This window comes from Corythoichthys intestinalis, chromosome 5, assembly GCF_030265065.1.
Source record: "Corythoichthys intestinalis isolate RoL2023-P3 chromosome 5, ASM3026506v1, whole genome shotgun sequence".
Classification (NCBI taxonomy): Eukaryota; Metazoa; Chordata; class Actinopteri; order Syngnathiformes; family Syngnathidae; genus Corythoichthys; species Corythoichthys intestinalis.
In genome coordinates this window covers 44,615,648-44,687,736 of record NC_080399.1, presented here as the reverse complement: position 1 = coordinate 44,687,736, position 72,089 = coordinate 44,615,648, and the positions used below count along the sequence as shown (strand labels likewise).

Here is a 72,089-nt window from a genome sequence, read left to right as displayed (position 1 = left end):
TTTAACTGTTCTGCCCAAATGCATGATGGGAAGTGCAACCATGACTGTCCAAAGAGGCACCAATTGATATATCTTCTCTGCGTTGGGAAATAATATAGGGTGTTAAGAAAAAAATCAACTACTACCTTTCTTCCCCACATTGCTTCCCACGATATTTCTAATTATTGAGAGAGGGATTGTAAGGCTTTAACCAATTAAAAAAAGGCTCTAAAGGCTGCCAAAATTCACTCAACGCATTTTACGCTGCCTTTTAGCTCTATATACAGGCGCCATTATAGATTAACCCTTGAGAGTCGAAGGACGCGCCGGCGCGTCCTCAGCGCACGTCGTCTTTGAAGCGCCCTCACGTTTTAATTACGTCACCCACATGCCGTTGGTTGGTCTCGTTTTAAAGTGCGGAGGTAGCGGTTTACTCTCGTTATTATTTGAAGTCAATCGACCAACTAAAACGTGAGATATTGTCATTTAAGTTTGATAGTTTTATTGTCATCTCAAAAAAACATAAAAACGCTACATGGATCATTTGTTTATGTCTATATTTCGATCATTTCTTGTCCTTTTTCAAAACGGAAGCTCCATGAAAAAAACACAAATCAAACGAACCCTTTCGAAGTCACAGTGGAAGCACAAAATGCGTTTTTTTTTTTTTTTTTTTTTAATAAATAAAACTGCCGTGCGAGGTTCCACCGAACGAGAGGGAGGAGTGTTCTGAAGCAGCGAGGTGGCGACCGACGGCCGTTTGGATCAAGCAGCGACTTTGTGTGACTTTGAGAATGAACGGAAAATTAAATTTAGCGCAAGCAATTGTGCTTTTTGATCAACTTGAGGAAGAGGATGGTCTAAATTCTTCATCATCGTCTTCTTCGGAAGAGTCCTTGAGTGAAGATAGTGACGGATTGAACACGTGGGTGACGCCATCGACAAGCAGAGGTAAGCCAACTCACTTTTTTTTTTTAATGCTGAAAAAGTTTCTTTTGAAAGTTTCTTTTGATATTGCAAGACAAAGTTAATTTTGATGCAATATAAGTGTGTGTTTGTGTATATAATAATAAAATGTGCATATCAGATCAAAGTCGGACGTGCACTGTGTGTATCCCAGGCAGGAATTTATAATTTGTGTTCTTCTTTCTATATGAAGATTAGGGATGTAGCACATATTCATCAGCTAGGGTATTGCTATGGTATTCTTTCTATTGTCATACATATAGATTTCCATTATTATTTATTGCTGTATATATTTTTATTTTATACTTTATTATTTTCATAAATACTGACTTTTTTTTCATGTACATTTATAGTGACAATGAAAAATCTACATTCACTGCCCGAATGGAAAGAGGACGAGGGAGAAGGGGTCATCACGGAAGAGCGATGAGATGTCAGCGGAGGAGAGGCTGGAGAAGTCAGCGCGGCAGAAGCCGATCACCACTGGCTCAGCCTGCACCTGTGCCATGGAGCACAGAGCAAGACACAGACACTGCCCCACAGTGCAGCCGGTTCACACCCCGGAGACCACCAGGACCTCAGGTGAATCGTGAACATGCATACACCCCAAAAGAACTTTTTGACCTGTTCTTCACCTCATCGACAATGATGAATATGTGCAAACACACAAACCAGTATGGCAGAGTCCGAAAAGAGATTGGGAAAAAGTTTGTGTGGACAGACACTACAGCGGAGGAGCTTGAAAAATTTATTGGACTCCTCTTGTACATGTCTTTGGTTTCACTTCCAACTGTGCAAGATTATTGGAAGGCAAGGAATTCCAGGACGAAACAGCTTTTCGGAGTGGCATGCCTGAAAAAAATTTAACTTGTTTATTGTAAATATTTTTGAAAATACTTTTTTTTCCAATGCTATATTCCCCCCCCCCCCCCCCCCCCCCACAATCAGTCTTCTCAATTTGTGTATATAAATGTGTGTTCAAGAAGCTTCATTGTGTGTACATAGTTTTCATCAGGTGATGGGCCGCAATACCTAAACTCATAAAGAGATGGCTTCTAAACACTTTTTGTGTTAGATGGTATATATTTTTTCACTGTTCTTCACTGTTTGGTCTGCTGTATATAACCTGTTTTGACTAGAGCATGTATAAAAGCAAAAAACGCCTATGGCTATACCTGTTGTTTATGTTGAATTGTCAAATATAAGACTATTTATTCTAAATTTTTTTGGTTGAATGTTCATCCAAACATGTTGAATAAATATTATTAAGTTTCAAAACGGTTCGTTACGCATGTTTGGTTGTCAATTGGACATCAATATTAAAAATTTTTACAAAACGATTTTGGAATTTTTGGTCTTTTGGGGCCCAAAATGATGATTTATAATTGGTCAGTGAAGGAAACAACAGTTTGGACATGAAGTTCAAGGTGTCACAAAAAAAGGGACCAAACCAGGCCATCGTAAACAATTCTTTCTTTGAAATATAAAGGCAACTTCAAAGGCATGCAAAATCAGACAAAATAGGCCCAGACCTTAAAGGGTTAAACGCGTAATTGCGTGAGTGGGTCGTGCAGCGCATGCGTTGATTGGGTTAAATACTTTAACGTGATTGATTTTTAAAAAATTAATTACCGCCGTTAACGCAATAAATTTGATAACCCTACTTTAAGACAAAACTAAAGACTCTGGATGAGTGTAAGACATTTTGTCTGTAACGTTACTACAATTAGAAAATGATTTAATTTAAAAAAAAAAAATTAGAGCTGTCAAACGATTTTTAATTTTTAAATTTTAATAAATTTTTAATTGAGTTAATTACAGCTTAAAAATGAATTAATCGTAATTAATCGCAATTAATCGCAATTCAAACCATCTATAAAATATGCCATATTTTTCTGTAAATTATATATATTCTGTAAAATAATTTGTTGGAATGGGAAGATAAGACACAAGATGGATATATACATTCAACATACGGTACATAAGGACTGTTGTGGGCATTTCACTCTACTGTCATTTAAATCTGTCTATGCTGTCCTCACTCCGAAAAAGTCTACTTTTTCCAAAGCTAGACAGCTAGTGAACGACGCCTTAATAATCAGACTTCTTCCTTTTTCATCTGATTTATTAATAAAATGGCCTCAAACCTCTGTCCTCTTTAGACCGTAGTGAAACTACAAAAAAAAGTACACAAGCATTGCATTAGCAACAACGTTAGCTTAGCACGCTATACAAGTTCACTAAACATAAACAAAAAGCGTCTCATACAAAAAATATAACATTTCCCTTACTAACATAATACGTACATTCTTTACAACAACCATACTTACGGACAAATCTTGTCCAAGGATCATATAAGCACAACATTACAACGTAGGCGCCAGCCCGAGACGTCGTGCAGCCATATTGAACTGGCAAGAAAGCAATAAACCATGTCGCAAAGCGACCACAAGAGTTCGCTGTTAGACAGCACAAAAAACCTTGCTGTAGAACTTACCAAAAGGCAGAATACTGTCTAAGCGGGACATGTGCGTTAATTGCGTCAAATATTTTAACGTGATTAATTTAAAAACTTAATTACCGCGCGTTAACGCGATAATTTTGACAGCCCTATTATATATATATATATATATATATATATATAAAATGACGTGATCGGACCCGGGGTAATCGGAATCTTTAGTCCCGATTACTAAAGATCGGGACATCCTTAGTAATCGGTGAAAGTTTACTAAACTGTACCCAAAGATTACTAAACTGTTCCCACAGTTTACTAATCTGTACCCACATATTACTAAACTGTACCCACAGTTTAATAATATGTTTAGTAATCTGTAGGTACAGATCACTAAACTCCGTTTAGGGTAGACAAAAATATTTTACAAAGCGAATTTGTACCCAGAGTTTATATATCTGTACCCACAGCTTAGAAATATGTACCCACAGAATACTAAATTGTACCCACACTTACTAATCTGTACCCACAGATTACTAAACATATTAAAAAAACCATGGGTACAGTTTCGTAATTATTAAACATATTAATAATCTGTAAATACAGTTTAGTAATCTGTGAGTACAGTTTAGACATATTAATAAACTGTGGGTACAGTTCAGTAATTACTAAACATATTAATAAACTGTGGGTACAGTTTAATAATCTGTACGTACAGATTAGTACTCACAGATTTAATAATCTGTAAATACAGATTAGTAAACTGTGGGTACAATTTAGTAATCTGCTGCTATTGCTAACCATGGGCAGTATGTAAGGTACACCCTGAACTGGTTGACAGCCAATTGCAGGGTGCTAGGACTCTCAGGCCCAGTTGACCCCTCGTGCGCCTCTCGGTGCTGGGCCAAGCTACACCGCCAGCCGGGACATGCTAACCACTTACCCCGATTCATGAATGCAGTGATGTGGAAAATGCTCAAAAAACTTTTTTTTAAATCCATTTTAGGTTTGCAAAATGCAAAGAACAGTTGGGAATTGAAGTACAACACGTTTCATTCCTTCATAATGTAATCAGTCCAGAGGAACCCTGCATTTCCCGTCTGCTGGTTCATAAATAATAAGCGGCTTTTGACCTCATGTGGATCAGAGTTTTATGTGTAATGCTCGAGTGTAAGCTCTCCTGTGGTTTGTACATTGTGAGTGTAATACAGATACTTTATAGCAGTGTGTATGCATAATGTTCATTTAAAATGTGCATAGATTATTCCATAAGGAATAATCCTTCAGGGCAGAGAAAAACAAACATTCACTCTCTTGCTCATAGCTAGGGACAATTTGTAGTGTTCAAATAGCTCTTACATCCTTTGAACTGCTTATGCTAATTCACAAATGCAATGTAACAAGAAATCTGATCCGAATTTAATATTTTTAGGTGCGCATGTGTACTTGCATATCACTTATGCACACCTGTGCATATGCTTTATATCAAAACCCTCTGACACTGGATGTGTCGGCAGTGTGGGGCACATTACTTTAAAAAAATAATTAGTTACATTACTCACTACTTCTTCCAAAAAGTAACTGAGTTAGTAACTGAATTACTCTATAGTAAAAGTAACTAGTTACCAGGGAAAGTAACTATTTCCGTTACTTTAAAAAGAACTTGTTGTATGTCAAAGAATTTGAAATTTTCTGAGCAGTATTCGAGTCAGTGGAATAGAGAAGAACAGATAGGTAGTTAACTTGTTAGGTGCTTCGGCAGATTTGATTTGCTTACCACAGATGTCGACAAAAGCTTTGCCCCGGGACATAAATTACACATTACATGCAGGTTCTTTCCTTTAATTTCGACAAACTAGAAATAGTGTCTATATCTCCACCTTTTAAAGGACAATTTTTCTTCTGAATGCTTTTGTTTATCATGTACTATATTTTGCTTCGTTGTAAATCACTTTAAAGACCTCTCAGGTTTTTGTAAATGGCCATACAGATAAATTATATTTTTGAGAGACATTTAGAATAATAACTAATGTTAACCCTGTTCAATTTTCTCTAAATACACATGATAAAACTGTTAATATACACATACTTGATTTTAAAATAGCAGCAACAATTTAAACATCCGTCTTAAAACACGATTAATCATTTTTCTACATTTCCTTCATTTCCCCCCCGACCATTTTCAAACCACACTCAGTGTTGCCTTTAGCAGGAAAAGCAGTACCTGACACCTGTACATTATTTGTTGTCCAAGCGTTTAAGAGGATGCTTGCCACACTAAAGTTTATGCTAATGCTAACACGACAAATTACATTCAGTGTACTTTGATGATCACTCAGCACAAACCTTTAAAGGCTAAAGCAACATTTCATCTTCTCCCTTGTCAAGATAAGAAACCAAATCTTACCATATGTTTCCAAACAAGCAAGATGGAGCACAGCCTAGCCTGAAACACATCCTCAATTCTGGTGAGGAGAGTGAGAAAGAGGCGTAGCACTCTCCCATGAGTGACACAACCCAAAGCCCGCTACGATGTAAGCTGACATACTTCACATACAATATGAAAATGTCACGCATTGTGAATATATGACAAAAACTATGTCGCATTTTCGTCTCATTGTCGTCTCGTCAGAAGAAAACTAGCATCCGTCTTGTTATGTTCAAGTCTCACATGCCGCGTTTCTAGCTCATCACGTTATCGTCATTAAAAAAAATTGTTCGCCGATTGAATGTTTTGTTACAGTCATTGTTGATGAAAACAACACGGGCCCCGGGATGCCCCTTCGTCATCGTCAAAACACCTATGCCCCTATATGACCCACATTTTAGAGCTGCAAGAGATGAAGGGTGCGCTGTAGGCTGTAAACTCGATAAAGGCTACGGGACCTGACAGCGTCCCTGGCCAGGTGGTGCTGAGAATGTGTGCAGACCAGATTTCCAGGGGTCTCCACCGAGACCTTCCATCAGTCGTTGGCCCAATTTCTTCTCCCCCCTGTCTGAAGACTTTCACAATTGTCCTGATCCCAAAGAAAAAACATACCAGCTGTCTGATTGGGTATTGTTCAGTGGCACCAAAACTCATCATTTCTAAACTTTGAAAAACTGATCAAGACAGGCATCATCTCATATCTCCCGGCTGGATGAGACACCCATCAGTTGCATATAGAACAAACAGATCCACATCCTCTCCTCTCTGCTCTTTCCTATCTAGAGCAACAGGGGAACGGTGTTCATATGCGTTATGTTGATGAGGGGTGTAACGGTACACAAAAATCTTGGTTCGGTACTTACCTCAGTTTTGAGGTCACAGTTCGGTTAATTTTCGGTACAGTAAGAAAACAAAATGCAAAATATAAATGTGCTTGTTGTGTATTACACACTTTTGTGCTTTCAACAATAGGAACATTAGTCTATACAAAGCTAGAATTCTGCTCAAAAATAGAAAAGACAATATTCTGAAATGTAGATATTTTGAAAAACAAAATAAAAATAAATAACAGTGGCTCAGACTTTTTCTTTAAACAAATAGCTGATGTGCAAAACTGAACAGTTGCAACACTGAACAGTTTCAAGTTTCTCATATTAACTTTATGACCACAGCCTCGAAAAGTAAGGGTTACATTTAGGGCTGTCAAACGATTAAAAATTTTATTCGAGTTAATCACAGCTTAAAAATTAATTAATCGCAATTCAAACCATCTCTAAAATATGCCATATTTTTATGTAAATTATTTTTGGAATGGAAAGATAAGACACAAAACGGATATATACATTCAACATACTGTACATAAGTACTGTATTTGTTGATTATAACAATAAATTCACAAGATGGCATTAACATTAATATTCTTTCTGTTGAAGACATTTTCTTTTTCTCTGCAAAAACAAACACACAACAGAGCCTTAGAACAGTAACAAAAAAGTATTATTTATAATGTGTCCAATAGGGGTGTAACAGTACAGAAAAATCTCGCTTCGGTACGTACCTCGGTTTTGAGGTCACGGTTCGGTTCATTTTCGGTACAGTAAGAAAACAAAATGCAAAATATAAACGTGCTAGTTGTTTATTACACACTTTTGTGCTTTAAACAATAGGAACATTAGCCTATACAAAGCTAGAATTCTGCTCAAAAAAATAGCGGGTATTTAAAGATAATAATCCAACAGCAATTTGCCTTTGAGACCCCGCGTATTAGTCAGCTTTGTTTCTGAAAGAAAGAAAAAAAAAATAGTCATGTGCTAAAGAGAAAAGCAATCCCAATGACAAAGATTTTAACATGTACTGTATTTTCCAAATCAAATGCCTCAATGAATCAATTTTTTTTCTTATGAACGGTTTTCAAAAACTTTATTGGTGGATTTTCTCGAGTTAAAGCGCCATACAGAAATTAATCAATTTAGTTGTGTAAGCAGGATCTTATTATTTAATTACAGGTGTTTTAGCTCATTTCAATTTATTTTATTTAAATGGGTTAATATTTATTTTATGATGTGTTTATATTTTACAAATGTGATGTAGTATTCATTGATATTGTATATTTTATGTTGTATAACTGTCATATTTGTTTGAGTTCTCAGTTCTTTTTCCTATATTCAGCACCTGATTGAGCCAGATTGGCGTGGTAATGCGACACACCTGTGCTGCATTAGGAAAGCTTGATATTTAAGGAAGCCTGTCACCATCTGCAAGTGTCGGACTATTACATGCCAACCTGCTTGCTTACCGCTGTGCAGGGGCGGACTGGGACCAAAAAGCAGCCCTGGACTTTGACTCAGCCCAGCCCACAAGAATCGCTGTACGATGGGAAACACAGACCCTCTAGGGTAGGGGTCCCCATCTGCCGGGCCGCGGACCCCGGTCCGTGGCGCAGTTGCTACCGGGCCGCACAGAAATAATAATTTAATAACGACCGAATTCTGGCCGAATTAACCCTGTGCCCCTGCTTAACACACCAATATCTCTGTCTACTCTAGATATAATGCTACGGGATAGATTACAATTTTGTCATAGAAGTCCATTGATTGGACTGCTAGCAGTACATCTTGTTTGTGTATATAATATAGCTATGTGAGCTTGTCCTCGATAATAACGTATTACTAGGCCGCGGGCGCAGCACATTTGTTCCCGGAAATAATTAGCCCCCACATGAGCGAAGATAACTGGAAAACAGACGTCTTTGGAGATATTTTTACGGCGAAAAGGGTACCTGACAAGCCTACAACCTCGAAGACCCACGAACTGCGAAGGAGTGGATTCGGGACCCGTTTGTGAATAAAATGAGAGATCGCAAATGACGGCGACCTTATTAAACGTACATTTGAGACAACAACGCTACCGAGGTTCTGGATTAAAGTCATTCTGGAATATCCTGACATCGCGACAAGAGCATTGAAAACCTTGCTACAATTTCCAACATCGTATCTTTGTGAAGCGGGCTTCTTAATTAATGTTTAACGACAAGGCGAAGTCGTTAATGGTGAGCGCGGTGTGCAGCTGTTGTGTGCAGCTTACATGGCAGGATGAATCTGAGGAGAACTTTTCTACAAGTCATTCCATAATCAAACGTAAGTTAATATTCCTTTCTTTCAAGAAAGTTTGTAGTGTTTACTTTCGAATCGCTGCATTTGCGCATTTTGCGGCTATGTTTAACGTTACGCGCATGCGCAGAACTGCATCGTTGCAATTTTGGATGGGTTGCAAAATTTGTCAGAACACCGGTCCTTGAAAAAAAAGACCCAAATAACACCGGTCCGTGGTGTGGTGCAAAAAAGCTTGGGGACCCCTGCTCTAGAGGGGTCCGGGGGCATGCCCCCCTGAGCGAATTGTTTTTTTTTTTTTTTTTTTTTACATTTTATTGTAAAATTGTAAACACTTTGAGAGAAAAAAAATGAAGTGGCTATGAAGAACTACACATTGCATTATTATACATATACAATATAGTTTATGATTTTCTTCGTAGTATGTTAGCCATTTTCTATCTGTGCCATCTTTGCGTATGAATACTCTTTGTACAGTCAGGTGTTTTCTGAGGGTGGTAAGTAAAAAAATGTCTAGACTGTGACTGTCTGACTTGGAGTGCTCAAAGTACTGCAAAGCTGAAAACAAAACGATATATAAATGATTAAAAATATAATATCAATTTAGCTACTTAAACTTTAAAGTAAAACCATTCATTTCATTAATATTTTATATTTCTTCTGAATTAATATTGCTAGTGTGTGTGCATACGTTGTTTTACAGCTAAAATATTTTTTCTTAGAAGACGGATAGTAGGACTAATATACTGTAACTTGACACGATTTCAAACAGGCACATGGACTTGCTGGCACTAACCCTTTAATTGTCATATTTCATTTAAAATGTAGCTACCTGGTGGATAACAATTGCCAGTATACCGAGCAAGTAACCCTCTTCATCCCTACTTACTTGCTCTGCGCTTGTCTGGGGAACTTCCACCAGTTTATCATTACCCCCTCCCTCTTCTTTTCTCTCTCCCTGCACCGGCTGCACGTCAGAGCGGCTGCCGCTCCCACTCTCACCATCGCCGGGGGCTGGGCAGTTGTTACCCGACGTGGCCGTTGCAGCCAGACTGCTGCTTGTGAAAATATTTGTCAACTTTTGACATTTAAATGCTTCGCTCTCCAGTTTCTTTAATTCTTTTTATCTCCCTAACCTTCTCCGCGCCACCCATCTCTCTTCTTTTTTTTGCCACCACCATCCATATTGTGCATTCAAGCTCGTCGCTATTTTGCTTCCACAAGGAAGTTGAAGGAACCAATGAAGGCAACTCTGTGCTTTCTTCGTTCTTCTAACAGCCAGGCGCATTGCTGCCACCTGTCGGATTGGATGCCAACTGTAGATCAGAGGATAGGGGGGATAAAAACAGTGATGTATAATGAATGGCGGCCGCCGGCCGTCCAGGGCACCGGCCGTTCTGTGATCCTCCAGAAGCCACAGATTACCAGTCCGCCCCTGCCGCTGTGTGCATCATCTCGAGTTCTACTTGCCATTTACGGTTGTATTCTTTGTTATCACATTGTTGTGCTAGTATTTTTGTTGGACTTTGCTATCATTTAGTTTAGCCTTTTTCCGGCCCTTGTGCCTTCTCCTTAGTTTACTCGCCGACTAGGTTCGTGCCATTTTTATTTTGTATTTTGTCTCGCGTGTTCTGGTGTGCTCCCTTAGTTCTCGTTTTGTAATAAATACGACAAACTTCCACCTCTGTGTTGGATCCATGCTTAACGGCTTGCCGTATCATAACAGTAACTTTAGTTCCTATGTGAATATTAGTTCCTACTTGTTTTATTATGGTAGGAGGGTTTTGTTTGAACACGGGGCCGTGTTGGTTATTATTATAGCAGAGAAGACAGCAGTAAATCAACAAAGACAAGTCAACTGTGCCCCGATCTACCACTCAAGAGATCTAATTGACTCAAAAAGTGGGTTACAATTGCATATTAGTTTGAAAATCGACCGGATCCACCGTGTTTTTACACGAGTGACTTCCGGTCTGCCCGCTGCTAGCTAAAAGTATTGACGCAGGAGGGCCGCGTCTTGCGTCAAATAATAAACTCTGCCGTTCTTTTGTTGTGCGTCGCATTGAGCTGCTTCTGGGACGCTTCTAACACGCGGCCGCACTGCGACTGGTGTGCATTGGCTGATTGACTTTAATGCCCGCGTTTCACTGCGTTCTCGCAGCGGCCACGTTGTTGCGCCGTTGACGTTTCTAATACTGTCCTACCGTGTTCGTCGTCATTATCGTAGAGAAGATGGAGTAAATATAATTTACACAAACTGTAACCCGATCGACTCACAGCCTCGAAAGTAAGGGTTACATTACGTTAGAAACTCGTTCGGTACGCCTCAGTTCCGAACCGAGGACACCGAACCGAAACGGTTCAATACAAATACATGTACCGTTACACCCTTAGTGTGCAAAGTGTGTGTAGTATCCACATAAATATGGCCCTCTTCTCTACTCATCCTCTATCCAGTCGCTGAGGCAAACCAACTTATTTACATTTTCTGAGAGTTGTTCCATCAATATTCCTTTTTAATTTGAATTCCCCACCCAGAGGGCCAACCTGCTTTTCTTCCATGTTTACATTTAACCGTTACCCACGCTGCTCACTGCACTTCTGAGTGGTGCGACGGCCCTGGCCGTTTAATTGTTATCTTTTCTGAGACTGTCCCTCAGCTGATCGTCGCATCCGCCAGCTGGCTGCCTCCCCTCCCAACGTGACCTACTCTGATTGACACCGGTCGAGAAGACGACGTCGCCGCTGCTGATGGGCCACCCGAGGAAGGGTGCCAACTTCCTAGCCGCTGTCTATACTTTGAGAGTTCGCATTTGACAGCATACGTGCCGCATACCCCCTCTCCTCGCCAGCTGTTTGCTCGCCATTCATTCACCTGTGCATTTGATCGCTACTTTGTTACACTTCCGCTTTTTCGGTGAGGTCTTTTGTGTTCATTTGTTATTGGATCATTTTGTTCACCACTGTAAATAAGAGCACCGCAGCAGTAGGCGTAAACTGCCGTCTTTGTTATTTCCTTTTTACGATCAGGGTTTACTTAGCGGTTGGGGTTAAGTGTAGTTTCATTTTGTTTGTTGTTTTGGCCTGGGCTTACGCTGAAGCCAGCTTCTTCTGCATTTTGTATATTTTGCTCATTGCGAGTTTACTTGTGTGAATAAATTTGTGTCCACTTGCAACTTGTGATTGTGGCTCGTTTTATGTTACGCCATTAGCGAGCCGTCCGTGGGACTTAACAGTGGGATTATGGGATGCATGAGCGGGTCATTTCGCGCTTCCGTTAAATTCGTCAAATATTTTAACGTGATTAATTCAAAAAATTAATTACCGCCCATTAACGCCCTAAATTTGACAGCACTAGTTACATTACGTCAGAAACTCGTTTGGTACGTCTCCGTTCCGAACCGAGCACCCCGTACCAAAACGGTTCAAAACAAATGCATGTGCCGTTACACTCCTAATATTGATATAAGGTTCCTTGTGGGTAAAGATTGGACATCATATCTCTTCAGCCCCAGTGCTCAGCCCTCTAACTCTTTACCCTGAACACCCACAGGAGGGAACGAGAGGGCATACATATAGGGATGAGGTGGAGCAGCTGTCATCATGGTGCATAGGAAACAACCTGGCCCTAAACTCAAAGAAACCAATAACCTGGGGCAGACACACATTCACCATTTTCAAAAAAGTACAAAAGACATTTTCTTATCAGAATACTGGAGCACGTCCACCTCACACATAACTGCTTGTGTCCTTTCATCATTGCTCCAGAAAGTATCTTAACTTACTGCATGTGCACATGGTTTTCAAGCTGAACAGCTGGAGACAAGAAAGCACTCCAGAAGTTGATGAACACTACTGGAAAAATCATTGGTTGCTCTCTGCCCTTCATGGAGGATCTCTACAGTTCTCGTTGCCTCAGGAACGCTGCTGACCTCTAGGGAGGGATGGATGGATGGATGGATGGATGCTGTAAGCGGAGTACACCCTGAATCGGTGCCAGCCAATCGCAGGGCACAACGAGACGAACAACCATTCACGCACACAGTCATAACAACAATTTAGAGTGTTCGATCAGCCTACCACCATGCATGTTTTTGGAATGTGGGGGCAAACAAGAGTACCCAGAGAAATCCCACACAGGCATGGGGAGAACTTGCAAACTCCACACAGCAAGGCCGGAGCACTGAATTGAACCTTTGATCTCAGGACTATGAGGCAGACGTGCCAACCACTCTGCCATCACAGAAAAATTTGCTATACCATATAACAGATTAATGGGAAAAAAATCAGTTTTGGAAATGGTACTTTGTCTAAAATCTAGTTTAGGCAAAATGTGCTCTAGAGAAATCCCATTATTACTTTTTTCCATTGAAAGTATTTACACTTTGATTAAAGTTGAGAACAATAGATTTACAAAAAAAATAAAAAACAATGTGCATTTTCCCTGTAAATAGAAAAACAATTAAATATATATATATTTGAAAAATAATCTGTTATGTCGTTTAGTGGTCATTTTTGCAACAAATACCCCCAAGAAAACACTGTCTTGTGGGATGCGCTGACATTGTCATGACAAATTCCTGATTTCTCAATCTAAATCATGTTTGTGTTTCATGGCGGTGCTTAGTAATTCAAAGGCAGAAGTGACGTATCTAACAGCACTACTTCAATAAGCTCAGACAAAGCAAATGTTTGAATTTCAATAAAAAATATTCAAATGAGCTTCTCCATCCTAAATCTTCAAGGTGACTGCAAAGCCTAACCTTTGACCTGTGGAGTTTGTGAAGATGAGTTTGCGGGTAATCTGCAAATCCACAATTGTCTGCAGGGTTTTAATAACAAAGTTTAAACCTTTACATGTGCGCAGGAAGAAACCAGAAAAGGGGGCATGTGTCAAAATAAGTGCAACTAACGAGCAAAACAGTCAAAATAAATAACAAAATAGAGAGCCAAAAGAAAAAAATCTGTTGTTTCCCACATACATTCTTGTTGATGTCTCCAGTTAATGTTCTTGTAACATTAGTCATATTTTATACTTTTAACTCATAAAGCAGCCTTTTGACCTCTTCATAAAGATTGTCCCCCCCCCCCCCCCCCCTTGACGTAGAAATGCAGCATAGAAATATATACAGTACTTTATTCTTATATATCGGTATATTCCAGGCAACATGATGGTTTGTAATGTTTTCTCTAAAAGATGCTTTTAAGTAACATCCTCAAGAGTAGCATGACATTCATAAAAACATTCATCATGATGACAATAACAATGCACATACCCTCACGCCCATTTTTTTCCCCCCAAATGAAAAAGCTCTTTCTAAATTTGGTTTTATTTGGACAGATTCCCTCATGGGAAATTGTAAAATCAAAGACTTTGGATATGATTTTTATGTTCAATTTGGACATGGGTCCCTGAGACAACGCGTCGATAAACATGCTCATCCATCTTCATTTCAAACTGAAACTGGTGGCAGAGGATAATTGTGATTTTTATTGGTCAAACTTTCCACCGCCAAAACGGCTGACTGTTTGTTTTTTTTTTAAATCCCTGAGACTTTTTAGTGTGTCCTGTTGTTTTACATATGCCCACTCAATTTCCTGTTGGTCTACAGATATTGGGTGTCAGGGTGTAATTTTTTTCCCCCCTAAATTGGCTGTTTCATACCAAAATGGATGACTTCTGCTCAGTTGTCAGCAAAGGTTCTTGAGACTTTATGGAGTGTCCTGCTATAGAAGAAATGTTAACCCAACCCAACTAATTTCATGTTGGGTAAAACAGGTTGCGGGGATAGTCCCCCCCCAACCATATCACCTAATGGGACAGACAATGAAATGTGTACTTTTAACCAAAATGGCCCACTTCCTCAACAGTTTCCTATATAGGACCTTAAGACCTTTCGCAGTATCCATTCAACTTCATGTCAATGGGTGAAACTGATGTCAACTCTGCATAGGTTGCTTTAGGTGACTTTAAGTGGTGAAAAATGAATTCCTTGTCACCAGGATGCATAAAAATGGGGTCTCGCTGAGCTCCCTAAAGAGGCAATTGATTGTTCAGAAGCATAATAAACAGCAATGAAATTTAAATCTCGAGGGCCTCAGAACTACCTAATGCTCGAGCACTAAAAACAATAATAAACTGATGACATCACAATGAAGATTTAACCAGGGTGCTGGTGGTGGTGATGTTCAGGCCTTCGTCCTTAAGACGCTTCAGTGCGGGCACATAGATCTCCTTACTCATGGGTAGCAAGACACCTTTGGTACATATCTCACCTAAAACAGACAAAAAGAATTTGTGTAAAACGTGTGCAAAAGCTTAGGAGTTTATTAGGAATATAAAATATTGTAAAACTATAGTACAATGTCAGTTTTTGTGTGATTTTTTTCATTATTTTCCTTTTGAACTTTATTCTGGTTTTCATTAGTTGTGCTCAGATCAATAGGCCCTCAACTACAGTATTTTCAGTGGATTTTCATTTAAAAGTAAATGATTGTTGATCGTCGTTCACAATGGGGAAGTAAATGCTTGTAAGTCGACAGTTTGCCCAATTTACAGAGTAGACCGAACGGGCTTGGTTTGTTAATATACAGTATTTGATACACTGATACCCACTGATGATACCCATTGGCAGTGTATCAAATACTTGTTCTCCCCACTGTAAGCTTGCAGTGTAGAATACACCTTACAGTCTGTTGAATTATTGTCAGGATTATTCAGGAAATGCTTGAATTATTTACACCTAGCATCTAGCAAGAGAATACCCACAGGAGATGAATGAAGTCCTCTTTGGTTGAGAGTCTCAAAACAACTCTAGGCCAGCTACATGCTTAGACACTCTCAAAGCAAAGCAAATTAACATAGAGTGCAAGAAGGCGCAAGTTATTTTTTTAGAGTGAGAGGGGAAGAGAGATAGTTCGTTCCGCCTTGTCTTTCGGTTAGTTTCAGTAGGTTCAAGTCGTGTTAATTGGGAAAAAAGGCCCTAGTGTTTCGCTAAGTCCCATGTCCGTCTATCAGAGGTGAGTATACGAACCCTCTCGTACTGTTTAGCCTTCATTGTTGTTGTTTTTGAGATGTTACTCGTTAGCCCCGAGCGCTATGCTAATTAGCGACATAACTTAACCCAGATGCAGAACGTTTAAAGCCAGGATTAAGTACAGCGGTAATACTAAAAACATGTAAAATAGTACAGAAATCTGTGAAAACGAAGTATATTGGTTATGGTCTTATTTCTAGAGACACTTTCTTTGTTTAAAGAAAATGTGGAATTCATTCCATCAGTGTAAAATTTATTGTATTGTTGAGAGAAATAGGTACTGCCTTTGAAAAAGCTAATGTTTTTGCACCTTCTTGTGAAAAAAGAGTATCTTAAAATCAGTTGAGTGTTGTATGGACAGGTTGAGAAATAAGTACTGCCTTTAAAATGGTTAAGGCTAAGACAGCACACCCCTAATAGATACAGTGCATCACAAAAGTGAGTACACCCCTCGCATTTGTGCAGATATTTAACTATATTTTTTCATGGGACAACACTGACAAAATGACACTTTGACACAATGAAAAGTAGTCTGTGTGCAGCTTATATAATAGAGTTAATTTTTTTCCCCCCTCGGAATAAGTCAAAATATAGCCATTAATATCTAAATCCCTGGCAACAAAAGTGAGTACACCCCTGTGAAAAAACGTACATGCCTAAATGTCCAATTTTTGTACTGCTTGTCATTTTGCCCTGAAAAATGTCATGTGACTCGTTACAGGAGTGCTGTCAGCATTGCTGCAGAGATTGAAGAGGTGGGGGGTCAGCCTGTTAGTGCTCAGACCATACGCCGCACTCTACATCAAATTGGTGTGCATGGCTGTCACCCCAGGAGTAAGCCTCTTCTGACGGTACACAAGAAAGCCCGCAAACAGTTTGCTGAAGACATGTCAACAAAGCACATGGATTACTGGAACCTTGTCCTATAGTCTGATGAGACGGGCACACAGACTACTTTTCATTGTGTCAAAGTGTCATTTTGTCAGTGTTGTCCCATGAAAAGATATACTTAAATATCTGCAGAAATGCGAGATGTGTAGTCACTTTTGTGATACACTGTATGTGTGTAAAATAATAAAGCATAAATGTTAACTGTTTGCATAACTATTCCAACATTTTTTTAAAGGATACAATAACCCGGTCATTTGATGAAGGAGGGTAGAAGCATCAGAGTCTATAATAAAGTACATGTGATGTTAAATGTTCAGTAATTCATGGTCATTTATTATACAGTATTTATTGAAAACTGCTTATGTATGTGAAGTTATAGTTAGTCCTGATGCATATTTTTTTCCATTTTTGGCATTTGCTTTTTTTAGATTTTGTAAAATCTGATTTTAGTTACATTTTGAGGGATCACTGGGACGGATTAATCAAGAAAAAAGGGTTCCACTATAATTGAATTGAACAAATGTCACACTTAAAGATGCAGCACGGTGGATGAATGATTAGCATGTCCGCCTCACTGTTCTGAGACCAAGGGTTCCATACCAGGCTCTGGCCTTCGTGTGCGGAGGTGGGTGGTAATGCGTTACATTTACTTGAGAAAAACTTCTAAAAATAGTTTTACCAAGCCATACTTTTTTACTTTTACTTGAGTACATTTGAGAAGAAGAAACACTCTTAATCTGCTACTTTAGGCTACATTAGTCGCACAGTTTTCCTCCTTATTCTACATAAAAGGTTTTACTTTTTTTTTTTTTTTTTTTTTTTTTTGCCGCCAGCGACAGTGGCGCTACCAGTTTCACCAATGAGACATCGCAACAGTAATGACATGACTCCATTATACCAAGCAGATTCAAGCTCTCCATTCTATGATCACACCGGCCTGTTCAATCACGTGGCATCTTTAAAGCACCGTAAAAAAATAAGTATTTGACATAAAGCGCTGCCGTCAACATGAACTCGAAAGCGCGGATTTTAACCTCTCTTGTTGTTTTGATTTGGTAATGATTGACTATGGAAAACCGGCGATATGATCATTTTAGTTTCATAATAGGAAATATGTTTTCTCCACTAGAAAGCACTCATGCTCTTTGGACAATTGATAATTCATTTCTATAATTTTTTTCTCTCGCTGGAATTCAGAATTGTTTTTTTTTTTATTTCTTTGTCTTAATGTGGTTATGTAGTAGGTTATAGTCTGATTCTTCTTCAAATTATAACAATAACAGTTCATATAGATAACTGTGCTGAGAAAAAAAAATACCATTGTTTAAAAAAAAAAAAAAAAAATCTAACATCGTAAGCAGTTACTCACAATGTTATTCATTACTTGAGTATTCTTTTCACCAAATACTTTTTTACTTGTACTTACATAAATTTTTTTTGAATGACTACTTTTACTTGATTAATATTATTTGGAAGTAACGCTACTCTTACTTCAGTGAAGTTTAATTGTGTCAGGGTATGGGTGTGTGCATGAAAGGTTATTTGTCTCAATATGCCAGTACAGGTTGTACCTTGCTTCCTGCCCATAGTTAGCAAGGACAGGCTTCTGCAGCCCCGCAACCCTCGTAAGGATAAACAGTACACAAGATGAATAAATGACACTTAAAGAGGTTAACGAATTAAATACATATCAGAATGAAAATGCTTTTGTTGAAATTTCGGGAATGTCGATAAATGTGGAAACATCAAAAATATCTGCATTCACTTTGGAACACTGAAACAAGGATTTGGGAAAAGTAAAATAAATGGTAAGTGAATGTTTTGAAGTTGGAACAAGGAAATGTGGGACAATGAGATGTTTAACTGACCATCGAGGAGCATGCGTGCGGCAATGGCGACGGGATATCCGACAGTCTTGGCCATGGCGGAGAATCGTCCATCTTCGCCGTACACCACCAAACTGACACGTTTGTTTTCCAGTTCGCCTGTCGGGTGACGGAGGCCGAAGTCGCTACACAGCACAATCATGTCGCGCTCACCACTGCCTGAATAGGGACACGTGCAAAGACAGACTTTTGAATTTTAATGAATTATTAACCATTATGATTCTTACTACCACAACTTGTTCAAACATACACTTTCATGACCATTATACTCAAAATGTAAAAGATATTTAATTAACACCCAAACAAGATATGAACTCAAACTGAACCTGGACTGAGCTGGTTTCTAACTAGGTAGCAATTCAATTGAAACTGTGAACACTTTAAACCTGAAAAACTATGGCTTAATCAGAACAAAACTACAACACATTTCAATTCAACTAGTGGATCTAGTTCTCGCTCAGGAGTTTCACAGAAATAATGAATCTAGAACAAACACTGACTGATTTAGAACTGAAGGGTTGAACTTGGAATGAAAGTGAATGCTATTCTGGACAATTGAGAGCAACTAGACAATAAGAAGAGGGTTTTTGTTGTTGTTGTTGTTGTTGTTGTTCTTACCGAAAGAGAGTTTGGCTTCAAGATGTTTGCTGAGTGCAGTTAGAATGCTGTCGGTGTGAGGAATTGGATCGTCACTTAGCATGCCAAACCTAAAATGAAGCCATACACAGGAACACTCAGTCCTTCTTCCAGATTTTTGATTCTTTGGCTGTTTCACTATTTGTAAAATATTCATCAATTCTATTTTTTGGTGAACCCTTCAAAATAGTATCACTTTGGAAGGGTGATTCTGAGCGTGCATATGATGCATGACAAATTATGGCAAACCTTTTCAGAAATCCAGAATGACCTGAAATGACTTCCAAAATTGGTAAGGTATATGACCCTTTAAAAAAAACACTGAACATGCTGTAATTTTCGGACTATAAGTCGCACCTCACTATAAGCCGCCACCCACCAAATTCGACATAAAAACGGTTGTGCTCACTGTATTATGGGATATTTACACCAAAAGAATTAAACCAGTAACACTTTATTTGACAGCGGAATTGTAAGACTGTCATAAGACCAAATGAACCATCATGATACTTTGAACCAATTACTGCAAAGGTGCATTGCTTCAAAAAGCTTTATTTGTCCATCACTGTTCCACCTGCTGTCAACACTGTTGTTGTCCAACATGCCTCCTAACATATATTTCAGCACTACAGATGTAAATAGGAATCCAAATGAATGCTATGTACTAATTATTTCTTTAGTGAATGTTCCAGTTGTTTCATTAATTGCTAGTTGTAGTATTTGGTAACACTTTATTTGACACTGACACCATAGGACTACCATAATTATGAAATGACACTGCCTTGAGCATTATTGAACGCTTATGACAGATGTCATTTTGTGCCATTTGGCAAATGATCTCACTTTTGAATAGATATAAAAAATCTGAGCAGGACATAAATGGAGTTAGTGACATAATTTTCAAGGTGACATTTAAAGACATCTGTCATCAGCATTCTTTAATGTCCGTTGTAGGATCCACAACGAAAAAAGCCCTTCAACTCGACGCTTTCCTCTTCCGTCTCCCTCGTACATCGCGGGACAGCGGCGAAGAAAAAAGTCTCACGCAGCTCTTTTTTGTGTTCGTTCTTTAATCCAACAAAAACTACTCCACCGAGCGACATCCAAAAACATAAACAAAAGAGCAAATGAGATCCAAAAACATAGAATGTAAAGAGAGAGATCAATCCAAAAAGTTAATGAGTTAAAGAGGTAAAATTGTTTGGGCTTGTATTTCCTCGTTCCTGCCTACGCCAACTGACTCGCCCAAAACAGCTCCCGCTGCCCATTTATATCGTACGACATGACGTACAAGCCCGTCTCACGAAACACAATAAACAAATAACAAGCCTGTCTTATAGAACGAAATAAATTACTCCCAATTAACATGAATATCCAACCAAACGTTATTTAGCTATCAAATAAAGTGTTATGTAATAACCTAAATAAATCAACAAATAAGCCGCACTAGACTATAAGCCGCAGGATTCAAAATGAGGGAAAAAAGTAGCAACTTACAGTCCAAAAATTACGGTACAAGTGTTTAACTTAGAATGGAACCCGTTTTAACCATTTAGGACAAATAGTGCCCACAGTAGAGCCAGCGTACAATTTGATGTCAACACTATATTATTGATACATTCAATATAATTTGTGCTTACCATCTGAGGGAATCCATGCTGCAGTCATCCCGATCGACGCGTTCGTACACAGCGGCTTCAAACACATCGCTGGAGGTCGAAGTGGGCAAACCCATCACGTGACACAGAAGAGCTTTCTGAAAAGCATCACAAAATGACACAATCATGTAGTAAACCAGGTGCTCACCGACGTGCGGCTCTTCTTACCCAACTGACAGGAGACGATACGTTGTGGAGGATGGGACAAGGCTCGCTGTTGATCAGACCCAGTTTGACAAACCCACGCATGGCTCTGGAGAAACCCTGCACCATAAAACACCTCATTCCTGGTGGTGACTACAACAACTGAGAAACTAACAAAATAAAATGACATTGGGACAAAATCACAAAAAAGAGGCCTTCTTCCTTTAGTCCTATTGTAGTTTGTGTCATTACGCTTAGAAACAATCAAATTTATACATTTTCTGAAACCTGGTCTGTCCAGGCCAACTTGTAAGGAAGGATTCGTTGACATATACATTACACGTCTGCTAAATTTGTGAAAACTAGAACAAAATTAGAACTAACAGAGGACTGTAAAAACTAAAAATTAAAACCAATATGTACTGAAATATAACTTATATTTGAAGTATGGAGGTACAAATGAACTAGGACAAAAGGTAAATGGAAATTAAATAATATTAAAGTAGAAGCCAGCTAGCGTGTCATCAACATGCGAGTCTTGGCATGAAAGTACCTTGTATCGAAGCGTTCCTCTGAGCAATGTGTGCGTGTCCTTTATGTCATAGAGTTCTGCGTACGTGGTGCTGTCGCAGTTGGGATAACCTTCAAAGTTGAAGCCAGGAAAGAATTCCATTGGCGTGACGGCATCCATCAGACCAATGCCTTCTGGAATACTAACCAGCTGACAGACATACAACATTACAGCTGTATTGAGAATGCTTCCATATCTACGATACAGTGCTTGAGGTGAATCAGCCATTGTTTTTTTTTTAGAGGCCAGAATGTGCTGTTTTCAAATAAAGTGGGTAAATGTGATGTTCTGTGTGTTCCCAGAAATGACTGTGGAGTAAATTATCTGATTCAATTCATCATTTGCTACTGTTCTGTCATCTTCTCAGGAACTATTTAGGTCCACAACACAAACATCTTTATATAGGGTTTGTTTGTGTTTATTTGTGCAAACCTGATTGTCGCGAAGGTAGACGGCAGGTCTGATGGAGGCAAGGAGAACGGCAGAAGGACTCCAGCTGAACTTGTACCGCAGAGGATTGTCTGAACACTCGGGAGCAGGAAGTCCGCCGCAGTACGACACGTATGATTCCACCTGTGTCCCGCATTTGCAAAATATATAAACACAAATACAAACTGTTGTACCATGTGTGTTTGTGTACTCACAGCGCATCCATCAGCTTTGGCCTGATCAATACACTCCTGGGCTAGCATGTGATCAATACCGGGGTCCACTCCCATCTCATTCAGGAGAGTCACGCCCGCCTCTACTGCCCTGATGAAAACACACACACACGCTTAAACCTACAGTATGTGAATGTGTTATATAGTGTGTTTATTAAAGTGAATGGTGCAATGTTGTGTGTTTGTGTGAATTGTGAAGTGTTATTTGCCGTGTGTATGCGATGGATAAATGGGAAATATCTTTGTTGTGTATTGTTTGTGTATGAGTCGCTGTACAGTGGTATCTCGACGTACAAACGCTTCTGTATACGATATACGAAGGGTTTTTTGATGCTATTCAAAACACGAAATATACTACACACTGTAAAAGATACGTATGTACTTCCTGCTTTCTGCTGATAAAAGTTGTGCCATAAGATTCTTCTGCTCTTTCCCATCATGCTTTGCATTGTGAGCCAGCTCTCCTATTGGTCAGAATCTTTCGCATCATGCTTTAGTAACATGATTCTGCTCTCCTATTGGTGTATTTTTGATGACTTTTCAATTTGAGTGTTGTAACTTGCACAGGCAGGATAGTGCTTTTGTTTTTCTTGTAGCTGGCTGTACTTGTTCTCCAAAAAAACACAACTCTCCTCGCGAAGAGAGTTTATAAGACCATACAGGGCTCGTTACATTAGTAGCACATTAGAGCACAAGTCTCCTCGCGTTTTAGTCTTACCAAGAGTGAGACAGGAGATAGGCATCATCTTGAAACCGAAGGAAGGCATCAAAACAGTTAACACCTTCGAAGAGCATGATAAGCTTTCATGCAAGAGGAGCTAGTTTCATGATGAGATGAAGAGACTCCTTCTCCTTTGGATTAAGGAAAAGGAAATCGCAGGAGACACAATCACTGAAATGGTAGTCTGCCAGAAAAGCCTGCGCCATTTTTGTTCTTGTAAAAGAGGACATCGTCTCACTGGAAAGGCAAGGATTTTTTTTTTCTTTTTACCTTGCATTATTTTCTATTATCTACTTCATTATAGGTATTGACAGTTTGGTTAGGTATATTGAATTATGCACCTGTTTTACCCAGATTATAAAATTTAATGTGGCGTTTAAGTAGTGCTTGGAACGAATTAGGCGCTTTACGTGTAAAACGCGGCTCAAGATACGAAAAAAGTCATGATACAAACTCTTGAACGGTTTAATTTTGTATGTTGAGGTACCATTGTACTGTATATGCATTTGTGTATGTTTAAGTGTGTGGTGTATAGCGTGTAGCTTGTGCAGTTTGTTGTGTCACGTGTGGTATAGTTTAGTTTAGTTTACGTGCAAGTTGTGCAGTTTGTGTTCTGTGTAGTGTAAGCGGTTTACAAGGGGTGTCATGCACAAATTTCATGACTATATTAGGGCTGAACGATTTTGGAAAAAACTTACATTGCGACTTTTTGGGGGTTCGCAATATTTTGCGATACATATTGCAATATTAAAACTAGAAGAATTTTCACCAGGTGACTTAAATAGCTCCGTTTGGGAAGACTTTGATTGACTCATGATGTTTTTGTATTAGTGCATCACATTCAGTATTTTATTAGACAGTTTTCCTGAGTTTCCCCCTTGTTTTTTTTTTTCTTTAAATTCTTTAAACAATATTTCCTATTTTTCTTTTAATCTTAGGTTCTGCAATTTTTTATTGCTGTCTTATAGATTTGAGGTGCTTCAACTTAATTGTACTTATTTGTTATTAATTTATTTATGAACTGAAGGTGCAAAAAATTGCAGAACCATAATATATGATTGTATTTATATCATACAGTTTAATCCAGGCTAAGGGGGTTTATCTGTGAATGATGAAGATTGCTGTATATAAAAAGCAGGCATGAAAATTGGTTAGAGGTAAAAAGGGTGAGGAGGAAATATGTTCCGGTACGCTGTACAATTAGGGCTGTCCCAAATGACTAATTTTCTCCCGATTAGTCAGCCAACTATTTATACGAGTAGCCCACTAATCTAAAAAAAAAAAAAATCCCTTTTTTAAAATTATTTTAGCAATGAAATTTTTTATGAGTTTTATGCATTCACATAAACATTTTGGAACACTTAAAGTCTTTATTAAAGTACAAATATACATGTAAATAACAACAATAAATCACAAATAAACAATAAGGTCAAATGCTGATAGCATTAACTAGTGCAAAAGAATGGAATGGAAGAACAGAACACTGACTTCACCTTTCCAACATGATTCAAAACAATTCTTAAAAAAATATCTAACATTAATATAATAGTATACTACTATATACACTCACCGGCCAATTTATTAGGTACACCTGTCCAACTGCTCGTTAACACTTAATTTCTAATCAGCCAATCACATGGCGGCAACTCAGTGCATTTAGGCATATAGGAACGGTTTAAGACAATCTCCTGCAGTTCAAACCGAGCATCAGTATGGGGAAGAAAGGTGATTTGAGTGACTATGAACGTGGCATGGTTGTTTGTGCCAGAAGGGCTGGTCTGAGTATTTCAGAAACTGCTGATCTACTGGGATTTTCACGCACAGCCATCTCTTGGGTATACAGAGAATGGTCCGAAAAAGAAAAAATATCCAGTGAAATGCCTTGTTGATGCCAGAGGTCAGAGGGGAATGGCCAGACTGGTTCGAGCTGATAGAAAGGCAACAGTGACTCAAATAACCACCCGTTACAACCAAGGTAGGCAGAAGAGCATCTCTGAACGCACAGTAAGTCGAACTTTGAGGCAGATGGGCTACAGCAGCAGAAGACCACGCCGGGTGCCACTCCTTTCAGCTAAGAACAGGAAACTGAGGCTACAATTTGCACAAGCTCATCGAAATTGGACAATAGAAGATTGGAAAAACGTTGCCTGGTCTGATGAGTCTCGATTTCTGCTGCGACATTCGGATGGTAGGGTCAGAATTTAGCGTCAACAACATGAAACCATGGATCCATCCTGCCTTGTATCAATGGTTCAGGCTGGTGGTGGTGGTGTAATGGTGTGGGGAATATTTTCTTGGCACTCTTTGGGCCCCTTGGTACCAATTGAGCATCGTTGTAATGCCACAGCCTACCTGAGTATTGCTGCTGACCATGTCCATCCCTTTATGACCACAATGTACCCAACTTCTGATGGCTACTTTCAGCAGGATAATGTGCCATGTCATAAAGCTGGAATCATCTCAGACTGGTTTCTTGAACATGACAATGAGTTCACTGTACTCAAATGGCCTCCACAGTCACCAGATCTCAATCCAATAGAGCATCTTTGGGATATGGTGGAACGGGAGATTCGCATCATGGATGTGCAGCCGACAAATCTGCACCATGTGATGCCATCATGTCAATATGGACCAAACTCTCTGAGGAATGCTTCCAGCACCTTGTTGAATCTATGCCACGAAGAATTGAGGCAGTTCTGAAGGCAAAAGGGGGTCCAACCCGTTACTAGCATGGTGTACCTAATAAAGTGGCCGTTGAGTGTATAATCATATACTATAATTATTCATTGCCAATCATATTTTTCATAAAGGGTGCCATTTTAAAGATATTCATAGTGTAGAATCTGAATTCTAAAGTATGTGGGGTTAACTCCAGAAATCGTTATTTACTGTGGGGCAAATAAGTATTTAGTCAACCACCAATTGTGCAAGTTCTCCTACTTGAAAAGATTAGAGAGGCTTGTAATTGTCAACATGGGAAAACCTCAACCATGAGAGCCAGAATGTGGAAAAAAATAACACAAAATCACATTTTTTTATTTTTAAAGAATTTATTTCCAAATTAAAGTGGGAAATAAGTATTTGGTCACCTACAAAAAAGCTAGATTTCTGGTTGTCAATGAGGTCTAACTTCTTCCAACGAGGTCTAACGAGGCTCCACTCATTACCTGTGTTAATGGCACTTGTTTTAACTCATTATCAGTATAAAAGACACCTGTCCACAAACTCAGTCAGTCACACTCCAAACTCCACTATGGCCAAGACCAAAGAGCTGTCGAAGGACACCAGAGACAAAATTGTAGACCTGCACCAGGCTGGGAAGACTGAATCAGCAATAGGTAAAACGCTTGGTGTAAAGAAATCACTGATAGACCACTGATAATCTCCCTTGATCTGGGGCTCCATGCAAGATCTCACCCCATGGCGTCAAAATGATAAGAAGAACGGTGAGCAAAAATCCCAGAGCCACACGGGGGGACCTAGTGAATGACCAACAGAGAGCTGGGACCACAGTAACAAAGGCTACTATCAGTAACACAATGTGCCGCCAGGGACTCAAATCCTGCACTGCCAGATGTGCCCCCCTGCTGAAGCCAGTACACGTCCAGCCCATCTGCGGTTCGCTAGAGAGCATTTGGATGATCCAGAAGAGGACTGGGAAAATGTGTTATGGTCAGATGAAACCAAAATAGAACTTTTTGGTAGAAACACAGGTTCTCGTGTTTGGAGGAAAAATAATACTGAATTGCACCATATCCACTGTGAAGCATGGGGGTGGAAATGTCATGCTTTGGGGCTGTTTTTCTGCAAAGGGACCAGGACGACTGCTGTGTGTAAAGGAAAGAATGAATGGGGCTATGTATCGAGAGATTTTGAGAAAAAAATCTCCTTCCATCAGAAAGGGCATTGAAGATGAGACGTGGCTGGGTCTTTCAGCATGACAATGATCCCAAACACACAACCAGGGCAACAAAGGAGTGGCTTCATAGGAAGCATTTCAAGGTTCTGGAGTGGCCTAGCTAGTCTCCAGATCTCAACCCCATAGAAAATCTGTGGAGGGAGTTGAAAGTTCGTGTTGCCCAATGAGAGCCCCAAAACATCACTGCTTTAGAGGAGATCTGCATGGAGGAATGGGCCAAAATACCAGCAACAGTGTGTGAAAAGCTTGTGAAGAGTTACAGAAAACGTTTGGCCTCCGTTATTGCCAACAAAGGGTACATAACAAAGTATTGAGATGAACTTTTTGTATTGACCATATCCTTATTTTCCACCATAAATTGCAAATAAATTCTTTAAAAATCAAACAATGTGATTTTCTGTTTTTTTTCCACATTCTGTCTCTCATGGTTGAGGTTTACCCATGTTGACAAATACAGGCCTCTCTAATATTTTCAAGTGGGAGAAACTTGCACAATTAGTGGTTGACTAAATACTTATTTGTCCCACTGTATATGACGAACATGACATGATTTTATTTTGAAATTTTTTAGCGGAAGTACGTTTGCTAACCCGCTAACCGTAAGCTTTGACCTCGACAAAAAAAGCTCTTTTTGTCATCGCTTGTGGTGTCAGTGTTCAATTTTTTTTCCATTTGCAAATGCTGTTAACCAACGATTTTTCATGATTGAAGTGTCACCTTTTAACCGCCAAGTTTGCATTTTGGAGAAGACTGCCAATGTTTTATAGCAGTATAGTAGGTTGTCTTTTTTCCCCATTAACCTCAATGTAGCAATGCTAACATTTACAGTGTTTAATATAGATGTGTTTCCTTTTTTAGTATGTCTGAACTTTAATTCTTCTTTAATTCTAATTCCTATTTATTTCAGCGCATGGGATGATATGGGAATAAACCAGTTACAGCATTTGTTTAAAGATAATACATTCATGTCATATGAAAAAATAATACAAGATTTCCAGATCAAAGGGGTCAATTTCCTGCCATACAATAAAATCAGGGCAGCCATCAGAAGCAAATTTCCATCACTAACGGGTACATTAGACCCACCACCTTTCGTAAATAAAATAATAAATATACATCCTCAATAACAAAAAAAATACTTTCAAAAGTATATAAAGCCCTCTCATGTAACAACTCTACTTGCCTACCAATCGAAAAATGGAATAATGAACTTTCGGTAACATTAGATAATAACTATTGGTCCAACATCTGTAAAAATACATTTATAATGACAAAGAATAAGAACCTTCAGTTTATACAGTTCAAAATACTGCACAGATGGCATATTACTCAATCTAAAATGCACAAAATGGGGTTCTCCCAATCCGATAAACGTACAAACTGCAACGAAGATACTTCAGATACATACTTTCATGCTCTTTGGCAATGTAAACCAATACAAGATTTCTGGGCACAGGTAACGAAGAAACTCTCTTTCCTATTGAACTGCAGGATTCCATTGTCTTCAACTCTTTGTCTGCTTGGCGATCTGAATACAGTGAATATCTCTATCCATCAAACCCGTCCACCACTAGCAAGTGTAACGATAGCCAAAAAAACAATATTGTTGAATTGGAAAAACAAACAAAACATTAGCATTAACCAATGGCTAAATCTAATCATTGAATATATAACATTAGAGAAAATATCTGCCAAACAGACAAATAAAATGGACAAATACGAACAACAGTGGGAAACGGTCGCAAGAATGATGAACATAGAATAAGGATTCTCTCTCACCTGCGAAGGAATGCCACAAAAATAATAAAAATGTATACATAAATTGATGTATGCGGGGTGTCCAGGGAAGTTGTATGCATCCTTCTGCAGCTGGAAACGGGACATGTTTAAATCCGAACTGTTTTATACATTCCCAACAGCATGTAATAAATAAATTTTCTTCCTTCACAGTTTAGTCGGTCAATGGGCTTATTTTACAAGGATACTCATAGACAATTTGGTTTCCAGCTGCTGGGGAACATATGCAACTTTTTTTGGAACACCCTATATATTACTTATCAGACTTGGAACAATTAAGGAACTATGCGTAAATAATACACTCCACCGGTCCTGGGCATACATCTAATGGTGTTTGATAAACCTCTTCTTCTGTCAGCTTTACAGGTGGAGTTTGTTGGCGTCCTGCCCTGGGCCGTCCCGTCGCCGGTCTTGGCCCCCGGGATTTTCGGCCGGGGCTTGTCTGGTTGCGTCTGGCTGTGCGGGGGTCCCGTCGGGCGCGCGCTGGTGTCGTGGGCGGTTGGGGGAGCCGCGCGGGTGCCGGTCCGGGGCCGCGGCCCTTCCCCGGCCAGCCGGGGTGGGGTGGAGTTGGGGTGGGGGCCGGGGGGTGTATGCGGCAGCCATGGTTCCCTTCCAGTTCCACCCGGCCGGAGCCGCGTCTCCCTGTACCGGGTGCCGGGGAGGTGCCCTCTGGTGTCATACCGCGCGCCCCTCCTGGCCCGGGGGTGGGTTGTGGGGGGCGCGCTTCCGTCCCCTTGGTCTGCTTCCGGCCCTGTCCGCCTCCCTGGGCCGCGGCGGCCGCTGCTGCCTCCCAGCCGGCGGGGTCGTTGGCGGGGCCTCTTGGGGCCCGCGGGGCTTTATGTGAGGCTTGCTGTCCCTTGCTGGTGGGGTGGACATCCCCTGGTCGCCGGCGCTTGGTGTGGCGCCTGCTCGGAGTGCGGGGTGGGTGCTCGGTGGGTGGGAGGGGTGTGGGCGGTCGCGGAGGCGCCGTGGGTGGTCTGGGGCGGGGACTGATCGGGGCCCTTACGCTTATTCCGCCCTGCGGCCGGTGGTTCTGGTGGACGGGGCCACGCCCGTCGGAGCCTGCCTCTTAACTCACGCACTTCTCACTTCGGCACTGTAAATATTTTTCACCCTGGCACTTACATGCTCATACATTTCTCCGGGGAGAGTTGGGACGGGGCTTTACAGTCCTGGCCCGGCTCCCCCCTGTTTTTAATGCACCACACACCAAGGTTGTGGGATGGTTGGGACCTGTTGGGGGTGGGGGTACCTCACGGCTGCCTCCTCACCACAGGCCCCGCCATCCCTGCACCTTTTTTAAATGCACCACACATCATACTCCACAGGAGAGCTCTGGCAAAGGGCGGTGGGACGGGCGGCTGGGCAGAAGCTCCATGCTGCGGTCCAGCTGCCCCAAGCCAAGCTTCCTATTTTAATGCATACATCGCACTACCCTCCCCTCACACCCCCATCACGGTGCTGGGTGATGGCTGCCAGTCGGGAACCTGGCAGCCACAGTAATAGGGTGGTAGGTGGGTCCCACACTTTTTCTATATGGCGTGACTCCTGGGGTGTGGCCTCCCCTCTGCTTCGGCTGCCGGCCGCGGAAGTAGGTTGGGGGGTCGGGTCTCCGATCTTTCATCGCCCCGTGGCAGTTCCTGGGCGTTCTCCTGCCTCCGCCTTCCCCTCTCTTCTCTGGCTGGGCCTCCGCCCTGCGCTCCGTCGCGGGTCGCTGGCTGGGCGCCGGTGTATCAGCGGGGTGTCGCCTGCACCGGCGGGGGACCCTGCCTTGCCTGGGGCTTGGTGGACCGCTGTGGGTCCCGTGGCGTGCCGTGCCGGTTGGGGGGCTGCGGCTGTGGCTCGTGGCCCGGGTGGCCGTGCGGGGGTGGGTGTAGGCGTGGGGTTGGTGATGCGTCCCCTCCTGCCATCCCTGAAGGCCGGTTGATGGGTGCGCGGGTGGCCCAGGGGACCACCCTGGGTCCCCGGGGGGTGGAGATGGCTCCTTTGCTGGACTGCGGGAGGAGGGATGGGCTGCGCATGGCCCCGTGGCCCCGGGTTGGCGCCCGTGCGGCTTCTCCGCCCGTTTGCGTGGCTGTCGCGCGCCCGGTGGGGCCTGTGTGCTGCTGGATGTGGTAGGGCATGCTCGGGTTGGGGGTCCCGGTGCCGGGACTGGCGATGCGGCGGCGTAGGGTTGGTCGCCAACGGGCTTACACTCATAAGAGATTCACACGATTACTGGGTTCTAGATCACAGAACTGATTTGTGTACACTCTACCCCTTTCAATCACTTAGCTTATAGGCTTATAGACACCCCCACCCCCATTCTCCTCTTTCACTGGCCAATAGGCCCCCACATGGTGTAAACCAGAAATACATCTCGTTGATGATAGCACCAGCATATTAGTAACTAGTTTAGATGTTCAATGTATTTCTTGTTGTTGTTTGTGTACAGGTATGTGTTTCTTTTCCTTCTTCTCCTGTATTTCTTTTCTTCTGTCCCCCCATAATCCCTTCCTGTTCGCTGCTTTGTCATAATAAAAAGGTATTTTGAATGATCACAATGGGAGTATGTCAGACTCTCAATGTGAAACATTAAAACTGTTCAGAATCCGGGCACTTAGACTTCCATTCTCTGTGTCAAACAGCTGAACAGGACAGGTTTAAAAAAAAAATAGAACTTTAATTCTACGGTATGTTGATGACCAATAAACATCTGTTAAATGAACTGGAGTCTCATGAGCCATCAGCATGCACGCACAAATGTATGAATGCACGCGCGCGGCGATAAAACGCAGCCGTGAAAGTTTCCGGCCGCCCTCATTTTTATTTACCGTGCATTTACTTAGCAACTTCAATAAAACATGTCGTTAGTTATTTAGTTGGACTAACGATCTTCCAGCTTGTAATTGTCTCCTGTCATCTTCCAAAATTACAACTGGGTGACAGCACTTTAGGTGTTCATTCACGGCCGACGCTCAGCCAAGCTTGGCATTGAAGACACAGGACACAACAGTATACCCTCCTTTTTTTCGTTGAAATAAGTCAATGTTTTGGCCACTCTGGTGCGCTTTTTTAGATTTGTGTCACTTTTCTCCTCGGATCTACATAATTTACATAGGGTACCCTTTTTGACTTCAAAATGGCGAATTTTGCCGAAAGGGGAAGATTTTCATACCTGAAAAAAGATACAGGAAGCCATGTCTCTGCACACTTTCTGCTTTTATGAAGCAAACCAAATGTTTTTGTGTTAAAAAATAATAATCATCATCATCACACATCCTGTGAAAGGACTATTGCGCATGCGCACATCGCGATCGCAATATTTAAACAATGTATTGTGTAGGCCTACTTTATATCATTTTTGTGCGTTGTTCACTGTAGGGTGCATGTGTCTGTGGTTTTGAAATGCATGGGTGATACAGTGTGTTACTTTTATTATTTGTTATTTTGTGTTGTTTTGTATTGTGTTATGTTGCATTGCATTCATTTGTGTATTGTAGTGTGTGGACTGTGGAATGTAATGTTTGTGTGTTACCATGTGTTTAGTACGTTTGTGTCCATGTTGTGCAGTGTTTTATGTTGTAGTGTGTCTATGTGTGTCACCTATCATGCAGGTCCTTCATAGCTGGGCTAAGGTAGCTGGCGGTGACCATGTTGACCTTCTGTTCAATGCAGTGTTTGGCCACCTGGGGGTGAAAGCCCTGGGGAAGTAGGCTGCCAAGGAGAAACGAGATTGGTTAGAACTACAGTATTGTGCACCACCACTTCATTAGTAATATGTCACTTACATGTTAGGTGGTACATGTGAAGTACCTACATGTCAAATGGCTTAATGCAAAGAAATTGAATGTTAAGCAGCTACATTCTAATGGCTATTTTTTTAGTAGCTATATTCGTGTTGGCTATATGCAAAATTGTTACATTATGTTTGAAAGCTACATGCAAAGTAATTTAAACGTAGGACGCCAAATGTTATGCAATGACATGCAATGAAGCTGCATATAAGCAACTAAATGACAACTGACTACAGGTTAGGTCCCCTTGAGGTGGTGGACTGTCCTTTCCTCTGTTGGCTATACAGCCTTTCTGTACATCATCAAAGTGCCTGTGACACGAAAAAGCATGTTTATTTCATAATACATGCTGTATTTTATGCTCCTGAATGAAATGGACCAATTGGATGTGTGAAAAAGCAATCGATATATTTATTCAATTATTTGAATCCCGCGCCACGAAAATGACAGATTTCCAGCTTTGGTCTTGCATTGAGGAAGAGGGCGCTGTGACGTGTACGGGAGAAGGAGTCCTCTTTACTATACAGCCGTACTGTTGCATGAGAAGGACTAAGGATTCAGCTGATTATGCGGATTAATTTGTTAATTTTTCGCATCCCGCCAGCCAAACGGCTGCAGAAAAATCTTGCTATACGAGGGAGTGGCGTGTGAGCCTTTTTGGGGTTTCAAAAGGTGGATATTGGCCAAAACAAGCCTTACTACTGTGGGACCATGGGACTTACGGGGAAGTGAGTAAACATTGTGTTTCATGTTATGTCAAATACTAGGATCATTTTAATATGTAGGTGGCTTGCATTTTGTGGCTGACATGCTCCTTGTCCCCTCGGCCGACGCCCGTCGGCTTGTCACACATCCCCCCGCCGGGAGAGCACTATAGCACTATACTCGGCTTATTGCCCTCTTCATGTGCCCGGTGTTCTGTCAAATTTTCCAATTGATCAGAAATGGCAACTTTGTGTTAAAAATAGCTGCGAATACAGTGATTACAAAGTAAACACTACAAACTTTCTTTAAATAAAGGGCTACTTACGTTTGATCATGGATGGGCATGTAAAAAGCTCTCCTCATACGCATGTAGTCATGTTAGCTGCATACCAACTGCAACCGCCCTCCTATGAGTCTCTCGCTGTTTACGACTTCGCCGTGTAGTAAAGCATTATTTTGCCATATTCATGTTAACCATTTGGCAGCTACACGCCACACACGGTTTGTCCGGCGGTCATCGTCCAGCTGCTTCCCTGCAAACGAGCCCTCTGCCTTCAGCAGGGGAACGACGAGCTCTAACTTGTTCGCCGCCTGGCAGGGTGCCGATCGGCGAAGACAATCGACAACCCAGTCGTCATGTGAATGATCCGGGCTAGTTATGTGTGATTTTCGGCTTCGAAGACTTTGAAACATCACTCGGTTCGGGTTAGCATGTCAGCTAGCTGTCACGCCTCTTGGTTTATTTACGTTCTCTGAAGCCGGGAAAAGGAAATGACATAAGCCTGACTTAGGTGGCATAAAATATCGTTTTAGTTTGTAGTTTTACATTATAGAGTAACTTTGCCATGTCGTCCTGAATTAATGCATTTTTATTATTTCATATTCAATTTAGCACAAGACTGTTAGTTACCATGCCATTTTTTTAGCTATTCGGGAAAAACACTTGGATAAAAGGAATATCCTGTAAAAATATTGGAGTATAGAGACTGAAACAATGACATTTTGCGGCTCTCTTCGTCGCGTTAACCTCGTTCTGAATAATTCCCCCTCAATTGGCTGCATACTAAATCAGATGAAATCGTTACTGTGCTGACGTCATCCACCTGTTGGGGATGCTAGAGCCCTATAATGGTAGGCGTGGCTAACCGGCAGATTAAAAGACTAATTTCTCGTTATCTGCACTTTGCTAAATTGTTGTATATAGTCGAATCGTCTCAAAATATGATTCTAATTCACATAGTAATGCTATTTAAGACTTTTTTTCTCCTGTCGTATGCACTTTAAGCACATTACTAAGACATCACTAAGCACATTAAACTGTTTGGGATGGTTCAAATAATGACACAGATAAGGATGTCTACCCTCCAACGCCCACCGGTGTTTAGTCTAAATGTGGCTTTCTTACTGCCTCCCAATCGCACTCCTTGTGCACTGACCTTGCCCTTTCCTACCCTAGTCATTTCTGTCCCCCTTCTTTCTGCCCAATTGAGTAGCTCATGTAACACAGCCTCCCTTTGCAGAATGAATTGTAACGTTACTCATAGTAAGCCAGCATGTATTATGTTTCTATATCCGTACGTTCCATTAATGCTCTTTCACCAGTACTGGGTAAATGTTAAGTAATTGAACATTAGGTAGCTACATGCTGTAAATGTTCAAATTATAGCTGCAACTAATGATTGTAGTAATGGATTAATATGCTGATATATTTTTCTCTATGGTGCAGTCACCTGATGACAAGGTCATGGTCTTGTATGAGGGACACGAGGTGTGCTTCCTGGCTGCTGATGTCCAGCATGACGGGGTTCGTGTTCGGGTATTTGGTCGACAGATACTTTGCCGTCTTTATGCTCACAGATGCTAAAAAATAAAACAATTGAAAATAGACACAACTTTTTAGTGTGTTAAAATTTTACTGTTTTCATTGTGGTTCCTTGTTCATTCCTCTGCTGTAGCAAATTTTTAAGCAAAATCCAAAATGCCAACAGCACTAAGCTCCGCTGGAAGACAAGACAATTCAAAGCAAGAAGAAAAGGAAGAGAATGTCTCCAAATAAGAAATATTTGTTGATCCCACACAGCACTAAATATCATCAGGGGCAATTAATAGCAACGTAACTCGTATAGCTATTGGCATCTGGTAACACAAAGCTATCTGCACACTGTATATATTGCAACTAAATTCATTTTCCAATATTTTTCCCTGATTTGGGCATATGATTGGGCAAAATGGGTGCGTGCCCTGGTTGTTGTGTGTTATCTATGTAGTTTATCATTTGATTGCAATCAGTTTTTGAGGCGAGTTCTCTCTGCAAACGTTTTTATGCAAGGATCTAACCTCTTCAACCTTCCTCCACGTCCACTAATATCGGGAGCGTCAGGCAAGCTCATCTTCAGTTGCCAACTTCTTGGTTGCAAATTGAGCCGCACCAAGCATTCAATAATGCCGTATTTAAATCTATACTGTACATGTGCATTTGCTCTGGTTTAGGCCAATACTTTTGTCGCATGTTCAGTTCCCGCACCTCCGCAACACCAAGCCGCCAGCCAAGTCTTCACCATCTAGCCGGCCTCTTTGCCTGGTTCTCAATCAACTTTTTTTTCTTGTGTGTGTGTGTGTGTATGTGTGTGTGTGTGTGTGTGTGTGTGTGTGCGTGCGTGTGTGTGTGTGTGTGTCATCTCCTGACGTCTGGAATGCAATGATGACCTCCAGCCTTGACGCATCGTGTTACTGTGTCAGCGTCAAGTGAGTGAATGCTTTACTTATGTGGAAATAAGAAACATATTAGTATTTTGGAACCAGACAATCCTAGCAAAAGCTTGATTCCTGACTGAAATATGCTCCTCCGCACCATGGGACCACCAATGGCCAGTTCATACAGAGTTAAAATTTAAATATTGAATATTAAAATTGGATCATATCAGCTACATACTAATAAGAATTACGAGACAAGGACAAACTAAAATGGCTTGAAAAATGACATTCTCACTGTATGTTGCATTGTCATGCAAATTTGATAAAATGGCATCAAAGGTTATGAAAATTTATTTGAGAAAAAAACAAACACTTTAGTGCCTCAATAAATACTTTAAATCGCGGAAATGCGGGTTCAACACTCACCCACAGTCAGTTGCGTCTTGTCGCACCGGGTCAGGTACTCTACGATAGGGCTGGAGACATATCCGGTACCGAGCACCAGAACTCGCTTCATGCTGCCTTTCTTCAGGATCTGAGACTTCTCCGTGGTGCAGGTCAAATGAAACGAAGCCCTTCAGAAGGAAGCAATGCAGCGAAGAACAGAAATGTGGATTACATGTAAATAAGGCATAAATCTGATGGCTCCCTTTTAATTCAAAATTACATATTGAGTCATTCGTGTTTGAGTTTAAACTACAGTGGGATCTCATGATTCATTGAGGATATGGACTAGATCTCAATAGGGTATGTTGTCCCAGGCCTCAGGACCATAGGGTCCCTGAATGACCCTTACTTTATTTTACTTTACATTCATATATTCCTTTTTTTTATTTAAATAATTGTCTGATTAAATATTTTGTTCTACTCGATGTATTCTTAAAAACTTGAACATATTAAATATTTCAAACATATATTTTTTCCTTTTTTTGTACAACGCCTCCCCTCCACCCCCTCTGTCTTTGCAGAGAATGGTTTGACCCTGCTCTGGCGCACTCAAGTCTACACTACGTACACTCAAAAAAAAAATCCACTGGCTCTACTTAAAAAAATTGTTGTAACAATTTGCATTTAATTTTTTAAGTAAATTCAACTAAGCAATGATTAAGTACTTCCCTTATAAATTTTATAACTGGACTAACTCAATTAGTGGAGTTGAACCATCATTATTTATTGTCCTCCACAAGCTTTATTGTGTAGAACCAACTCAATTTTTAAGTCCAAGTTTTAGCATTAATAAGAAATAAAACTACTTCATTTAGGTTGCTATAACTCCTACATTTTAATTTCTCAACTCAAAAGTTGATGCAAAATGGTACTTAAATTTATTGAGTAAGAGTAACTCATTCATTTTCCATGCTGCTTTTTCCTCACGAGGGTCGCTGAGGTGATGGAGCCTATCTCAGCTAACTATGGGCAGTAGGCAGGGGACACCCTGAACTGGTTGCCAGCCAATCGCAGGGCACAAGGAGACATACAACCATTCAGGCACACACTCACGCCTACGGACAATTTAGAGTGCTCAATCAGCCTACCATGCATGTTTTTGGGATGTGGGAGGAAACCGGAGTTCCCGGGGGGAAGGCCGAAGCCTGGGATTGAACCCTTGATCTCAGAACTGTGAGGCAGACATGCTAACCACTCAGCCACCGTGCCACCTAAGAGTAACTTGTTTTTCTAAAATTGGACATGGCAACTCCAGTTTTATTTGGAAAAAAATATATATTTCAAAACTCAAAAGAATGGACAAAATAAAAGTGCAGAGCAAAACCAATATAAACATCCTAAACATTGTCAACAGTTCACTTCAGGTGCAGGTATAAACGAAAAGTGTACTTCCAGTACTTTGATACACAGATATGGCACAACAACACACAGTGCAAAACAAGTGTACAACAAAATGTTTGCAAATGTACAAACAATATAGGGTGATTGAATAGTAACTCCTGTTTTAAGATAATTTATTTAAATGTTGTAAACATTTTTGTAATTTTTTGAGTATGCTGCTTGATGTATGGTAATGAAATCTGTTTTCATTTTCTTTGAAACTGCAAATATTGTAAGGCAGAAAATGGCCAATTCTTTTCCCGTGGTAATATGCACATGTGATGGGAATTTAGGAAGTTGCACCAACTTAATAATGGAATAGAAATTAAATTTCACTCACTTAATCTTTCCCTTTGTTACGTGAAAGCAGAAAAGCTTATTCAAAAACAATATACTTTTAAGTTAATACGTCTTTCTTAATATTTAATTTTGATTAACTCCATAAAAGAAGTTACCAACTTAATAAAACAATGAATAGTAAAAAAAAAAGTCATTTTTATGTTGAAAAAGCTCATGTTTTCAAGTCATACCAACTAGCCTCATGAATCATTTTTTAGAGTGTATCTGCCCTGAAGCGGGAAACTAAAATCTGTCATTGTTATAAATGTAAGTATGGCAAGTCGTCATCAATCGGGTGCGCAGAAAAGAAAACGAAAAAGAGTTGAAGATCATAGAGGTGAATGAGAAAAAATGATGCGTTTTTAAAAGGGGGACAAGAAGCCAGAGAATTAGGGCTAGAGTTGGCTGTGGACGGTGATGTCGGTAAGTGAAAAACAGCCGCGAACACTGAACGTTTACCAATTCGAGTCTGTCATCTGCCGCTTGTAGCCGATTGAACCACTGTATGACAAGACATGCTGCTTGTGTTGAGCCGGGGAGAGAGAAGGTGAGGGGAGATCATGGACCTATATTAGTCTGTGGGGAGCAGGTGCACGCCAAAGGCTAAACGCTGCAGGGTGAACAGACTCGGCTCTCCATTGAGCGTGAGCTTGCTCAAAAACTGTATTTCACTGATGTTATTAATGACTTTGCTGTCAAAAAATCTAGGCGCATCACTGTTTGAGGGCTTGATAACCCCAGGGATGTGGAGGGGGCAGGCAGAGGATGTTTACTTATAGTGTTTTGTTGCTTAGCGAGCAGCAATAGCACTCTTAGTTGTATTGTATTGTAGCCTACGTGGGACAATAGATGGAAATTGTTTGTTTATATTGTGTCACATCACATTAATGTTTGATACATTAAACTGTCCATCTCAAATTAAATAATTATAAAATTTACACTGTAATTGCTTGCAAAGTGTTACAAGTACTGCGTATGTTGTCGTGACAAGCCGGTGGCAGGGGTGGGGCTGGGGGGGCCCTATAATGGTCTCTTGTCACTGCAAGTCTGTTGACAGCCCTGCACACTGCATACATTCTCAAGACAGGAATTGACATTTTATCACATTTCCCTCTTGTTTTAACGATCTCAAAGTTCAAATCAGAACGTATTTCGGGGTAGTGAATTTGCCGTTCCCTGCTTCGGTCAACATGGCCGTGCTTGGTCGTTGGTTGACATGAGAACAGAGTACAGTACATCAAACACATTCACCAATAAACAATCAGTCATTACAGTCACATTCAGTTTTGTACTCTTCTTCATTGTCTTTTTATCCTTTTGTTCCTTCTTTCCTCCAGCAGAATAGATAGCGGTGTGGCGTATTGCTGCCTTTCACAGGCGAGAATTAGCATTACCTCCCCTCACCACTAGGCAATGCTCCACAAATAAAATCAGGGAAATGCCATATAGCAAGGAACTACATATTATTTTACCATTTTGATACATCTTCATTTGCTACCACAATTGAGAAACTACATTATTCATTCATTCATTTTCCATGCTGCTTTTTCCTCATCATATTTGATATTAAAACCTAGTTTCAAATGGTTCATAATTGATACCATCATGTATTTGTGCATTTAATTTCAAATCAGTTACAGTCTTAAAGTAATAACTTTAATTGACTAGACTTGACAATTGATACATTACTATGAATAATTAACTTATTCCGTGTAAAATTGGTTAATTACTAATGAAACGCCTACTCCACTTATATAAGCAATATAACGATATAGCAATTGATTAATAACAATAATAATAAAACACTGTATAGTCTAGACTGCGAAAGTTAGCCAGCCACACCCCCCCCTCCCCCTTCCTTGGACAAAACAAAGTGGGCGCTCGTGCCTTTTGGATGATTACTATTCATAACAATAGGAGCAGCATGTTAGAGGGGAGATGTCCACCCCGCTGACCTTTGGTGTTAATATCCCACCACCAGAAGCCCCCGCGGAGTCATCAGCGCCCCTTCATTTGCCCGCAGCACTAATAGGATGCAACAAGCAGCAGCAGGTCCGAACACACACTCAACTGCAGTGTCCTTTTCTTAATTAAATTTCAAGTAAGGAGAAATTAGACAGTTTTCCCCCTCTCACATATTTGAAAGAATTAAGATTAAAGATTAACATTTGCTGGCTTGTCTGGAGAAGAAAAAAAATACTAGCTAAATTAAGACGTCTTGAAATGCACTGGATTAAATATGAGCAAGAAGATAGAAATAATTATCATCATCTTGTGCTGAGAAAGTATTTAGATTACACACAAAAGAGACATTTCCTCAATTAGGACAAACTAAAAAAAAAAAAAAAAAAAAAAAAACATGATTGTGATGCATTTGTGTGCCATTTCCAAATTCCAATTACCGCATTACAGATGATTTTGTCAGACTCGTAAATGATCTTAAAAGTGAAGGCACAAAGAAAATTCTGTTAATTCAAAGGTATAGGTCTTCAATATGAACAGTATTTTCTATACAATGAATTTCACTTTTTTCATATTTTGACTTTGGGCCTGTAACATACTCACGTAGGACTTATTTAGAAATCTTAACTTATTATTTTCTCTCTACTTGGGAGCTATTGTGTCAAATTCATTGTGCTTCTGCTTATCGACTATAAATGCACTTCAATTTCGATCTTACTGTCGCTGTCGATGCTTCTCGATGTACTCGAACTTTGGCGTCAAGGCTCCGTTGGATGTGATAACCGCCTGAATTTCACAACAAAAGAAATCCTTAAAATGTTTTGAAATCACGGATACTGCTACAAGAATCACTTAACAACAACGACTATAAGCATGGACTGTTATCAGTGAACAAGATTACAAGGATTACAAACAAGTACTAAGTAATTAAGAAAAGTAAAAATACACATTTTCCATTTATAGTTGTACTGAGTTCATTTTGTCTGCACTTACAGATTAGTTGATTTTTTTCCTATTATCCAAGACAATTTTTTTTTTAGCTTGTTTTAATTACTTGACGACTCTGATGAAGGCGGAACAAAAAAAAATTGTCTGGGATTTAAGGAAAGAAAGTGAACTACACATTTTCCAGCAATGTTCTTTAAAAATGTCACTATTTTTATCAAACTAATTTAATAGTAGCAGTAAATATGAAGAAAGGTAGACTAGTACAATCAAAAGTTAAACACATTTACATTATTATTTCATTATTACTACAAAAATACTAAATAAAACAAGAATTAGTGTGCTATATAGCAATGATACCCAAGCACCTGGTTGGGGACCAGTACCGTTCCGTGGCGCATTTGCTGCCGGGCCACATTGTATTAAATTGATTTAGACATAAAAAATAAATGATATGTTTTTAAATGTAAATGAGGGCGAAACCGATTAACAGGCCTTTCAGCCTATTGACTATAGGCTATAGTTATTACCAATATTTTGTTTTACCATATTACTTTTTAGTACAAGACATACAAAATGGCATTCAAATAAACAACAACAGGTAATTTTTGTACATTTAGACATTGTAACGTTAAACTCTAAATGACAAAGTATTGAAAATGGTCGTTTTTAGTCTGTAATTCATTTTATTTTTATTTTTATTGCTGTAAATGTGTAAGGGTGTATTTTATTCATTGCTTATCCTTTAACTTAATCAGTCGATTGATTGGGTACCTAGAATTTTTGTCAAATCTTCCCAGATTCAGAAAAAGCACAAAACAAAATCCAATCTGGCCTAATATAAAGAAGCTGCTTGCTAGTAGAGTGAGTGAATAATGTTTAAAAAAGAAATGAATACAAATGTCCCCACCAAAAAATAAAACCTTAGTCCTGAACCTGAAGCTTTTTCAGCCTCTCACCCCTCACTAAAAATGTATAATTTAAAATTGAATTTAAAATTGTCTTCTTTTTATCAAGCACATTTAAAGAACAGTATTAGTTGACTTACGTCTCAGACTTGTGGACTGAAGTCTTCTTGATCAACAGGTCTAGTGGCATCTGAAGGCAGCTGAGGGAGAACACATATTTAAAGCTTTTCAAACCTAAAATGACAAAACCTGTTCTGTTCTGCATATCTGCTTCTTCAACATAGTGTATTGGCCCTGGCAACAGTAACGCAGCCAACAGTCATTTTAATATTCATTTAACTTTTTGATTACTTTTCCAAAAAACTCTTGACTTATATAATTATTGAAATATATCTGTTTATTCATTCATCATCATCACTGCTAACCAGGTCACAGGGCGCTAGAGCCTCTCCCAACTGATTGTGGGCAATGGGTGACTTGTCTGGCACCTGCTGCTGCGGTTCCGCGTTGTGTGTCGCCGACAGAGTAGGGAGTAGACGATAGAGGATGTTAATTGATGGACATGCAACAGTTTTCATGGGGAAAAAAAGGTGGAGCTGAGAGAGAGAGAGGAAGAAAATGAGAAAGACATTAAAAGATGATGCGGCCAAATGCAGACAAAGTAGAAGTTTATTCAGACCCCTAGCCACGGTGCTCTTGAAAGCAAAAATGCGTCAGCAAGTAAGTTATCAAAATAATAACAACAACAAACAAACAAAACTGGTTTCTTTTCAGTATGAGATCTAGTATGTCCTACTGCCATGCATGGGCGTCACCAGACATATTTCACTGGGACTTGATCTGCAGTGCCTTGGTATAAATTTCACCGCTTTAAAAAAATTAAAATAAAAAATACTTTGGAGTTTTAAATCTACATACCTTAACCGACAGAATGCGCCTATTTTATATGGTCATATTCAATTCAATTCAATTCCTTTGACTCTATTCACTCCATATAGACAATCTCCACATGGCTCCTTAATAAATGATAATTTATGCAAGTTACTTTGGCTGTGATGAGCATACTTTCGCGAAACACCTTAGGGAGACATGCTGCGTTCATGTGTATCGGGAGATCTGAGTTCCCAAGTCGGAAAATGAGGGGTGGCCTGGTTAAATGTCTGACCCCTGGCCTGAAAAAATCTTCCAGTGGAAAGTCTTCCCCGTCTGCATGGCTCACTCATATGTAAGCGCTGACAATACACAGTCTTCATTTCGTATACAGCCAATTTTTAAATATTTTACAAATTCAGGTAAACTTTTTACAGGAATGCGTCCATTTTGAGAGTGTTTGTCATCCCATCTCCAGACAAAAATTTTTTCTTACCATCTTCCAGATGTATGGAAAGAGGCAGTCACCAAAGTACTCAGTGGCCTCGATTGGCAACTGAGCGGGAAGGTCGTCTATGGAGCACATCAGGATGCCGTGGCCTTCCACGCTAGGAAACACAAACACAACAGTTTTCATTCCTTTTCTTATTCAGGGTAGGTAGATAAGTAACAGAAAAAAAAAAACAAGCAAATGCGTTTTGTCTTAAAAGGTTTTAACAATGTTAAAAAAGAAAAAAAGATTATATTGCTGTAAACACTCAAAACGTTTGTTGAGTGGTGCCTTGCGATACATGTTCACTTCATTAGTTGACCACACTAATCACTCCAAACACTAATATCATCTTTCCCCATTGAAACTAATTGAATTTTTATTCATATATTCAAGCCCCCCCCCCCCCCCCCCAAAAAAAAAAACCTCCACAAATGTTTGTTATGAGTGGTTTTGAGATAAAGAGGAATGGCAATATAAAATATTATAGTTAACAAAAAAAAAATCTATGTATAATTTTCAAAAGAAATATTTTCTGTCAAAAAGTTCATATTACACAGCTGAAATGCTGTGGTGGTATGTTTACCTGTCATGGTCGATGTGCTGCTCTGCGTCATACATGCAGAATAATTTGTCGATGGTGGTGCACTCGTTCATGAACTGGATGGAACCGCATGTGTCTGGTGAAATGTCGCAGATGGCTAACAGCCTGCCACCAAATGAGTAACGTGCTTGACAAAATGGCAGGAGAATGTAAGATATGTACTATGGCCTAACCGGTTAATTAGTAATTTAGTAAGCCATTTTCGGCCATTTTAAAATTGGCAAAACTGGCCCAATTTTGGGGATCTATTGATATATTACACCACATCACAAAGCTTTAATGACATTAAAACAACCTAAAAAAAATTGGGGAAAAATTGCCGATTTCAATGTATATTTGAGAGTGAAAATGAAACACCTTAAAATTAATGCTCTGCTTGTAATTAATCACTTTACTGCTCTCAACATTAAACAAAAAGTTATACTCATTACATATGCTTAAAATTTATCGACTGTTAAATAAGATACCGGAAGTATTTTTAAAAAATATCTTTACTGGTCGGGCCTTAATATTTCATAAAATGCGTATCAAAAGACATAAGCAGATTGTCCTCAAAAATTTTTTTATCATTTCTTACACCTAAACAGCACTGTAATCTGCAAAGCAAATTTTTCCTATGTGTCATCAAATGAAAGCAATCAAATCAAATCCAATTTATGTCACGTGTTATGTGCTTTTGTTACTTGTGAAGCAGTTCCGGCAACCCTCGCTGGTGACGCTGTTGCTCTTGGAAGGTCTGAGCAGCCGTTGGTCGTCCAGGCGGCGTAGGAGTCTCGGGGTCTGAAGGTCCCAGTAGATACCGTTCATCAGGCAGTTGGTGTAAGGCGCCACTTAAAGAAACGGGCATTCAAAAGGTTTTGCCATTTCAATGAGATCACGGTTGTGGACGTATGGACATGGTGCCTTAATATCAATAATAGAGACAAGGCAAGAGTTATAGGAGCAGGAGTGTGTGTGAGTGGACATGGCACTGTATGCGTGAATATAATGGTGTTACAAAAGCGTATACACACCCTCTTACAACTTGTACTTAGAGTTAACCAATCACGTTGAAAAAATGTACTTGTTTCTAGCATTGGTTTACCATCCTATATTATAACACGAAGTAGATAGACACTTGTGCAATAAGATTAGTCGTTTATGTCTGCTTGTGTACAGTATGTGTGTGTGCATTGGTGTGTACTGACGCTGGTTCTGAAGTGTGATGTGTAGAGTTCCGGGTGGTTCTCGTACTCCATGGTCGTAAATACCGTCACTCTTCCTCATCAGGTGATGGTGACGACTGAGCACGGTGGCGTATACTTTGGTCATATCTAACAACAACAGCATTTAGCTGTGAGACACATGCTACTACAAGATTTTGGTCATCGTTGACAAAAAAAAAAAGACTTAGCTGTTAGCCACATGTTAAGAAATGCTTAACACCAAATGCATATCATCAAGTTGACACTGTAATTTCTGTACCATCGAAGCCATATTTGACAATCCCAACCACATTGCTTAGCACCAGCTAACTTCGAGCTAGAATCAAGAATTTGTGCTGGTTGATTTGTAATATCATTAAGACAAAGTGAATACTGTATACTAATGAACACTTTGAACCTGATTTGCATACTGGACAATATTTGCTATGGGCTAATATGTGTTTTCATATTTGAATAAATAAGTCACACCTTTACTAAATAGGTGCAAACACATATCATATTAACTGATGAACATGCTAACAGAAATAACTTATTGAAAATGCTTCTAAATGCTGGTACATATATATAGTATATAGTATATGCATTTAGCATCATGCTGTCATTCAAAAAGTGACACTTTATTGAGAATGCACGTCTACCATAAAGAGGGTTTGGTGCCCAAGTGCCAGGAAACAAAGACCCAAACCATGTAAAATGTTGCTCATGCCTGAAGAAAAAAAAATCACTAAATATTTCCACATTAACACTAAGTCACCAATGTTTGTATGTTTAGGATTCTAATCATTTGAATGGGTCAGTCCTGCAGAGCATCCAATCAGATTGCCGTAATGCCATTCCCAATACCGCTCAAAACCACAAAGAGGGCATATAAAAATGAAGTAGGTTGTTTTGCTTTTTTTTTTTTTTTTTTTTTTTTTTTTTTTACCTGCAACACCAGCCCACTGGCCGAACGCCTCGATATGATAAACATTAGCGTCCACAATCTTCTCGTCAATCAGGCGAACTTCCTGAAAACACGAATAAGAAAAATTGTCATCACCAACATAACTGCAGGAACATTGTACAGGGAAGAAAATAAGTATTTGAAAACCCTGCTATTTTTCCAAGTTCTTCCACTTAGAAATCATGGAGGAGTCTGAAATTTTCATTTTATGTGCATGTCCACTGTCAGAGAGATAATCTAAAAAGAAAAATCCAGAAATCACAATGCATTATTTTTTAACAATTTATTTGTGTGCTTCAAGTATTTCAACATGTGTCTACAAGCTACAATTCTGACCCTCAAAAACCTGTTAGTCAGCATATCAAAAGTTTACCTCCATTCCACATATTATCCTTAATCAAATGAACTTGTTTGAGGTTGATAGCTGCATATGGAACATGACCAAGACCAAAGAGCTACAAGGCTGGAAGTGGCTACAGAGCAATTACCAAGCAGCTTGGTGAAAAAAAGTCCACTGTTGGAGCAATCATTAGAAAATGGAAGAAGCTAAACACTATGTTCAATCTCAATCTGAGTGGAGCCACATGTAAGGTACCACTTCGTAGGGTCTCAATGATCCTAAGAAAGGTGAGGAATCAGCCCAGAACTACACGACAGGAGTTGGTCAATGAACCTGAAAAGAGCTGGGACCACAGTTTCCAAGGTTACTGTTGGTAATACACTAAGACGTCATGGTTTCAAATCATGCATGGCACGGAAGGTTCCCCTGCTTCAACCAGCACATGTCAAGGCCCGTCTTAAGTTTGGCTATGACAATTCAGATGATGCAGAGGTGTCATGGGAGCAGGTTTTGTGGTCAGATGGGAACAAAATAGAACTTTTTGGTCATAATTCCACTCATAGTGTTTGGAGGAAGAAGAATGATGAGTACTATCCCAAGAACACCATGCCTACTTTGAAGCATAGGGGTAGTGGCGTCATGCTATGGGGTGTTTTTCTGCGCATGAGACAGGACGAGTGCACTATATTAAAGAGAGGATTACTGGGGCCCTGTATTGTGGGATTTTGGGGAACAACCTCTTTTCCTCAGTCAGAGCATTAAAAATTGGTCGTGGCTGGGTCTTCCAATATGACAATGACCCAAAACACACAGCCAGGAAAACCTAGGAGTGGCTCCGTCAGAAGCATATCAAGGTTCTAGCATGGCCTAGCCAGTCTCCAGACCTAAACCCAATCGAAAACCTTTGGAGGGAGCTCAAACTCCATGTTTCTCAGCGACAGCCCAGAAACCGGACTGATCTAGAGAAGGTCTGTGTGGAGGAGTGGGCCAAGATCCCTCCTGCAGTGTGTGCAAACCTGGTGAATAACTGCAGGAAATATTTTACCTCTGTAATTGCAAACAAAGTCTACTGTACCAAATATTAACATTTGTTTTCTCAGGCATTCAAATACTTATTTGCAGCTGCATCACACAAATAAATCGTTAAAAAAATCATACATTGTGATTTCTGGATTTTTCTTTTATGATTATTGTTCTCACAGTGGACATGCACCGGTGATAAAAATTTCGGACCCCCTCTAAGTGGGAGAACTTGCAAAATAGCCGTGAGTTCAAATACTTATTTTCTTCACTGTACCTGTGTGTCTGTGTATTGACACTTAAAGCTGTTCTTGAGCTTGAGGCAAGTGCTATATTTTGCATTCACATCACCATCTCAGCTTTTTTCCTGAAAGGCAAAAGTTTACTTTCAAGTGTTTAAAGTTGAGCTCTCAAAATGTATTTGCCTTTTTGAAAAATAGTCCCTAGAGGGATCATACGAGTCACAAATTTGTCCCCAGTGACTGTGCTTTTAAGAAACCTCTGACCTCAGTTACGTAGATTCTTTTACTCTGACCACAGTTACATTCTTTTACAACTCATGCTATTCACCGCAGTTCAGAATTGGGAATTTAAAGCGTACCTTTGGTGGTCATCTGAATAGATACTGTATGGTTCCCCGAGCAATGTTGTATTGTTTGGTACATACAGTGCCTTGCAAAAGTATTCGGCCCCCTTGAACCTTGCAACCTTTCGCCACATTTCAGGCTTCAAACATAAAGATATAAAATTTTAATTTTTTGTCAAGAATCAACAACAAGTGGGACACAATCGTGAAGTGGAACAACATTTATTGGATAATTTAAACTTTTTTAACAAATAAAAAACTGAAAAGTGGGGCGTGCAATATTATTCGGCCCCCTTGCGTTAATACTTTGTAGCGCCACTTTTTGCTCCAATTACAGCTGCAAGTCGCTTGGGGTATGTTTCTATCAGTTTTGCACATCGAGAGACTGACATTCCTGCCCATTCTTCCTTGCAAAACAGCTCGAGCTCAGTGAGGTTGGATGGAGAGTGTTTGTGAACAGCAGTCTTCAGCTCTTTCCACAGATTCTCGATTGGATTCAGGTCTGGACTTTGACTTGGCCATTCTAACACCTGGATACGTTTATTTTTCAAACATTCCATTGTAGATTTGGCTTTATGTTTTGGATCATTGTCCTGTTGGAAGATAAATCTCCGTCCCAGTCTCAGGTCTTGTGCAGATACCAACAGGTTTTCTTCCAGAATGTTCCTGTATTTGGCTGCATCCATCTTCCTGTCAATTTTAACCATCTTCCCTGTCCCTGCTGAAGAAAAGCAGGCCCAAACCATGATGCTGACACCACCATGTTTGACAGTGGGGATGGTGTGTTCAGGGTGATGAGCTGTGTTGCTTTTACGCCAAACATATCGTTTTGCATTGTGGCCAAAAAGTTCAATTTTGGTTTCATCTGACCAGAGCACCTTCTTCCACATGTTTGGTGTGTCTCCCAGGTGGCTTGTGGCAAACTTTAAACGAGACTTTTTATGGATATCTTTGGGCTTTCTTCTTGCCACTCTTCCATAAAGGCCAGATTTGTGCAGTGTACGACTGATTGTTGTCCTATGGACAGACTCTCCCACCTCAGCTGTAGATCTCTGCAGTTCATCCAGACTGATCATGGGCCTCTTGGCTGCATCTCTGATCAGTTTTCTCCTTGTTTGAGAAGAAAGTTTGGAAGGACGGCCGGGTCTTGGTAGATTTACAGTGGTCTGATGCTCCATCCATTTCAATATGATGGCTTGCACAGTGCTGAGATGCTTAGAGCTTGGGAAATCTTTTTGTATCCAAATCCGGCTTTAAACTTCTCCACAACAGTATCTCGGACCTGCCTGGTGTGTTCCTTGGTTTTCATAATGCTCTCTGCACTTTAAACAGAACCCTGAGACTATCACAGAGCAGGTGCATTTATACGGAGACTTGATTACACACAGGTGGATTCTATTTATCATCATCGGTCATTTAGGACAACATTGGATCATTCAGAGATCCTCACTGATCTTCTGGAGTGAGTTTGCTGCACTGAAAGTAAAGGGGCCGAATAATATTGCACGCCCCACTTTTCAGTTTTTTATTTGTTAAAAAAGTTTAAATTATCCAATAAATGTTGTTCCACTTCACGATTGTGTCCCACATGTTGTTGATTCTTGACAAAAAAATGAAATTTCATATCTTTATGTTTGAAGCCTGAAATGTGGCGAAAGGTTGCAAGATTCAAGGGGGCTGAATACTTTTGCAAGGCACTGTACTGTATCTGATGTCTTCGTCGGGTTGAAAGCCTTTTTTTCGTTGTGGATCCTATAGTACCTGTGTGTCTGTGTGTTGACACTTGACACTTAAAGCTCTTCTTGAGCTTGAGGCAAGTGCTACATTTTGCATCCACATCACCATCTCAGCTTTTGTCCTGAAGTGCAAAAGTTTAGCCCCTGAAGGTATCATACATGTCAGTAAATGTCAACAGTGACTGTGCTTTTAAAAAGACCTAGGACCACAGTTACATTTTTTTACAACTCATGCTGTTCACCGCAGTTCAGAATTGGGAATTTAAAGCGTACCTCTGGTGGTCATCTGAAGAAAAAAAAATACTGTATGGTTCCCCGAGCAATGTTGTGCTGTTTGGTAAAAATCTGATGTCTTAATGTTTTTGTCTAGTCTTGTATTTCCCAAAATTATCGCCCTGGTTCACGTTCATGCGCTCCTCCACATTTGGAATGGATGTGATGTCTTTACTTGCACCCACCAGTTGCTACTGAGTGATACACCGGATTGTTGTTGTTTTCAGTAATCAAAAGAAATGTCAAGATTAACAGGTTTAAGTAACGTAATTTTCAGACGATAAATCGCACCTGACTATAAGTCGTCACCCTCCAAAGTTGACACAAAAACAGCATTTGTTCATAGATAAGCCACATCGAACTATGAGCCGCACCTGTCCTCACTGTATTATGGAATATTTACACCAAAATGTTAACCGGTAACACTTTATTTGACAGCTTTATATTATGTCCAGCTCCGATCTTTTATATCAATTCAAAAGTGACACAATTTGCCGGATGACACAATATGACATCTGTCATAAGCATTCATTAATGCTCATGACAGTGTCATATCATAATTATGACAGTCTTATGACATTCTTATGAAGATGAGGTCAAATAAAGTGCTACCGGTTAATATCTTTTGTTGTAAATATCCCATTATAAAATTAGAACAGCTGCGGCTCATATGTCGGCGCGGCTTATCGATGAACAAATCTCATTGTCAAATTTGTTGGGTGGTGGTTTATAATCCGGTGCACCTTATAGTTAAAAAATTATGGTAGGTGCATTTATAACTTAAAACATAAATAATTATTTTTAATCACGAGTTAACTATGGACTGCATGCAATTAATCTTTTAATCGCTTGACGGCACTAGTATTAAAATTTGATCAAATAATGGGACAGAAAAAAAAACGCAAAAAAAGAGTGAGTAAACTACGAGTTAAGTATTGAAAAATGCAATTAACTGCGATTAAAAATTTCAATCACTCGACAGCACACACAATATGAATCCTATTAAGCACAGTTGAAGATCATCCGCCTCACAGTTCTTAGATCGTATCACAAACTGTGGCTTTTCTGTGTGGTGTTTACATGTTCCTCCTGCCCATAGTCAGCTGGGATAGGCCCCCGCAACCTTAATGTGAATCAGTGGTACGGATGAAGAATGAATCAATCAAATCATTTAAAGCGATAAAAGTATTGTAGTTTCAGAACAACTCAGATGATCTTTTGAATGAATGCTCAAAATGTGAGAAAATCATCCGCCATAGCAGCATATAGACATATTAATATATATGGCAATACATAAATATATATTAATATATATGGCAATACACAAATAAATAAATATATATATATATATATATGGCGGAAAACACCGACAAGACTGAAAAAGCAGTTTCTGCTCTTGCACCCCTCTTTAAAATAAACTGCTGCTGCTTTAAGCCACAAGAACTGTTGTGTTTGATAGAACAATATGTCTGCCATAGCGGATTTATGGTGCATTAAGTCCCGGAACTATTTTTAATTTGTCCATTTTACCCTGGAAACCCCCGTTTACAGATGTCGCTCGACCGCTTTTGTTTCAACCCAGCCATCAAAAAAAGGTAAGTAATCGTATTTATTATTCGAAATGTCTGTCATTTTTAGCTTTGAATCAATAATTTATGTCTGATATTTAGCTTTAAATAAAAAGACTTTAAAAAATTAGTCACACGCATATTTTAAACTTTTAAACAAATTATGTCACAATGAAAAAATTAGCGTCTGTAAAAAAGTCACGGATATCTACCCCATAACTATCGCTTGTATATTTTCCGTTACTGTCACATTTCCCCCAATATATTAGATGATAAATAATCGATCCAAAGAAGAAAAAAAACAACGTTTAAAAGGGTAAATATATGAAAATGAAAATCTCGACCACTCCTTGATGTCTGCGATTTCTGCATTGCGACCCTTGTTATATTACCATGTTTCACCCATACAATCCCCCCAAAATCCGGCTGTGGCCATTCACAGCTGTGTCTTGACACTCGGTGATACATGCTACATGGAGTTTTTTGATCGAAAAGAGGTAAGTACGCGATAATACCTTGTTAAAATCATGGCGTCTTTAATTATGCTCTCGCGTGCTCTCACCTCCAGTTAGGGTTTTGCGGTTTTAAAATCATCATTATTATTATTATTATTATTATTTTAAATGCCCTCCTATTCAAAAATTTTCCCAGAAAATTGAGATTTTAAGCCTTCTATTAATGTATCACACATGCATATAGGACAATTTTGAAATCTGGCCAAATAGGGGGTCTCAGAGCAGAACTTTAAGTCACCTGAGTGTTTTCCGCCATATATATATATATTTTTTGCAATTAAAAACCCAATCCTTTTCACCTGATTCCGATTTTCTGAAAAATGGTCTGATTGGCATCCCTAGTACTTATATATTTTTTGCTGTGCTGGATTAAAAAGCGTAATTGCACATCTGCTGCAGTATATGGCATGGATGTTTTCATTTTCAGAATGTGTGCAGAGTGTTAGCACTATGTGAAGGGGTTTATTGCACTGAACATGGACCCCCAGAGCACAGTAAACAAACTCTTAGGTAACTACATGAAAAAATATTTAACAGAGAAAAGCGGTGTGTGATTATGAGATAAAGATCAAGAAATATGACGAAGTGTAAGTAGCACTTGGCTGTTAACACGGTGGGACCCAGGAGAGTTGTGTTTACTCCGTCTAAGAATGTTGGCTGCAAGCAGCATGAGGCCAAATAAATTCAGGCGTCACTGGCAAAATTTACCCACTCAAACGCCGCTTGTGTTATTTCAGCGAAAAAGTGCTGACTATTGCTAATAATCTTATTGTACTATTAATAATGTTAAAGACAAAAGATACAATTTCTTGTCACGGTGCAGAATGTGTGTGTGGGGGGTGGGGGTGTCATTTTCTTAGGGGCTATAACAGAAAATAATAAAGCAGCACTGCTCATAGCGAAGTACTGAAGATCTAGTGCAGGGGTGCCCAATCCCGCTCCTCGAGAGCCCTTATCCAGCTTGTTTTCCATGTCTCCCTCCTCTAACACACCTGAATCAACTAATCAGGATCGTTATCAGGCTGCTGCAGAGCTTGCTGATGAGCTGATCATTTGATTCAGGTGTGATAAAGGAGGGAGACACGGAAAACAAGCTGGATAGGGGCTCTCGAGGACCGGGATTGGACACCCCTGATCTAATGTATCTGTCATGTATCTTGTAAATGGTTTTGCTCAAGAAAGCAGCAACACTTAAGTTTTTTTTTTTCCCATAGTCTGCACTCAACTGCAGTGCTCTAGGTTTCAAGTGAAGGAAAATAGTCGATTTATCCTTGTTACAGGTTGTTTTATTCTTATAAAGAACAGGAGATGATGACATAGAATTTGGAAATAAAAAAGAAGAAAGAATTTACACGGAAAGACAAGACAGAACAAACGAGACATGGCACCGGACAAGACGAAAGAGCAAAAGTCTCTCCCTCTCTCCTCGGACTCCTTTTCTTCCCTCTGCTTGGGGGCAGGGACTAGCTAATATTTTCCAGATGTGCCGCTACTCGAAGGCATACACTGTCTTATGATGGAGAATGCAATGTCCACATATGATTATTGTGAATAAACGGAAATATATTCCTACACAAGTTATTATTATCGCAAATATTGCTGGTGGTTTTTGTAAGCATTTACAGAATATAGAGGAAAACAAGGAGGAAAAAAAGTGGACCAAATAACAGGAGGGGATCATTTGTCTCCACCCAGACAGTTTTACAGTAAATAGTTATTGTTCCAACACAGACAAGTCCTCAACGAGTTGTATTCAATTGCAACTGCTGTTGCCGTGCTCTTTGGGCTCACATTTATCGTTATCCTAAACAAAATGGAAAAATCTCAAATACTCCATTTAATTTGTGGGGGAAATTCTAAATAAAGCTTAGTGAAAAGGCTGCACTTGATTCAATGCAAAAAATAAAATAAATAAATAAATAAATAAATCACCCCAATAACAATCACCTGTATCTAACGGTACAACTTTTTGTCGCATGACGAGCAAAGTCTCCCTCATTGCTTAGTGCTTATACCTTCTCATGGATGGCCCTGTGGTTGGACGGCTGCACCAGGACTTTGATGCCATCCTGCGTCAGCTCGCGGACATGGAGAGGGGCAAAGGGAGCCCGCCTTTCCGAAGGGTTGATGTCCTCACGCCGGATGACCATGACGGCACGGTGGCGCTCATGACGTCGCTGACCTAATAGACAGCTTGGACGCCTCCGGCTCTGGCGACTAAGGAGGCGGAACATCGCTAGGAAAAAAAACTTCTTTTGTTAGGGTAAGCGATGGTGTTTGACAATAGTGAGGTATAACAAAGTATAAATACATTTGAAACCAGATATTTTGTGGCTGCCCAGGCCTGGTTGAAATATTAATCTTATCAATACATAATTCTTGCACTGAATTGAAACAATTGTGACAAATAATTCTCACGGGTTTGACTACAAATGGCAATGACGGTTCCTTGGGCTGTCGTCCGGGGCGGCAAATTGCAAAGCGCGCATGCAGGCGAGTGTCAGTGATTGTCTACTATTATAATTGGCGCCACGAGCGTTGCAATGACGGCCCCTGCAGACCGCAGTTACTGTCCGCATGCAACGCCACAAGGAGAAGGTAGGGGAGCGCATTGGATCTAGCCTGGTACACCAGACTCACCGCTGTTCCAGCTATTGAGTCTGGCCACCATTCCCGCGGATACAGTTTCCAGGGCGGAGCAAGCCACAGCAAACAGACAGCGGAGTGGACCAATCAGCGACGGGCAGGGCAGACGTCACGTTATTAAAGCGACGAGGGCAGGATGAGGGCCTTGCGCGCGGCAGTAAACGTACGAGGAGAGCGGAGTTTATTCAACATGGCTAGCGCGGGACAGACTGTTGTCAATGACTCGTGTCGATGTGTTTTTGGTAATTTAAAACTGATTTTACCGTGGATTGGAACATATTCTCGGCTCTCCTGTTCAGCTTTGTTGTGGAGACGACTTCCGACGCGCAAGAGTGACGTTGCTCGTTAAGAGCACGTCACGCAAATAAACGAATCTGATTTGTCGATTGATTTTGTACCTGCTCGAAAAGGCTGTTAATGGGATGGTTTCCAGACTATTTCTCTCAGTGTTTGAAAAATACAGGGAGAAAAGTCTGGCAGAGCCAGGCAACATTGGATCAGTGTATGTGTATATATCTATGCAACGTATATGTATTCGTTCTGTTAGAATTCTTCAAGTTGCAAAATAGTTTAGATGTTTAATGAATTTACTTTCTACTTGGAGCGGCACTTTTATTTTGGAAACTGCTTTTGCTTTTATTTCCAGTATTGCATCTCCCGGTGTATGCGTCTGCTCCTTCAATGATGATGTGCCTTGTAAAGTGAATTAAAGGCACTGTAAATAAAATGTGAACATTCCTCACAATACCAGGTGCAGTGATAGTTGTGTTAGATTTGTTTTTGTGCCCATTTTTTTCTCTTCTTATCATTCACACTCGTAATTTTGTAGTTGTTAGCTTGTTTTTTTTATTGACTACGACTGTTAGCATCATTGCAACTACGGTAATTAATGTGAGCACTGAGCAGTGAATGTAGTGGTTTGAAGGGAGATAGCATGCAAATATTCACTATGGTTGGTTTATAGTTAAAATTTTGTGGTTTAATGTTTAATAAGCTAAACACATTAAGAGGTCTGTGAAAGTTGAGTATATGACAGTATGTAAATGTATGCACACCTGCACATGAGCCCAAAAAAGTATTTGATTTCATCTCCTGTGCAGAGCCCCTGTTGTTGCTCAACACATCTGAGTCAACTAGTCACAAGTAAAATCTTACACACTATATTATTTCTACAATACAGTGGGGCAAATAAGTATTAAGAAGAGGTGGTAGAGCAGTATAAATACTTGGGCACAGTGATAGACAGTAATCTCAAATTCGAGGCAAATATAGAGACCATCTGCAAAAAGGGTCAACAACGACTGTACTTCCTAAGAAAGCTGAACTCTTTTAATGTTGATAAGGTTATCTTGTCTTTGTTTTATACATCTTTTGTTGAATCTGTTCTTACTTTTGCTTTTATTGCCTGGTATGGAGGTATCAGCCTGAAAGACAAAAATTACATCAACCACATTGTTAAGGTGGCTAGTAAGATAATAGGTTGTCCACAGGTCTCCTTAACTGATATTTATGAGAGGCAGGTTATGAGGAAGGCAAATGACATACTTGACTGTGCAGATCACCCCCTTCATTGTTCATTTGTCGTTCTCCCTTCAGGCAGGAGATTCAGAGTCCCTTTTTTTAAAGTCCAACAGGACAAAGAACTCCTTTTTACCAAGTGCGATTAGGCTGCTAAATTTGCACAATTCTTGCACCGAGAGGCGAAGCTGTTCATAGCATTTTTTAAATTGTGGTCTTTGTTATTTTATGTGTATGTGTTATCTGTTGTTGTGTATCTTGTGTATCTGTGTGCTCACCTGCTGTAAGATGTTTCCCCTCCTTAGGGAACAATAAACTTGAACTTGAACTTCAACTATTTAGTCAACCACTAATTGTGCAAGTTCTCCCACTTGAAAATATTAGAGAGGCCTGTAATTGTCATCATGGGTAAACCTCAACCATGAGAGACAGAATGGGAAAAAAAAACAGAAAGTCACATTGTTTGATTTTTAAAGAATTTATTTGCAAATCATGGTGGAAAATAAGTATTTGGTCAATACTAAAAGTTTATCTCAATACTTTGTTATGTACCCTTTGTTGATAATAACAGAGGCCAAACGTTTTCTGTAACTCTTCACAAGCTTTTCACATACTGTTGCTGGTATTTTGGCCCATTTCTCCATGCAGATCTCCTCTAGAGCAGTGATGTTTTGGGGCTGCCGTTGGGCAACGCGGACCTTCAACTCCCTCCACAGATTTTCTATGGTGTTGAGATCTGGAGACTGGCAAGGCCACTCCAGGACCTTGAAATGCTTCTTACGAACCCACTCCTTTGTTGCCCTGGCTGTGTGTTTGGGATCATTGTCAAGCTGAAAGACCCAGCCACGTGTTATCTTCAATGCCCTTGCTGATGGAAGGAGATTTTCACTCAAAGTCTCTCGATACATGGCCCCATTCATTCTTTCCTTTACACACATCAGTCGTCCAGGTCCCTTTGCAGAAAATAAGCCCCAAAGCATGATGTTTCCACTAAGCTTGAGAACGATAAACCGATACGACCGGATATCCGGTTTTATAGGTGAGAGATACAGCTGTATCGATAGTAAAGTTACCATTCGACAGTAATTAGCCATTAAATATTCAATGAACCGATAGTTAGCTATCGCGAGCACAAGAATCGGCTTCTAATGCCTAGTTTAATGCATTGCTTAATAGGATAATAATTTAGCTTTTACTTCACATGCTGCGCTTGTGTCATTCACCTCACAGTCGTGGTTGCCTCAACTTCCCATGCATTTCAGCAGAACCACTACTAGTCGCCGTCTTTACCCGATCGTCACAGGCGTGTCATAACAACAGGAGAGCTAACAAAACCACTGTAACGCATGCTCCGTAGCGTTTTCTTCACAGCCCAAAACGAAACTAGTAGTGGCAACAAAGCAACATGCTAAAACAATGGACATTTGGAGCACCGACGCCAGCGACGCGCAGCAATTGATTTTCAACGCACCCAGGAAAACAAAAGTCGGACTTTGAAGTGATGAAGGCGGCAGATCTGTTCGCATGGGACAGAGATAGTGTGAAGTGTGGAGCGGTACAGAGATCGTGAGTTTTTAACCCTGAAAAATAATCCACTACAATGGTGAAAAGGGCAGCACGACCCTTTGGAGATTTTGTTTCCACGAAACGCAGTCTACTTAAACATGAACATGTGGATTAGTTGATATTCCTAAAGAAAAAAATCTGCCCTTCAAAAAAGATATGCACAGTGATGAGGAATAAGAAAATGTGGAAGCACAGGCATAAATGAATGACTTTGCTGTGTATAAGGTTAAAGTAATGATTAATTGACCTGTCTGTCTAAAATGCCATGTTTTTATTATAGTTATACCAGTGGTAAAGCATACTTTATTATCTATTTATGATAACATTGCAGGTTAAATTCTTTTTTTCTAGAGCTCCTGCATATAATTAATATTTTTTGTTTGTAAGATGTTTACGTTGAAAGTTTGCACTTAAATTACATACCTCTTGTGTTCAAAACACCAGGAAATACAGTAATTGAAGTACTGCACTTTATTGTTGTCTGTCACTGGAGTTTTATTTTATTATCAATCCCATCCAACAAAATGATGATCATATAGTAAACCTTTTTTTTTATTCATAAAAAAATAAAACATAACATTGGTATGAAATTTTGTTGTTTAATTTTGCTATTAGAAATGTGGTCTTTTTTATATGTTTAAAATACAGTACGAACACACACAACAAATGTTTACTATCGTACCGTTTTCCCCCTGTATCGAACCGTATCGTTCTTAAACTGTATCGAATCGTATCGAATCGCTCGGCCTTAAAAATGTATCGTTTTTTAATTGAATCGTAACCTGTGTATCTAGATACATATCGAATCGGCTTCATGCCAGAGATTCGCAACCCTAGTTTCCACCCCCATGCTTCACAGTGGGTATGGTGTTCTTCGGATGCAATTCAGTATTCTTTCTCCTACAAACACGAGAACCTGTGTTTCTACACAAAAAAGCTCTATTTGGCTTCATCTGACCATAATACATTCTCCCAGTCCTCTTCTGGATCATCCAAATGCTCTCTAGCGAACCGCAGACGGGACTGGACGTGTACTGGCTTCAGCAGGGGGACACGTCTGGCAGTGCAGGATTTGAGTCCCTGGCGGCGCATTGTGTTACTGATAGTAGCCTTTGTTACTGTGGTCCCAGCTCTCTGTAGGTCATTCACTAGGTCCCCCCGTGTAGTTCTGTGATTTTTGCTTATCGTTCTTGTTATCGTTTTGACGCCACTGGGTGAGATCTTGCATGGAGCCCCAGATCGATGGAGATTATCAGTGGTCTTGTATGTCTTCCATTTTCTAATAATTGCTCCCACAGTTGATCTCTTTACACCAAGCATTTTACCAATGCAGATTCAGTCTTCCCAGCCTGGTGCAGGTCTACAATTTTGTCTCTGGTGTCCTTCGACAGCTCTTTGGTCTTGTGGAGTTTGGAGTGTGACTGACTGAGATTGTGGACAGGTGTCTTTTATACCGATAAAGAGTTAAAACAGGTGCCATTAATACAGGTGACGAGTGGTGCCTCGTTAGACCTCTTTGACAGCCAGAAATCTTGCTTGTTTGTAGATGACCAAATACTTATTTTCCACTCTAATTTGGAAATAAATTATTTAAAAATCAAACAATGTGATTTTCCGTTTTTCTCCACATTCTGTCTCTAATGGGTGAGGTTTACCCATGTTGACAATTACAGGCCTCTCTAATCTTTTCAAGTAGGAGAACTTGCACAATTGGTGGTTGACTAAATACTTATTTGCCCCACTGTGGGTAGATGGATGGATGGATGGATGGATGGATGGATGGATGGATGGATGGATGGATGGATGGATGGATGGATGGATGGATAGATAGATAGATAGATAGATAGATAGATAGATAGATAGATAGATAGATAGATAGATAGATAGATAGATAGATAGATAGATAGATAGATAGATAGATAGATAGATAGATAGATAGATAGATAGATAGATAGATAGATAGATAGATAGATAGATAGGATACTGGATTTTGAATTTTTCTCAGATCAAAAGTTGGTCAGACTTGGAAAAATGTGGAAGGTTCAATTTAAAAGTTTCAATTGGGGGAAAAAAAAGATAAAATGTGATTTCGTGAATCATTTTTGCAATTTAACTGCAACAAAATAATGGGAAAAAAAAACATTTTTCTGAGCCGCTTATCCTCATGGGGGAGTTGGAGCCAATCCCAGCTAACTATGGGCTGTAGATGGGGTACACCCTGAATCGGTGCCAGCCAATCGCAGGGCACAACGAGACGAACAACCATTCACGCACACACTCACAAAAACAATTTAGAGTGTTCGATCAGCCTACCACCATGCATGTTTTGGAATGTGGGGGCACACCAGAGTACCCGGAGAAAACCCATGCAGGCACGGGGAGAACTTGCAAACTCCACACAGCAAGGCCGGAGCCTGGGATTGAACCCTTGATCTCAGAACTGTGAGGCAGACCTGCCAACCACTCTACCACCACGGAAAAATTTGATATAACATATAAAAACATCAGATTAATCAAAAAAATTCAGTTTACGAAATGGTGCTTTGTCTAAAATCTAGTTTAGACAAAATGTGCTCCAGGGAAATCACATTATTACTTTTTTCATTTAAAGGTTTTGCACTTTGATTAAAAAAAGTTGAGGACGATTGAATTTTTTTTCTAATAAGAAACACTGTGCATTTTCCCTGTACATAGAAAAACATAATTAAATATATATTTTAACAAAAATTGTGTTGTGTTGTGTTATTTAATGGTCATTTTTGCAACAAATACTCTCAAGAAAACGGTCTTGTGAATGCACTGACATTGTCTTGACAAATTCCTGATTTTTCAATCTAAATCATGTTTGCGTTTCATGGAGGTGCCTAATTAGTAATTAAAAGCAGAAGTGGCGTAGATACAGTAACAGCTCTACTTCAATAAGCTAAAAAAAAGTAAACGTTTGAATTTGAATGAAAAATATTCAAATCAATTTCTCCATCCTAAATCTTCAAGGTGTTGTTGACCTTTGAACTCGTGTCTGTATTGACTGCAAAGCCTAACCTTTGACCTGTGGAGTTTGTGAAGACGAGTTTGTGGGTCACTACGCTAATCCGTAAATCCACTCCATATAAAAGAAAGAGCACAACACAAAAACACAACAATTGTTTGCAGGATTTGAATGACAAACTTTAAGCTTTTACTTGTGCGCAGAATGCAGCCAGAAAAGGGGGCGCGTGTAACCCTAAGCACAACTAACGAGCAAAACAGTCAAAATAAAATAGAAGATAAAATAGAGCCAAAAGAAAAAAATCAGATGTTTCCCACATACATTCTTCTTGAAGTCTCCAATTAATGTTCTTGTAACTTTAGTCATATTTTATACTTTTCTTTAAACTGATAAAGCTGCCTTTTGTTTGAGATCTTCATAAAGATTGTTTTTTTTCTTGACCTAGAAATGCAGCATAGAAATATATATTCATGACAGTTCGTAATGTTTTCTCTAAAAGATGCTTTTATGTAACATCCTCATCAGTAGCATGACATTCATAAAAACATTTATCATGATGGCAATAAATATGCTCATACCCTCACAAATAATAAAGCTCTTTCTAAATTTGGCTTCATTTGGGCAGATTATCTTATTGGAAATTTGACTTTAATGTTCAATTTGGGCATGGGTCCCTTAGACAGCGCGTCGATAAACATGCCCATCCATCTCCATTTCAAACCCAAACTGGTGGCAGAGGATAATTGTGCTTTTTATTGTTCAAACTTTACACCACCAAAACGGTGAACTGATTTTTAATCACTGAGACTTTTTGGTGTGCCCCGTTTTTTTTATAAATGCCCACTCAATCTGCTGTTGGTTTACAGATATTGGTGTCAGGGTCTACTTTTTTTTTTTTTTTTTTTTCAAATTGGCTGCTTCATACTAAAATGGATGATTTTCTGGTCAGTTGCCAGCAAAGGTTCTTGAGACTTTATGGAGTGTCCTGCTATAGTAGAAATGTTCAACTAATTTCATGTTGATGGGTAAAAAAGGTTAGGGGGATAACACCCACCCCCTCACCCCACCCACGTATCATTTAATACGACAGACATGGGTACTTTTAACCAAAATGGCCGACTTCAGCAACAATTTACTACATAGGCCCTTAACACCTTCTGTTTACGCAATATCCATTCAACTTCATGTCAATGGGTGAAACATATCAACTCTGCAGAGGTTGCTTTAGGTGACGTTAAGGGGTGACCAATGAATTCCTTGTCACCAGGATGCATAAAAATTGGGCCACGCTGAGCTCCCTAAAGTGGCAATTGATTGTTTAGAAGCATAATAAACAGTAATGAAATTGAAATCTCGAGTGCCAGAGAACTACTTAGTGCTAGAGCACTAAAAAGAATGATAAGCTGATGACATCATCATGAATATTCAACAAGGGTGCTGGTGGTGGTGATGTTCATGCCTTCGTCCTTGAGACGCTTCAATATGGGCACGTAGATCTCCTTACTGATGGGTAGCAAGACACCTTTGGTACATATCTCACCTAAAAACAGACAAAAAGGATTTTTGTAAAACCTGTTTGTGAAAGCTAAGGAGTTCACGCGGAATATAAAATATTGCAAAAGTATAGTAGAATGTCAGTTTTTGTGTGATTTTTTTTTTCACTATTTACTGTTTAGGGTCCCTTGTGACCCCAAAACTTTTGAACGGTAGTGTGAGTCGATAGGATGTTTGCCCAATTTACCGAGTAGACCGAACGCACTGGAGTTGTTAATATGAGTTTGCAGTGTAGAATACACCTCACAATCTTTTGAATTATTGTCAGGGTTATTAAGGAAATGATAGGTTTATTTACACCTAGCATCTAGCAAGAAAATACCCACAGGAGATGATATGAAGTCCTCTTTGGTTGAGAATCAAAACAATTCTAGGCCAGCTACATGCTTAGACACTCTCAAAGGCAAGCAAATTAACATAGAATGCAAGAAGGCCAAGTCCAAGACAAGAAAGACTGGCTAGGACGAAGTTGTACTGACTAATGACTAACTATACATATACTGTACCTATTTATTACATGTATATGTGTGTGTGTGTGTGTGTGTGTGTGTGTGTGTGTGTGTGTGTGTGTGTGTGTGTGTGTGTATGTGTGTATGTATGTATATATATATATATATATATATATATATATATATATATATATATTTTTTTTTTTTTTTTTTTTTATGGTGGAAAACACAGACTGAAAAAGCAGTTTCTGCTCTTGCAACCCTCTTTAAAATAAACTGCTGTATTTTAAGCCAAAAGAACTGTTGTGTTTGATAGAACAACATGTCTATATGGTGCCATAGCAGATTCGTGGCACATTAAGCCCCTGAACTATTTTTAATTTTTCCGTTTTACCCTGAAAACCCCTGTTTACAGACGTCGCGCAACCGCTTTTGTTTTAACTTTGCCATAAAACAAAGGTAATTATTAATTATATTTATTATTCAAAATGTCTGTCGTTTTTAGCTTAGAATCATTAATTGATGTCTCATATTTCGTTTAAAAAAAAAAAAAGACTAAAAAATTATTCATTCACATATTTTAAACTTTTAAACAAATTATGTCACAATGAAAAAAATAGCGTCTGTAAAAAAGTCATGGATATCTACCTCATAACTATTGCTTAATTGTATTTTTTTTGTTACTGTCGCATTTTCTCCGATATGTTAGATGATAAATCATCGATCCAGAAAATAAAATTTGGAAAAAAAAAAAAAAACGTTTAGAAGGGTAAATATATGAAAAAGAAAATCTCGACCACTGCTTGATGTCTGCGATTTCTGCATTGCGACACTTGTTATATTACCATGTTTCACCCATAAAATCCCCTCAAAATTCGGCTATAGCCATTCACAGCCGTGTCTTGACACTCGGTGGTACATGCTACATGGAGTTTTGGGATCGAAAAGAGGTAAGTACGCGATGATATCGCTTTCAAATTGTGGCATCTGTAATTCTGCTCTCGTGTGCTCTCGCCTCCAGATAGGGTTTTGCTGTTTAAAAAACTTAAAAAAAAAAAAATGGTCTCGTGTTCAAAATGTTTCTTCCCCTAGAAAATTGAGATTTTAAGCTTTCCAATGATGTATCACACATGCATACCGCACAATTTTGAAAGTACACTTGGCTTGGTTGTTCTGGACCACCTTTGGAGGTGTCGCCCACCTTGACTCTGGGGTCTCCAGTCCGTACTCGGCACAGATGTACCAGTACACTATGCCTGCTACCTGGTTATGTCGTTCCATGTATGCCTTGCCTGCCAGCATCTTACACCCTGCTGTGATGTGCTAGACTGTCTCAGGGGCCTCTTTGCATAGCCTGCACCCGGGGTCCTGTCTGGTTTGATAGACCCCAGCCTCTATTGATCTTGTGTTTAGGGCCTGTTCTTGTGCTGCCATGATCAGTTCATCTGTGCTGTCTTTCAGTCCGGCCTTTTCCAGTTATGTTTTTCCCATGTCAGCTACCCCCTCAATTTGTCGGTGGTACATGCCATGCAAGGGCTTATCCTTCCATGATATCTCCCCAGGGTCCTCCTCCTTACTGGGCTTCTGTTGCCTGAGGCATTCACCGAGCAGGTCATCACTGGGGGCCATTTTCATGATGTACTCTTGGAGAGATGTAGTTTCCTCCTGATGAGTGGCTCTGATGTTAACTAGTCCTCAGCCTCCCTCTTTGTAGAGCTTCAGGATGCTGGACTTAGAGTGAAACCCTCCGTGCATTGTAACGCGCTTCCTTGTCTTGATGTCGGTAGCCTGCATCTCTTCCAGTGGCCAGGATACAATGCCAGCAGGGTATCTGATTACTGGTAGGGGATAGCTGTTAATGGCCTGGATTTTATTCTTGCTATTCAGCTGACTCTTGAGGACCTGCCTCACCCTCTGTAAGTATTTGGTTTTGGCAGACCTCCTAGTAGCTTCCTCATGGTTTTAAAAGGTTTTACTTGTTTTTTTTTGTTTTTGTTTTTTTGTGTTTTTTTTGCCAGCGACGCCAACAGTGGCGCTACCAGTTTCACCAACGAGATGTCGCAACAATAATCACATGACTCCATTTTACCAAGCAGATTCAAGCTTTCCATTCTATGATCACACCGGCCTGTTCAGTCACGTGGCGTCTTTAAAGCATCGTAAAGAAATAAGTATTTGACATAGAATGCTGCCGTCAACATGACTCGAAAGCGCAGATTTTAACCTCTCGCGTTGTTTTTATTTGGTACTGATTGACCACGGAAAACCGGAGATACGATCATTTTAGTTTCAGTTTTTTACGTGATTGAAAGTTTTTGGCTACTCTACCCACCACTGTTCCTGTGAAATTTCTCCAGGTAATCCCAAGAACATGCATTGTAGGCTTATGAAATGCTCCAAAATTGTCACAAGGCATGAGTGTCTGCACGAATGGTTATTTGTCTCAATGTGCCAGTACAGGTTGAACCCTGCTTTCTGCCCATAGTTAGCTAGGACAGGCTTCTGCACCCCCGCAACCCTCGTAAGGATAAGCAGTTCACAACATGAATGAATAACACTTAAAGATGTTTACGGATTAAATACATAACCTATAAGAATGGAAATGCTTTTGTGGAAATTTTGGGAATGTGAATAAATGCGGAAACATCTAAAATATCTGCATTCACTTTGAAATACTGAAACAAGGATTTGGGGAAAGTAAAATAAATGGTAAGTACATGTTTTGAAGTTGGAACATGGAAATGTGGGACAATGAGATGTTTAACTGACCATCGAGGAGCATGCGTGCAGCAATGGCGACAGGGTATCCGATAGTCTTTGCCATGGCGGAGAACCGTCCATTTTCGCCGTACACCACCAAACTGACACATTTGTTCTCTAGTTCGCCTGTCGGGTGACGGAGGCCAAACTCGCTACGCAGCACAATCATGTCGCGCTCACCGCTGCCTGAACAGGGACACATGTGCGAATACAGACCTTTCAATTTTAATGAATAATTAAACATTATGATTCTTATTACCACAATTAGTTTTAACTAGGGTTGTTCCGATCATGTTTTTTTGCTCCCGATCCGATCCCGATCGTTTTAGTTTGGGTATCTGCCGATCCCGATATTTCCCGATCCGATTGCTTTTTTTTTTGGTCCCGATTCAATTCCAATCATTCCCGATAATTTTTCCTGATCATATACATTTGGCAATCCATTAAGAAAAAAATGAATAAAACTCGGACGAATATATACATTCAACATACAGTACATAAGTACTGTATTTGTTTATTATGACAATAAATCCTGAAGATGGCATTTACATTATTAACATTCTTTCTGTGAGAGGGATCCACGGATAGAAAGACTTGTGACTTTGTATATTGTGACTAAATATCGCCATCTAGTGTATTTGTTGAGCATTCAGTAAATGATACTGTAGCCATGCCCAAATGCATGATGGGAAGTGGAACCATGACTGTGCGTAGTGCTACCAATTGATATATCTTCTCTGCGTAGGGAAATAATATAAGGTGTTAAGAAAAAGATCAATTGCTACCTTGCTTCCCCACATTGCTTCCCATGATATTTCTAATCGTAGGTAGAGGGATTGTAAGGCTTTAGCCAATTAAAATAAGGCTCCAAAGGCTGCCAAAATTCACTCCACTCATTTTACGCTGCCTTTTATCTCTCTATATCGATAAAACGGTGCCATTACAGATTGAGCGCGACAATGCAAGAGTGGGTCGTGCAACGCATGCATTAATTGCGTTAAATATATTAACATGATACATTTTTTAAAAAATTAATTACCGCTGTTATCGGGATAAATTTGATAACCCTACCTTAAGCCTAAACTAAAGACTCTGGATGAGTGCAACATATTATGTCTGTAACGGTAAATACTATTAGAAAACGATTTAATTAAAAATATAAATATATATATTTAAAAAAGGCATGGCCGATATTTTTTTGCCGATTCCGATACTTTGAAAATGACGTGATCGGACATCTCTAGTTTTAACTAACACGTTCATTAACATTATACTCAAAATGTAAAATATGTTTAATTAACACCCAAACAAGATATGAACTCAAACTGATCCTGGATTGAGCTGGTTTCTAACTAGGTAGCAATTCGATTCAAACTGCGAACACTTTACACCTGAAAAACTATGGCTTATTCAGAACAAAACTACAACGGATCTGAATTTTAACAAGTGGATCTAGTTCTCGCTCAGGAGTTTCACAGAAAGAATTAATCTAGAACAAACAATGACTGATTTAGAACTGAAGGGTTGAACTAGGAATGAAAGTGAGTGCTATTCTGGACAATTGAGAGCAGCTCGACAATAAGAAGAGGGTTTGTTGTTGTTGTTGTTGTTGTTATTGTTCTTACCGAAAGAGAGTTTGGCTTCAAGAAGTCTGCTGAGTGCAGTGAGAATGCTGTCGGCGTGAGGAATTGGATCGTCACTTAGCATGCCAAACCTAAAATTAAGCCATACACAGGAAAACTCAGTCCTTCTTCCAGATTTTTGATCCTTTGGCAAGATCACTATTTGTAAAATATTCATCAATTCTATTTTTGGTTAACCCTTCAAAATAGTATCACTTTGGAAGGGTGATTCTGAGCGTGCATATGATGCACGACAAATTATGGCAAACCTTTTCAGAAATCCAGAATGACCTGAATTGACTACCATAGTTGACTTTTAAAAAAAAACATTAAACATACTGTAATTTTCAGACTATAAGGCACACCTCACTATAAGCCGCCACCCACCAAATTTGACATAAAAACGGCATTTGTTCATAGATAAGCCACACCGGACAACCAGTAACACTCTATTTGACAGCGGCATTGTAAAACTGTCATAAGACCAAATGAACTGCTATGAAACTTTGAACCAATTGGCTGCAAAGCTTCATTGCTTCAAGAAGCTTTATTTGTCCATCACTGTTCCACCTGCTGTCAACACTGTTGTTGTCGTCCAACATGCCTCCTAGCATGCACTGCAGCGCTACAAATGTAAATAGCAATCCAAATTCATGCTCTGTGCTAATTATTTCTTTAGTTACTGTTTCAGTTGATTCATTAATTGCTTGTTATGGTACTGTATTTGGTAACACTTTATTTGACATTGACGCTATAGGACTATCATAATTATGAAATGACACTGCCATGAGCATTATTGAACGCTTATGACAGATGTTACTTTGTGTCATCCGGAATATGATCTCACTTTTGAATAGATATAAAGGATCTGAGGAGGACATAAATGGAGTAAGTGACATAATTTCCAAGGTGACACTTAATGACATCTGTCATCAGCATTCATTAATGCCTATGATAGTGTCATGTCATAATTATAGCGGTCTTATAGCAGTCTTATGCCAGCGCTGTCAAATAAAGTGTTACCTACTAACCTAAATAAATTGACAAATAAGCCGCACTGGACTATAAGACGCAGGATTCATAATGAGGGGGAAAAAGTAGCGGCTTATAGTCCGAAAATTGCGGTACAAATACGGTACTTAGAATGAAACCTGTTTTAACCATTTGATGAAGGAGATAAACTTTCTCGTAGGCACCGTCTAACTGTTTGTATTACTCTAACACACTCAATAATAAAATAAATACCACTTATACCATAGTTTAAGGAAAACAAGCAGAATATAGGGCGTAAGAGATAAACAACACCTTCTTCTCACGGAAGCCCAACATGTGTGTCATGAGCAACATTGACACACCAACTCTCACAATTTAGTTCTCCCGGCAGGACGCTCTGTCCTACCAAAAGGAGCACCGGAGAACGCCCGATATCCCACTGATAACACGACTGACAAGACTCCAAGAGCCCCTTTGACGTTGAGGTGGCAAAATACACAACCCTTGTTGCCCGGACAACAGTAACTCCCAAATTCTCCTGTCCATTCCGCAACCAGACAATAATCCCAAACACACCCTTCTTCCTGCTCACGGCCTGCCCCGCGAGAGCCTTCAAAAGACTGAATGTTTAACTATGTTGTCATTTTTCTCGGGAACCTTTTTTTCTTTTTCGCCTTGCCGTTTTGATCTCTGTCGACCTGAATAAACTGTCACCTTGTTTTCGGTGAGCCTTCTTTAAACCTTTCAAAATGGAGTCAGTACAAAGGGTTAAGACTCAGGTGACCACGTGGAGTTTGGCCCTCTGGCCGGGTTCCTGCCGGTCCGGGCCATTGGAGCTGCGCCAGCGCGGGTCTGGTGGTTCGGCTGGCGCGATTCCAGCAGTCTACAGGGGAAGATCTGATTCCTTCATTATTAACCTAAATAAATCAACAAATAAGCCGCACTGGACTATAGGACGCAGGATTCAAAATGAGCGAAAAAAGTAGCGGCTTATAGTCCGAAAATTACGGTACAAGTGTTTAACTTAGAATGAAATCCGTTTTAACCATTTAAGATAAATAGTGCCCACAGTAGAGACAGTGTACAATTTCATGTCAACACTATATTATTGATACATTCAATATAATTTGTGTTTACCATTTGAGGGAATCCATGCTGCAGTCATCCCGATCGACGCGTTCGTACACTGCGGCTTCAAACACATCGCTGGAGGTCGAAGCGGGCAAACCCATCACATGACACAGAATAGCTTTCTGAAAAGCAACACAATATGACACAATCACATAGTACACTAGGTGCTCACCGACATGCGGCTCTTCTTACCCATGTGACAGGTGATGATGCGTTGCGGAGGATGGGACAAGGCTCGCTGTTGATCAGACCCAGTTTGACAAAACCACGCATGGCTCTGCAGAAACCCTGCACCGTAAAACAGCTCCTGATGGTGACTACAACAACTTGAGAAACAAACAAAATAAAATGACATTGGGACAAAATCACAAAAAAGCCTTCTTTCTTTAGTCCTATTGTAGTTTGCGTCATTACACTTAGAACCAGTGTTGTTAATCTTACTGAAAAAAAGTAATTAATTATAGTTACAAATTACTTCTCCCAAAAAGTAATTGCGTTAGTAACTCAATTACCTGAATGTAAGAGTAATTAGTTACTTGGCAAAGTAATTGGTGATAATTACTTTTTTTTTTTCCTCCAAAAAAAAAAAAAAAAAAAAACATTGGCCACACTATGTGAAGTTTTTTGTGAAGGTTTTTGGTACAATTGGCCCGAGCCCAATTCTTTACCCTAATTTACCCTTTACCCTGAATCAACTGTTGAAAGTTGTTAAAATTGCTCCCATTATTGCATTTGTTCCCTTCTCTCTACTTTCGACATATGAAAGTTTTAAAACTGTTTCATCATTTAAAGATAGATTCAAGTCAAGATTTTGCCGATTTAGAAGTATTTTAGATAAAAAGTTACTTAGGTTCGCTAGGAAGGTTCTCTACAACAGAGCCGTCCTAAAAAGTCTACTGCTTTAAGATGGCGGCTGTCTACTAACGCATTTAGTGCCATGCAGTGTTGTTAATTTTACTTTAAAAAAGTAATTAATTACAGTTACAAATTACTTCTCCCAAAAAGTAATTGCGTTAGTAACTCAGTTACCTGAATGTAAGAGTAATTAGTTACTTGGCAAAGTAACTAGTGATATTTTTTTTTTTCTCAAAAAAAAAAAAAAAAAAAAAACAGGTCACACAATGTGAAGCTTAAAGGGTTTGGGGGACAATTGGCCCAAGCCCAATTCTTTACCCTCCACTTAACTAGACACAAGGGTATTGCGATAACTAGCTAGTAACCTTTGCTATGTGTGGAAGTCATTTAAAGTTGTGAATCAATCGTTAAAGTTGTTAAAATTTCTCCCGTTATTGCATTAGTTCCCTTCTGTCTACTTTAAACATGTGTAAGTTTTAAAACTGTTTCATCATTTAAAGATAGATTTAAGTTAAGATTTTGCCGATTTAGAAGCATTTTAGATTTAAAAAATTTACTTAGGTTCGCTAGGAAGGATCTCTACATCAGGCCCTTCCTGAGAGGTCTACTGCTTTAAGATGGCGGCTGTTTACAAACGCATGTAGTCCTTAAAACATGTTGGCAATGCAGCAGTGTCTGTCATGTGCATCTAGTTCTATAATATGATATCTACCGTGTCATGTGGGCGTAGTTTGTCGGCTATGGCTGCAGTCAGGTATTATTGGAGCCATCTAGCATCGCGGTTGCAACGGCGCCGTCTTCCCCACTCCTGCTCTGCTCTCGTCCCCGTGAGTCCGTTTCTCTCAGACTTTTTTTTATTTAACCAACTTAGTAACGCATAGTAACGCACGCCTTTCCCGCCTCAGTAACGGTAACGGCGTTGCCAAGATGAGAAAAGTAATTAATTAGATTACTCATTACTGAAAAAAATAACGCCGTTAGTAACGCCGTTACATTGTAACGCCGTTATTAACAACACTGCTTAGAACAAACCAAATTTATAAATTTTCTGAAACCTGGTCTGTCCAGGCCAACTTGAAAGGAAGGCATCGTTGCGATATACATTACACGTCTGCTAAATTTGTGAAAATTAGAACAACAGTAGAACTAACAGAGGACTGTACAAAATAAAAACAAAAAATTCAAACCAATATATACTACTACTGGAATATAACAAATTTGAAGTATGGAGGTACAAATGAACTAGGACAAAAGGTAAATGGAAATTAAATAATATTAAAGTAGAAGCCAGCTAGCATGTAATCAACATGCGTGTCTTGGCATGAAAGTACCTTGTATCGAAGCGTTCCTCTGAGCAATGTATGCGTGTCTTGTATGTCGTAGAGTTCTGCGTACTTGGTGCTGTCGCAGTTGGGATAACCTTCAAAGTTGAAGCCAGGAAAGAATTCCATTGGCGTGACGGCATCCATCAGACCACCGCCTCCTGGAATACTAACCAGCTGACAGACAAACAACATTACAGCTGTGTTGAGAATGCTTCCATATCTACGATAAAGCGCTTGAGGTGAATCAGCCTTTTTTTTAGAGAGGTCAGAATGTGCCGTTTTCAAATACAGTGGGTAAATATGAGGTTCTGTGTGTTTCCAGAAATGACCTTGGAGTAAATTATTCGATTCAATTCATCATTTGCTACTGTTCTGTCATCTTCTTAGGAAATATCTGGGTCCACAACACAAACATCTTTATATAGGGTTTGTTGTGTGAATTTGTGCAAACCTGATTGTCGCGAAGGAAGACGGCAGGGCTGATGGAGGCAAGGAGAACGCCAGAAGGACTCCAG

General features: G+C 39.8%; 1 protein-coding gene and 1 pseudogene across 1 annotated transcript in view; both read right to left on the bottom strand.

Moving 5' to 3' along the window:
- Positions 1-14,183: 14,183 nt before the first annotated feature.
- LOC130916356 (alpha-aminoadipic semialdehyde synthase, mitochondrial-like) lies at positions 14,184-46,620 on the bottom strand (annotated as a pseudogene).
- A 14,482-nt stretch (positions 46,621-61,102) lies between these two features.
- The window catches only part of LOC130916644 (alpha-aminoadipic semialdehyde synthase, mitochondrial-like), an 11,422-nt gene continuing 435 nt past the window's right edge, over positions 61,103-72,089 (bottom strand). Inside the window, exons 3-9 of the mRNA XM_057837518.1 lie at positions 72,026-72,089; positions 71,581-71,748; positions 69,587-69,682; positions 69,401-69,516; positions 67,274-67,362; positions 65,658-65,834; positions 61,103-62,425 (exon numbers count right to left, since the gene is read on the bottom strand). The exon at positions 72,026-72,089 is cut by the window's right edge and continues 77 nt beyond it. Coding sequence (XP_057693501.1) covers positions 62,301-62,425; positions 65,658-65,834; positions 67,274-67,362; positions 69,401-69,516; positions 69,587-69,682; positions 71,581-71,748; positions 72,026-72,089 — 835 coding nt within the window. The 3' untranslated portion in view covers positions 61,103-62,300. The remainder of the gene's footprint in view (positions 62,426-65,657; positions 65,835-67,273; positions 67,363-69,400; positions 69,517-69,586; positions 69,683-71,580; positions 71,749-72,025) is intronic.